Raw genomic sequence first — 60,948 nt, forward strand, 5'->3', positions numbered from 1 at the left:
ATACTTCTAGACATATTTTTTTCCCCAAAAAAAGTTACTCACGTAAGTGTAACTAGTTACTACCCACCTCTGGTAGGAACATATTTATTGTCTAATTTGTGATTACTGTAAGTAGCTTTACTTTGCCAGCATAAAAAACAGCCAGTCCATGTTCTGATTGCAAAAGCTACTTTGCACAGAAAGAAAGCGACTTTATCGATCCCACCCTGCCTTTAAAGGCAGCAAAGGATGAAGACTTGTTTAGTTAGAGATATTTCATTACAGCATGGATTAAAAAGCCCATCCTTTCCTGTCTGTGTATGTCAACATAAAAGCTCTGCCAACGCAGAGATTTACTGCACAACAGCGCGGCTCACTCACCCATTATTACAGGAGAACATGACCATCATGCTGATGAACACTGGACTTTGAAATCAATGTTTGTGCGTGTGTGTGTGGGCGTGTGTGTGTGTGCTGTATCTACTGAGCTAAATGGCTAAATGTTTGGGCTTCTCCTCACACACCGGTTGGGTTCATTTCCATACAAGAGAAACGCTTTTAGCCTCAAACTGTATTTGACTAAGTGTCCTTCAGGGTTAGTTAGGGAGCAGGGCGGTTCAGACAGTGTCTGATTTAAAAGTTATTTGGAGGAACCGGGGTCTCTGGGAGTGCCCCCCCCCCCGACCTAATCCAGAAACAGACAGCTAACTCCTTCTCCAGAGGAGGGAGAGGGGAGATGAGGATGTAATGGAGGTAACCCAATTAAGACGAGGCTCATGGGGTAAAAACAGGGGATCAGGGCGGGACTGAGAGTGCTGTCCTGTTGTGAGACAAAGAGAAAGAACGAGGCTTCCACTTGGGTAGGAAAAGTTTAGATAGGAGGTTTAATACTTTCTCATTTAAATAAAGGACTATTTAAAGACCAGTTAACCTAACTGGTCCTGTTTTGGGGTATTAACGCTCTCAATCACCCTCCTTGTGGCGCTGCTCATCCCCAGCCCTTGATCTCTGATACACTGCAGCTAGCAGAGCTTATTGTGAATGCTAATGCTAGTTAGCATGGCCACCGATGACTGCCAATAAACGATTTTGGTTAACAGTTAGTTCTTTCTCCGCAATTAGCACAGCAAAGACATGAGGATGGTTGACAGCGCTAAGATCCTCCTCCTGGCTCTGATTGGTTGTTCTTAGTCAGAAGTGCATTTCTTCAGATGGCAATAGGAGGAGATTGATCTTTTCAATGATTATCTGTTTCACATTTTACTGTCATGGCATGGTGACAATTTAATGAATACGTAAAAAACTTCTTTTGTCATAAAGGTTACATCCTCCTATTATTTAATTTTCCTTCGGGATCTATCAAGTATTTTTTAATTTGGATTGAATTAAATTTTGAAAATATAAGGTTAAATTCAAATTTGTAAAGATAACATTACAGTTCATGCTAGAGAAAGGGAACCAAAAATTGGAATCAGATTCTTTGACATCTTCAAAACACTTCCTTAAAATACCTGCTTAATACTTTACTTTATAGAGTTGCCAGTAAAATGTAATAGATTACATTAAAAGTTTGTATTTTATTGAAGTTTTTTTTTTCTAGTTCAGAAATGACATTTCCTTCAGACAAGATGTGATTCACATTAAACAAAACGAGCCAGAAAATGGGCAAAGTCATTTTGAAAAGGAATAATGCAACTGGTGATTGGTGAAGAACAGTAACATTACAAGATTCTACCAATAAGGTAAAGACAAAAATGTGGAAACATAACTTACAACATTATGCCTAAAACAAAATCCCTGTATCCACTACCACGTTCTTCCCTCTGTGACATTCCCAGACGTTCCCTGGCCAGCTAGGAGAAATAATCCCGACAGGGAGTCCTGGATCAAACCCAGATCCTGTCCCCAGCTGACCACGCCAATTAACCCTCTAAAGGAAAGGGAGACAAAAACATTGGTAACTATTATCTCAAGTTTTTTGTTTTTTTTATCTAGCTCGACCAGAGCAAATTTTCCTTCCAAAAAACAAAGAAAAGACAGCTATAACTTCCATCTACATAATTTAAGTGTAGCTGAAGAGTGAAAGGAAATAAATGCATTCGAACCTCACTCTACTTAGCGTAACAGTTGCTAACCTGTTTTTCTGTCAACAAATCCTCATGAGCTAAATTTTGGAGTTGAAATGTTTGGTTGGCGAGTGACTTCTCTGTTTAAAAAGTCCCAAACCAAATACCTCGCATACCTCAAGCGTGTTCCAGACAAAGCAACACATCTGCATGCAGGACCTTGGGCTGCACGGAGTTGGGCAGATTACACATCTCTATTCAAAGTATCTGTGGATTAATAAGGCGTAAAATGTTCTACAGAATGATCCGATAAAGATACAGTGAGCTGCAGCCTTAACTGAGGGAGTTTAGGCAAAAATACAGAACCGGAGCAATTAGAGGAAATGAGGCATGAGTTTGTAAAAGAAAAAAAAACAACAGCAAAGAGAGATTCTGACTGGTTTCACAGAACCAGGAGGAGTACGAGCATGCACATGGACACATGTCATCGTAACTGGACTTTCACATCAAGCTGCTGGTTCTTTACTGGTCAAAACACAAAAACTGACCATTTAACTATCAGCTCAGATCAAGACCAACACTACAAGTACCACCATTTTTAAACAGAAGTAGAACCATACTTAGCCTTTACACTTTACACTTGTACGCTGCATGTACAAATGGCCTGCAGGTAATACAACTGTATTACCTGCAATACAACTGTATTACCTGCAATACAACTGTATTACCTGCAGGCCATTTATACATTTATTACCTTAAAACGTAGTAATATATTGTTTATTTTTCCACAATATTTATCATTGTCACAATAGTACCACATAATATCATGACAGCATTCTAAGTCCATATCGCACACACCTGTATAGAAACGTTTCACAAATCAGGATCCCAATTTGGGAAATCTGAATTTTCAAACTGACCCCAACATCAAAATCCAATATGGCTATCATGCATGTGTCACAGTGGTAGTTGAAGAAAGTTATCTACACTTCTGAGAATCTCTATCTTGCAAAGTATTTCACATATGTTACACTAAACCACCTCCTTCAGTGAAAACGTTGCTTCAGTGTTTTAACACAAAACACAGAAATATTTTGCCTTCAGTTTGTTTTACTTGCAGCAGTTATGGATTGGCTTTTTGCAGACGTTGCAGCTTAGTCCGGGAATAACATCCCATCATTTGAGCATTTTTTTGGACTTGCTTAATAATTGTTGTAATGTTACTAGCAACAGAAGCCAATAAGCAGAAGCCTGCTTTTGGGTCCTGGTAATTTTGCCTCTGTAGTTTTTCTAACCAACTTTTGCTTGGGCACAAAATGGTGCATACATGTCTGAGCTTACTGTCCCGACTCATAAACCTTGCCAAGGAAGCCTGTTAGGGATATATTGCAACAGACAAGTCATCAATATCAATTGATAATACATCTGATAGAATATTCAATACTCAATACATACAAAATACCACTGGAGATAGGCACCAGCAGCCTGGCGACCCCACTAGGGTTAACCATGTAAGATGGATAACCATGGATGGATGGATGGATGGATGGATGGATGGCTGGATGGCTGGATGGATGGATGGATGGATGGATGGATGGATGGATGGAATATTCACTGAACTATGATTCACAAGAAAGGCCAGCTAAGCTGGTTTGGTGGCATCAATCTTTCTTTGGTTACCAAGCAACAACCTGCTCCCGACTTCAGTTACCTAGCGACAACTGCTGAGTAACGTGCACAGCAGCAGGTTAAGGTTTTGCGTCTGTCTCTCATAATTCCTTAAAGCTAAGAAAACAATGCGGTGAGGTGAAAGCTGTGGCTAAAACGGGAAAGGTCACGCCACCAGTTTGGTAGTAATTTAGATATTTAAAACAAAAAAAACTTTTATCAATTATTATCAAAAGACAATTATTGATATCGACTAATATGAAACACTTATATTGTGACATGTTTTTCAGCCATATCGTCCAACCCTAAGGCATTTCATTCAACTTTGACAACAGGCAATTTAAAGTAATGCCAATAAATGACCATATTCAGTTTGACATGCATGGCAGCCATATTGGATTTTGAGCGCAGCAATGTTTGAGGACCCCCATCTGTTTTAGAGCTGGAATTCTGATTTTAGAGGAAATTTTTGATGTATTTTAAAACAAGGAAAATCTAACCTATAACTACAAAGAGAACGCCCTATCAATGTAGCACAAGCTTAATCAGAAATAAACTGTGACAAGGTCCAACAAACACTTCCTGATTGAAACGCTCACCAAATTTCACATGCATGGCGACTGCTTTTGATTCTGCTTGGTCTTTGTTCTTGTCGTATTTAAAACTGGGAACAGTAAAATTCCGGTTTCTGTCTGGAAAGAGGCGGTTCCCATAAGCCTGGTCACTGAGCATTTTAATGAGACCCCCCCCACACCACCACCAACCCACCCACTGGTTTTGAACTTGGAACTGGAACACAGTTAAGTTGGTTTGAAGTCATTCCCAGATCCGAGCTGTGACAATGCCGCCAGCAATGGTTGCCTGAGACGATCTCCGCTGCACTTCCTGACGCAACAAACGTCAAGGGAGGGTAAACAACTCTTACTTTAATCTGTTGGTGCTTTTGTTTTCTTCTGATTTTCATCACAGTTAATTTCTCCTCAATAACCTGCAAAATGTTGATACCATTGATTCCAACACTTCTTGATACAAAGCAACCCAAATGCACAGATACTGGGCTACGTGGAGCTGCACTTTAATTATTTATGGGTTAATACTGCAGACTAGTTCAGTAAGAAATGTTTCCGTTGCAGACTAAAGCAACCATTTGCGTAAGCAAAAATCAGAAACTGTTTGATTTTTACAAAAAAAAAAAAAGGATCACCTCCAACTATTTCCCACAACAAGTGAATTACAGCAGGCATGAAAAGAAACAAACATTATGACCATACTGAGTGTAAAACAAAGCTTTCCATCACATTTACTGGCTAACAAAACCCAAACTGCACTGAGTCCATCCAGTTTTAGCCCTGCGGCCACGAACAGTGGTTCCACAGCAAGGAGCATTAAGGCTTTAATAACTTCTCCAGACTTCAGAGCACAAGGTCACACGCCTTTAAAAACACCCATCACATGTCAGAGTGTTTAAACTGGCTTTTATCGGCTGAAGCCAGGACTCGGAGTGCTAATGAGCAGCATCAATTACGAAGTAATTAATTACACCTTTCAGGGTTTTTACAGCGCCCCGACTTTAAGGTCTAAAAAGCTCAAACTAAAAGTTAAACAAGAACAAACTAGACCAGCTGGACATGCTTACTTATCTGTTTGCAATTATAAGTGCAAAGCGAGATTAGTATTATTTTTGTTTGTTATTTAGCACGCAGTTATAACTGAACGGCGACGGCGAGTTTGCGCATAAAAATGTCAAGAGCATCCGAAAAAATTTCCAGTAAAACTTGCCGTCTGTTGTCTGGTTGAAACTTTTTTTTTTTTCTTTAAATAAAAATAACAAGAAGAGGAGTTAAAATGCGGTTTAACTCACCGCTCCGGTTCAGCAGGAAGATATGAAGAAACAGCGGCAGAAACGCTCCTCGTAGGAAAGCCATGTCTTCTCGTTGCTCCTCTCTCCTACTCAGTCCAAACACAAACTGAACACAAGTGGAGTCGGTGTGGAAGAGAAGTTCGGCAGCAGCCCGGAGGAGAGAGGAGGAGGAGGAGGAGAGAGGAAGAAGAGGAGGGAGGAAAAGGGGAGGGACGCAATTAAGGTCCTGCCGGGGTCCTCCTCCTATTCCTGCATTTTTTTTTTTAAAAAAAGCAGCTTATCTGTGTTTCTCCTGCTCCAAATTCACATTTCTTCTTGGAAGAAAGACCTTAAGGTTGAGATTAAACATGGCTGCCTTATCGCGCCACACCTTTGAGGTCCCGCTGGCTGCATTCACACAACTTATTTCCTCCCGTATCAGTTGGAGGTGGCGAGTCCTTTTAGGTCTAATTTTGCAGATGCAGAATATTTTTATAAAAGAATAACAAAACAAGAAAAAAGAAAAAGAAAGAGTTTTGGGGCCTGATATGGTTTATCTTTAAAGTGCAGACATTTAGATTTGCGCCTCAACCTCACAAAATACACAGCTTTTATTTTTTTTTAGTATGTAAACATGGAGAAAGAGCAAAAAGGAGGTGAAATTAATTGGGTATAGAATCACAACATTCAAGCGGAGGTTGCTTTTTGTGGATGAAGCAGTTCTGCTAGCTTCCTCGGATCATGTCCTTTAGCATTCACTGGAGCGGTTCACAATAGACTCATTACAGTCAAACCGAGGCGTGACTCGACCACAACTGCGACATTTGTTACATTTTCAGCTGCTGCGGTTCTCTTTCACAACTGCACTGTATCAAACAAACCAAACATTTGAGCAACTGCTTCCCCTCCTCGCCTGTGGTGGCGCTGCACCAACAACAACCTAAACAAAACAACCTTGAAAACCTCTGAAGAAGACACTGAGCGCAACTTTCTGTCAACAGAAATGGAGTGGCGTCAAATTTTTAGCGCTTGAAGGATTTCTCTTTTGTCTGTGACAACAGACCACAAACCATTTCTTCCGCTACGCGCTAGCGATAGGCTAACATGTTTGTTTTGGTTGTACCCAGAATGCCCGGCGCTATATTCCACTTCTTGCTTTTGAAACAGTCTCCAGCCCACTTGGCATTCACCAGAGGTCAAATACTCTGGTGTGTAGTCTTAAACCTTAACTTAGCGTTAAGTTTTAAGACTTAACGATAATCTTCAACCAAACCAAGTGTATAGGCAGACCAGAGTTTGTTTTGTTGATTACGTGGCTTTGTTGCTTGGCAGATTTATCAATAGTTTCTATCACACTAGTCCTGTTTAGTCCACTTTAATCAAACTCTTTATCTGCCTATGGAGGTCAGGTTTGTTTGGGGAGGTGTGAATGCACAATCAAACTGATGCAGACCAAAAAAGTGAACTCTGGTCGACCTACAAACTCGGGTTGGTTGAAGTGAACTCTGGTGCGGCTTGAATGCGAGTGCCAAGCAGACCGGAGACCGTTCCTTTAGATCCAAAATGGATGCATGAAAAAATTTTGTTTGACCAATGGCTCTATTATCAGATAATGCGCCGGCGTAGTTCTTGTAGTGAGGTGGAAAAACTGGGTGGGTTTGTTGCTTTCACTCAAGAGCCAAAATGTCTTTGAGTTTTAAGACTGAACGCTAATCTGGGCGGTGGTTCCGGAAATGACGACTCCCAGAGCAAACAGAGCTGTGAGACCTAAAGTCAGCAGGTACCGAGGTTCATCCATCCTGTGAAGAAGAGCAGATGACAAGCTGTGACATACCACCCTCTTGTTGTTTTCACAACAGTAAAACTCACAGCTGATTGTGATTGCTGAGATTTTTTACCTAGTTTCTGTTTGTCTGAGACTTGATGCTTGGAGTTCAGCTAATTAAAGCTGAAAACGTCCTCACTAGTCCCACTCCTTGAACATTTTGACATGTTGTCATGCTGCAACAACAAACTATATACTGTATTTTGTGGAGATTTTGTACTACATCAGTCAACAGTAAAGCATATTTTCTCAGATAAAAACATAAAAACTGTGTTGTACTCCTATATTTAGCTCCTTCCAATTGAATTTCCACAAATAAGAGTCTGGACTTTTCAGATGCCACCTTATTAATGCATTAATACACCTGCATGTACATGTGTCTCATTATAAATCCACCTGTAGTGTCAATAACTTTGAGGTTTCACACTCCGATTTTCATTTGTGAAACGTTTGAAGACCATGCAGCCGTCATGTCAATTACATTGAATTGGACCAACGAGAAAGCAGATATCTGGGAGGATATGATGAAATAATGTTTTAAGAAGAAAATCCTAAAAACAGCTTAGAAAAAAATAAACAGAAAGGGACACAGAAGGAGCTAACGGAGACAGAGAAACATGAGACAAGTGGAAGAAATCAGTGAGGAGTGAGTGAAGGAGAGCAGGTGAAATACAGGGAGCTTGAACAATAGACAGATTTTTATTAGAATCAGGGTCCAGCTGTGGAAAGCGAGCAGCTAGCAGGCTGAGGGAGAGAGAGATGGCACAGAGGAGAAAGAAGGTGTAAACAAACTGGGGAATAAACAAAACTAAATAAACAACAACTAAGAATAGACTGATCAGAAGTATTAAAACAGAAACAAAGGCTGATCTAAATCACAACTAGGAAAAAGAAAACAAGGAATAACTGGCGCCAAACACAGATGACAAATGATCAAAAATTCAAACCCAGGAATAACCCCAAAAACCCAAATAAATCAAGTTCAGACAGCATAATTTTCTTTCCACCTCTCATTTATACATCACTTTGTCTTAGTGATATAAAAAGTCCAAATAAGACATATCAAACTTGGTGGCTGTAACATAGAATTACGATAAAAGCTAACAAGGTATAAATACTTCTCCACAAGCTGTGGGATTTATGGTGCACATGTCACCTAAATTCTGACTTGTTTAATGAACTGCGAATTATGGTTGGACTTTTGTACAAAAAGATGATTGAAACCATTCTATATAAATCTGACAAAAGGTTATTTGCGTGACAATCCCAGTAGATACGCCGAATCTTGAAATACTCAGACCAGTTGACCTGCACCATCAACAAAATCACATTCAAAGTCACTGAAATCAGCTTTCGTCCCCATTTCTGGTGCTTGGTTTGAACTCCACCGTGCCCGAATGCTGAAAGGCATTTAGTTTTGTTTTTGTTAGTGAATTTCACGTCTTAGACCGTTACCTCCCAGTGCTTGGTCATCCTAATTTTGAGAAGTTTCCTGTGCCATTTCCTTTAAATTTATCTAATAAATACACTGAAAAATTCGTTTTTATAAAGATTGTTTTATTTTCATATTTCCCCTATTACCTACTAGACTTAAATGCATGGTTATAAATGAGCCAACATAACTCTTCTGATAACTAAGTGAGCCATAGCAACCACTGAAACATCCCTTCTCCAGCTCGCCTACACGTTTCTCCAACATACATCCATCTAACAGATGGTTTCCTCATCTGAACGAGCATACATCACGTTATTATCAAAACTTAGGGTTTAGACAAGCCACCATGGCACAAGAAATATAGTGTTAAAATAAGATTGGTCCAGACTTGGAAACAATGGAAGCAGTGAACATGTAACATGAGCAGGTTTGTGGTGTTTTTATCAGTGACTGAATGGGGTCACCTTGGATAACAGCTGCAGCGGGGGGAAAGCTCCTTGGAGTTCGTCACCCTACTTGCCTGTCTTCATCACATGTGGACACTAGATTAGAGCAGATATGCAGATGGGAAACCTCTGGTTAGGGAACAATAACTGCTGGTTATCGGGTTACAGAAGATGGCCGCCACGCACGCCTCAGGAAAGTCGTTGGATGAAACCTTGAAAAAATTGCATGCGACGTCAGCAAATAAAACACTAAAGATATTTTTACTGTTCTCTCGGACTCCAAGACACGTCACCAAAATAAATCTTCTGTAACACAATTCAGCTAAATAAATGATAAATATTTGTAGAAGCATCCATCAAAACCACTTGTAAATTCTGCAATGCCTCACTTTCAGAGACATCAAACTTTTATTACTACTTAGACAGGAAGAACAAAGAAAAGTAAGCTATGTGTAAGTGATATTAGCAACGCTAGCTAGCCAGCTAACATTAGCCATCTGCCTCTGCATCAAAAATCTTTACCGTGTTCTCACACAAAGAGGTTTAGTCAATATTAGCTGTACATATTAAGTTAGCTATTTGTGTACAGTAAATACTGCATGTTTTAGAGAACTAGCTACCATTTCTTGACAGCTGTTTACTACTTAGCTAGATCCACAAGCTAATGCAAGCTAATGTAGTTAATGTATTCAGGGAAGTAACCAAATGTAGTATTGACTTTGAGCAATTGAGGGGACAGGACATTTGATGTCAACTTCTACCAAAGTTAGATTTTTGCTCATGATTATACATGAATTTGTGGATGCCTTTATGGGAATGTGGGTCTTTCAGATTAATTTTAGAAACACTTAATCATATTCTACATTTTGTGTTTTTGTTTTTATAGAGTGAGACGCTGGTCTTGACTACACAAGCAGCAAAAGTAGCATTATGTTGCACTTATTTAGAGAAATCCAACTTTTAATTGTCGTATTCTAATAGGAAAACATGACACAAAGTCCAATATTGGCCTCAAGTGACACACCAAAGTAGAACATAAAAGAAGCTGCCTTTTCATCACTAATGTTGGGGGAAAAAAACACAATTTCGTAATTGAGGTGTTTCCATTAAATAAGAAACTCAATTAAAATCACACATGAATAAGTTTGTTTATGCTATAATTACTTAAAAACAGGCTGTGCCATTATACTTCTACCATTTCCGCTTATCTTCTTTGCTGTTTCTGCCAGTAGTAACATCTGGTTGTGGATCACATGACTCGTGATACAAAAAAAAAAAGTGTTTCCATCGCAGTTTTGCAAAATACACTGATTTTAATACAGCCGGAAAACCACCTCTTCCCAGCGCAAAAAACCTTTTAATCAAGAAATGTTTTCGAAATTGCTATGTTTCCTTTAAGCAAATTGAAACATAATTCCTGTTTGCACAATTTTATGTTCAATAGAAATGCAGCTAGAGGGACAAAATGCTCTGGATGATATGTGTAAAGAAGAATGCTTATATCATTTATGACATTTCCCTAATTTTATTTTTAACACAAATTAGCACTTTGAGACTTGACGAAGTGAAAGTCGTTCGATTTGTATTTAAGTCAAACTAAGCTATCAAATCACAGTTCAGTTTATTCATCTTGTTGTAAACCACAGACTATGTTTGAGCTTTATGAGCCCATTCACTGACTGGAAACCTTTCAGATTTAGCAAGATTGATGACCACAACTCAGTGTGTGCCTCACAGACCAACCCCCATCTCTTCATCATATATGAAGGTAACACATATATGAATCATTACCCAATCAGCTTTTGTCAACTCCAAAAATAATCCCAAAGAAAGCCTGGGGCTGAAAAGAGGACAGCAGCCGGTGCACATGTGCAAAAGTGTATGCAGCGCTGCATATGAGGGAATATTTGGTTTGGAAATAAGCCAGCTTCTCTGCAGGAAGCCTTCCTGCACTTCTATCTACCTCTTACTCAAGAGATGGTTTTTAACAGGCTCCCCGGAAAGGAGCTTTTTCAACCCCTCTGCCCACACATTTTCTCTTAAAAAAGAAATAAATCACAAGCTCTCTCTCCACCATCTCTATTCCCTTCAGCATAAACCCTGCCCTAGTTAGCCACGTTACTCAGGCGTCCCTCCTCTGAACTCAAAGCATTGTTATTGAAATTGAAAACATCTTTATGTAATTCTTCTAGAATATGCATAATTTGTCATGTTGGAAAATATTTCATTGTGATTTTGATTTGCTTTCCAACAAGAAGATTTCTTTTTATTCCTCGTGTCCACAGGACTGTGAAAAAGTTTTCGTGCCCCTGGAACCTTTTCACATTTTAAACACAAACATTATTTGGTCCAAGTTGGCCATTACTGTAACAGGAAGTTTAGGCTTGTTTGTAAAAGTTTTTTTCAAACAAAAAATATAAAAATATGGTTTTGTTTTCAGCCCCCCTGACAAGATGGATGTCCCGTCCACAGAATGTCCCACCTGAACTGCAGCTCCTCCAGAGTTAGCATGAGCCTTTTGGTTGACGCTACATTTGATTTGTGAAAAATAAGGATTTTTTTTCACTAATGCATTTCTTGGGTTTCCATAATTCAGTCCATGACAGCCATATTGTTTAACAACCTCTATTTATTTGACTTTTGAAATCAAGTCAACGGTACAAAAAAATATTAGAGCCAGGATAAAATGCTTTATTATTTAAGCATATGTATTAATTGTTTTTATCTTGTTACCAGGTTGCTATGTATTGCAAATTTTTGCTCAGGTCCCTCTTGAAAATGAGATCTAGATCTCAACGGGGTTTACCTGATTAAATAAAGGAATATTTATTCTTTTTAACTACAAGAAGAAAGTCTTAATATTACCAAAATATGTTTGTAGTATTAGGAGAATGAAGTAGTAGCTGTGCTGTGGTTTTATGAGAACTCCAACACAAAAATAATGAAAAAATATTATCTAAGTTTTTTCTCATTGAAACAAAAATTTTTTTCTCATGATTTTAAGACATTCTTCTGGTAAAATTGCATCTTACTATTATGACTACATCCTCAAAATTAAATGAAAATTGTTGGAGCGTTGCCCCAATACTCTGGTGTAAAACTCACAGAAGGAGTGATTGCTAGTCTGCAAAAATGGCGACAGCAAAAGTTGAGAGAAAACACCAGAGTCATGTAGTTGCTCAACAATAATCAAATCCATTTCTTGAAAATTGCATCTTCTATTGAGTATTCATCACCAAATCAATGTACATAATCGCAATACAATACTCTGACCTTTTTGAATTCTGCGCCTAAAAGTGAACTAAAGTATGAAAAACTAAAACTTCTAACATAACTAATAAAACCTAAGCAATATTTTAGTAATAAAAACTAGCAAACACGCTCTAAAAATGAATAAAACTAAATATTTTAGTAACAAAAACTAGCAAACACACTCTAAAAATGAATAAAACTAAATATTTTAGTAATAAAAACTAGCAAACACGCTCTAAAAATGAATAAAATTAAATATTTTAGTAATAAAAACTAGCAAACACACTCTAAAAATGAATAAAACTAAATATTTTAGTAATAAAAACTAGCAAACACGCTCTAAAAATGAATAAAACTAAATATTTTAGTAATAAAAACTAGCAAACACGCTCTAAAAATAAATAAAACTAAATATTTTAGTAATATAAACTAGCAAACACACTCTAAAAATAAATAAAACTAAATATTTTAGTAATAAAAACTAGCAAACACACTCTAAAAATGAATGAAACTTCCTGAATTAGACAAATGAAAAGCCACAGCTAAACTATAATGAAAAATCCATTATTGTAACTTTGGTGCACGCTAGTTCCAAACTAATAAGAAATCAGAAAAAAACACCTTCCAGGTGCCACATTCAGTCAGTAAAATCTAAATGGAACAACAGTGGCATTTTTGAGGAGTCGGTATGCGTGGAACCAGAGCTAACAGCTGGTCAGAAACAGGAAGTGCAGAGCGGTCACCTGCTAACGTCCTGCCTTTTATCGCCCCCATAGAGATTAGCCTCCACACATGGCGTACAGCCACGCACAATATCCTTTCTATGAACATTTTAAATCCATCAACAGAAGCAGAATGTCTGCAGAGTCGTGACAGCAGATTATCTGGACCATCACTCAACCTTTTCCTTTTTGCTTTGGTGCCCTCTGAGCCGCGGTCGGTGTTGTTTCGGCTCTGTTTCCTCGGGAGTGGTGCAGACCGCCATGTGCTGCGGCTGCAACAGATGGTGTGACCGGCTCCTTCTCCTCACCTGCCATGCAGGAACAAGTCCGCCAGGAGAGCGTAACAAACCGAAGGTTCGCAGGAACCATGTGCTCCCATAACTCAACTGTGACTCCCTGTTCACAAGGCAGGAAAGTGTTTGCAAACAGACACAGGTCCACTTCATCTGGATTACTCTTATTTGACACAAAATCAAACCTTTTTTAAACATTTAGTCTCCTTTTCTTTTAGCATTTATTCTGCTCTTCGCCACGATCCAAGATCTGAATCCTCTTCGCAGTTAAAATTACTGCATTTATTGCAGGATACTTTATTCTGTGTGACAAACAAAGCAGAAAGTAAAGACATATTTTCATAGCAATTGTAAATTTTACACGGTAACTCTCAGTAAATGCAGGACAGTTCTAGACAGGAGGTTACATATAATCAACATCATCACAAACCTGACCCAGTTACGCCAGTTCTGTCAAGAAAGGGCCGGAATACCAGGAAGTGCATGTAAGCTTCTGATTTTAAAGGAAATTATTCTGGGGTTTAGCAAATAGAAATAATGTTGATAATTCTAAACGAGCTAAAACAGGAGAAGTTTAAAAGCAGTTTTAAAATGATTGGTTTGAAGCTGAATTGTTAATGTCACTTCATGCTCAATGCATATAAACTCCAGACTTTAAAGTTATTCTTGTATTTAGCAAATAGAAATAATGCTGGTAATCCTAAATGACCTTAAACAGGAAAAAATGTATGCTGCAAATAATAAAAAAAAAAAAAATAGTTCAAATACTTAGTTTAAAGCTAAATAATTTATGCTCAGTGTGAGTTGGTGCAATCCTCTGACCTCAGCTGTAAATGCTGGGTGCAGCTGTCAAGTCAGAAACAACATAGAGCTTTACAGTGCAGTACAGGGTGCTGTGATATTGCAGTAAAACTCTATATTTTTCTTTTTAATCCACAGTTCATAGAGTTAAAGGGAGGGTGGCACAAATTACTCTGCCCCTTGGAAGTGAAATCTGTTTCACATAAGAGTGAAAAGAAAGCCGAGGACTTGTGTGAAGACGTCTTTGAAGTGGGCAGAAATCCCAAACCTCATCTGAAATTCCTCTTTTCCCTCAGTAGGAGAGCTTTGGAGGAAGGCAGGAAAAAAATGACAATTCCCCACTGCCGAAGCCCTCTCTCCTGCTCCACTTTAAATCAACTATGCCTCTTTGTTACATTCTCTGCCTTCACCTTTTTTCTTCTTTTATTTTTTGCTCTCGCTTCTTTTCATTTCAATCATCTCTACTGATTAGATTGAGAGCAAAAAGGACAAGAAAAAGTCAGGGGGAGATATTATGTGTTCAATATGACAGGTCAGGGAGTCAAAGGGAGATTTAAAGCTTCGTTCAATGCAACTAAATCTGTCATGAGACAGACAATACTCCTATTCCTGTCAGCATACTGTAGCAAGTGTTAGTGTGTCAGATTGCTTGCAAGACTGACATCACTATGACTCTTGAGAGATACTTGTGTGATATGAGTTATGACAACATTTGATTTCACTTTGGGATAGCTAAAATATTTTTGAACTGAACTGTGACTTTGGGTCCATTAAAGTGTTATCTAAAGAGCTTCTACTGCTGAGCAAAGCTTTGTTTACAAACAAGTTATTATTTTATAAAGAAAAACATTTTGTCTATTTGTGAGGATGTGTTTTCAATCATCATTTTTTTTTATCAGTTAAGGAATATTTAAACTGGTAAAATAAATAAATAAATAAAAATACACTGGTGGACACTGCTAACTAAACATTAAGTTGCGCTAAGTAATCAAAAACACAAGTTATGCTAATGCTAAAGTGCTACATAGAAGATGCTAATGCTAAGGTGCTAAAAGGCTAACTTCAATTCAAATTCTATCGGCCCTAGATAAACTGCAAACCTTGAGCACCAATTTAATTTTGACATTAGATGTTGTATTTGGTTAAATCTTGTTCTCTATTGTCTGTTTTTAAATAATTATTTCTGTATCTTATTTGCTTAAAATAAAGTCAAAAGGAGAGAGAGAGAGAGAGAGAGAGAGAGAGAGAGAGAGAGAGCTTGGAGGAGAGGAAACGGATCTGCTGTGTGAACAGTGGTGACCAACTTCAAAATAAGAGCATGAATATAAAAGTCTAACCACATGAAGAATTCTTGAGTCAATAATCAAAACTTCAACACAGACAAGTTAATTTAGGGGAAGTAAGTGCACTGAAGGTTTTCAAAGTTAGCTAAATCGCTCAGCTAAAAATTAGCTATGCTATTAGTGGATTACCAGATTAAGATATGAACTAGTGAATTATTCTACTCTAATTTTATATTTCATACACTGTGATTTGAAAAACTATTTCTCCATAACCATCTTAAGAGAGGCTCAACCTAGCACTGCTAGCAACCTAGCTAGGCTCACATTGTTTTGTGAATTTTAATGTGACTTTATTGTGAATGTTGTCTCCACCTGGTGACGCAGCTAAAGTATTACAAGGGTTTTGACTGGATGTAGATCTTCTAAATCAGTGGTTCTCAAATGGGGGTACGCGTACCCCTGGGGGTACGTGGAGGTACTGCAGGGGGTACGTGAAGCTTTTCAAAATATCTTTAAAAAATCAGTAGGCTCCTCATAATAAGTCTTGGGAAAAATTATTTTGTAAAAAGTTCGATGAAATATAAATGTGTGTTCATGCACTGAATTTTATATTCAGTATTTACAGGGTATTTACAGCACTGTACCTCTGTTTTATTCCAAAAATGTTTTGCCCGTGTCAGGGGGTACTTAACTAAAAATATATTTTTAAGGGGGTACATCACTGAAAAAAGTTTGAGAACCACTGGACTAAATAATAAAAATAAAAAAAAAACCTAAATTGGTAAAAAAAAAAAAAAATTCAAATATCCAGAGTAGGGCACCTAAGACAACCAGTGCTTTACATTCATTTACACTTTTTTGTATACTTCAAAAAGTCAGAAACAATTTGATATTTAAAGGTTATAAACTAAAAAAAAAAAACATGTTTATGTTTGTTTTTACTCATCCCCTTTTCTTACTTCAAAACATCATGAGATCATGGAAAGATGGAGAGAGTAATTCAGAAGGTCTTATTTCTGAACCTGACCACAGTGACTTCCCTCAGCTGAAATGTGGGTTCGCTGTGGGGAAGCAGCTGTGGTTAAAGATAGAGTTAAAGAAAAGACTCCATTCATCATTTCACGTGTTTTTATAAGGCTTTAGGCTGCATTCATCAACACGGGGAACCCAGCAAAGCTTAAAAACAGAAACTCCACAAATTTAAAATACATTTTATAGCATAAATACGAAAAATAAAATACAAAAAACTGTAGAAGTTGCAAAAAAGGAAAAAAAACAGGTGGATTTTAAATTGTGATTTTAAATTCAAAGTCTAAATAAGCACTGTCTGACTCAATCCAATTATAATACAATAAACACATGGTCTCATGCTGATGTCCAGGAGGATCAGAATCCAGATTTTGTGAAAAGATGTTTTCCGTCTATTTCTGTCTAATTACATCCATGTGTAATATTTCATACCTCAAATGTACAACAGATGTATATTTTTCCAGTCTCGAGGGTGGTATATATGCACAACGACACAGATTTAAAAAAAAAAAAAAAAAAGTCGAGTAAATTTCTGCCAAAAAACTGCAAAATCTTTAGATTAATCTCAGAAATTTTCTAGAAAAAACATGGTAACTTCTGAGTTTGAAAAGGCAAAAATTTGCTAGAAAAGCTGAGAAATTTTGATATTAGTCAAATAAATTTTCTAGGAAGAACAAGAAAACTTCTGAGTTTCAAAAGCAGAAAAATTTTGAATTTTGGAAAAAAAATGTAGAACTCAGAAATTTCCACGGTTTTCAAGAAAATTTCCAAGATTAATACAAAAAAAATGTTTTAAGTTTGTGACAGAAATGCACTACTCTTTTTCTATCTACCGTGGCCCTAACACGCCGTCGTAGAGGTCAGGATTCGACTGAAGAGGCTTTAACTTGTTCAAACAGCAGAGGTAAAGACGAGGGCATCGAATTAAATCATGCAACGGCACAAAGGGGAAAGAAAACTGAGGCAGAACATTGCAGTTTATCATCATCATGTGTGAGTAGCCTGAGGTGAGCCCACACACTGGCTGCTCGGCTCACACAGATTGGGGGGCCAGAGTGTTTCTCCACAGGAGTGCCAGACGAAGTCAGGGACTGGTGATCTGCACAGACTGACAGGGGAGAGAGGGGCCATTCACAAAATCTGCAGAAGAAGCAAACAAGCTAGATAAAGAAATTATTAAGAAATCTGTTTTCTACATAAGGAGAAATAATCCCACTCTTAAAGGGACATATTCCGCAATCGTACAGAAGAATTTTGACAGAAAAATAGCGAACGGAAAACAGCTGCTCATGTAAAGTTTTGTTACCAGTGTATGTTATTATACAAATCACTGAAAAACAATCAAATATATCACAGTATTTAGACTACATTTTACAATTGAAATGAGCAGGTAAAGGAAATTGTATAAGTACTTGCTTAGCACAGTAAATGAGCCAATCGTTGTGCTTGAATCAGCAGTGGAAAAAGATAAACTACTACAGCAGAAGGTGTCAGTGTGATGATTTATTGTTAGATTAACAATAAATAGTCCAGTAGACTTGGTTTGATTGGGGACCAAAATGGTAACATTGGTTACATTTCCAGCCAAACCCTTTGAAAAACCTGTTCCCCTCCTCGCCTGTGGTGGCGCCAAACCAAAAAACACTGAGGAAAACGACACAAAACCTCTGAAGAAGACAATGAGCTCAACCTCCTTCTTTGCAAAAGTAAACAAAGTGGAGTGGCATCAGATTTTAGTGTTTGTAGGTAAAAGATCATGAGTCATTTCTCCTGTTAGTGCGAGGCTAGTGCATTTGTTTTGGTTGTATTTACCCAGAATGCACTGCACATTAGCCTGATTCCTGCTTTAGGAGTGGCCTCCAGTCCACTTGGTGTTCACATATGCATTCAAACCACATCAGAGTTCACTTCAACTCCACCGAGACCGAGGTTTAGGTGGACCAGAGTTTGCTTTTGTGGTGGGCATCAGAATTTGGCTACACACAATGTCTCCTGGTCTTTTGCCAACAACCGCTAAGATCTGACAATATCCAGTTTGTTTACATTTTGTGAAGAAGGAGTGCACACCTTTCTGAAAATGGTTGAAGGTTTCTCCAAAGTTTTTAGTGTAATCTAAACAACAAACGTGAGAACTTTCTTCAAAAGTCCATGCTCTCTTTACCCAAGTTTAATGTCTGGGCTACCAGAAAAAGTCCAATGACATTAAAATAAAGGTGAAGAACATGGCTAATGTAAAGTAAAAATACTTTCCGTGTTACTGAACATTTTCTATTTAAGAAGATCTCATCCTAGGAAAGTATAAATAAGAAAAAGTGCTGTTTAATCTGCGGTTGAGGGACCTCATAAACTTGTGCCAAGGGCTACAAATGGCCCCCGGCCCTCATTTTGGACACCTCTAGATGCCTTAGTAATGTGATCAGAGGAGGATGAATGAGGAACGTACTGCCGCCGGCTGATTAAGAGCTGCTCTGACCAAATTTTGATTCACTACATTTTGGAACAATCAGCCACCTGAGACCCCAGGACTGTTCCACCAAGTGTGTGTGTGTGTGTGTGTTGCTCCGACCCGACCCATCCCCCCTTCCGCCTCCCTCCCTCCCTCTGTGCCCTCAATGCTGAGGTGTGCCGCAGTGATTCATTAGCTCGTTTAGGCGTCTTATCGCCATGGCAACAATCTTTCAGGAGGGTCACCAGGAACATGACGGCTTCCTTCAGGGCAAAACCTGTCATAGGATGTGATCAGCAGCAGGAGACCAGAGTTGGTACCTCTGGTTTACAGAAGGAGCAGAAAGACGAGAGATTAACCAGATTCTGGAGAACCGGGTCATTTTGCTGCAGATGTCCAACCAGCCGGGCCGAAAAGGCCAGAGGTGGGCAAAGGAACTGTTTCAGGATTGCCTGATCTATCTGACAGTTTCCAGCCCAAAAACATTGTGGAAACTCAGAAATTTCTCATTTTTTTTCTAGAAAATTAATCTAAAAATTTCTGAGCTTTTTGCTGAAAATGTGCTCCTCAATTTGTGTTTTTTCATCTACAGTGGTCCTAACATGCCACCGTGTAAAAGCACACTTAACTCCATAAACACTAAGTGAAACATTTTATAGATTAATGACATACAAAGTGATGTTTTGGCTCCACCATGCCTCATTCTAAGGGATTAGCTTTCTCTCTGTAGTTTTCCTGCAGTATAATTGGATTGCTGGAGGTCAAACTGACCCCTTCCCCTCACTTTCTTCTCCTACTACTCTCCAATTTGCATCACTTGTTGTTATTCCAGCTGTGAACTTGAAGGTTTCCCTCAGTTTTGACGGTGGCATTTGACAAAATGTAATGTGTATTGCTTGTTTCATAACTAGTCGCTGTATTACGGTGTAAAGCACTTTGCAATACCTTGTTGCTGAAATGAGCTAGACAAATAAATGTACTTGACAAAGAAAGAGTTTTTCCTCTCCACTGTCATTTTATTGACAGAAAACTTTTGAAACTAATTTGAACAATAAACTGAGCTTAATGAACTGCCTGGATCAACACTCATGTTAAACGTCTCTCACCACTTCAAACCTGCAGAACCCAGATATGAAATATAAACGTCTCCATCGGACCCGGTGACAGGCCTTTTAACAGCTCTCATACAAGAAGCGATGCAGTTTCTGCTTTATCCTCTAAAGGCAGCGCTACAAGAGCCCGATTGATCTCAGCCTGCGTGTGACTGACAGCTCCAAGTGCTGTCGCTAACACCATTAACCCCAAACCGATAAATCAGCCGATCACATTAAAACGTCCAGCGCGCTGCATTCCCTAAGGTGGCAGATACTCACAGCCAACTGCTGAGTTTTAAATGTAGATTGAGGTTAATTTCAGTTCAAGTCTCGTAGGCTTTCTCCTCCTGTTAGGAGCTGCTAATGATAAATACAGATAATAAAGTTTAAATGGTTTAAACTTTACTATTGGAAGAAGTCTCACTGTTATGTGGCATCAAAGGGATGTGGATAAATCTTGGCTTTATGCTTCCCACTCTGTGAAACTATACTGTATTTAAAACAAAAACAAACAGTAAAACTAGCTAAACTGCAATTTCTTCAGCATTATTAGAAATTTTGTGAATTTTTTTATGTATTTATTTCTCCCTTTATTGTGTCCATTACATTTGAAATAAACCAGGGCAATTTCTAATACAGCTATATTTCAGCAATGTAGCAACGCAGCAACGCAGCAACGCAGCAACGTAGCGACGCAGCCAACGATTCAGAGTTCTGCACTGCTGGACAGAACTCACTAATGAAGTAGAAAACCATAAACCATAACCATGTCTACTGTGTTTTATTATTTTGCACTTAGAATATATTTAAAACACCAACAAACCCCCAAACTTCCCCAGTAAAACCAAAACCTACACTTCCTTTAAAAAGAGAAAAAGATCAGACTTTTTTCTCTTTTGTTTTTGCTCAAATCTGAATAATTACTTGCAATATCACATGTATTTACCTACTTAAACTTGTGTGCAATTTCTCATTTTGCCATTTAGTTCTGGGATTAATTTGTCTTTATTTGCTCTTTTGTGATGTAAAGTCACTGTTCACGCAGGCTGCTGTGTCATTCAGCCATTCGCAGCCTTTTCCATTTCAAACGATGCTTTATTGCTGTGATGTGTTGCTCACAATCCATTTTTGCGGTCCTCTGCGTTCACCACAGACAGCTGTGACACATCAATGGCTGCTGTGGTTTTCATTGTCCACCCTGGTCTTTAAGGAGAGTCCTGCAGCTGCCAGCCATTTGCTGTTCTCTCCTTGTTTCTGCTTTGCAGAGTGAGTAATGCTGCAGCAGCAATCTGTAATTTTGACATGATTTAGCAGCAGTGTCTGTTCAGCCAGCATGGGCTCAGCGGTGAGACGAAATGTTGAACGTTTCTGGCTGTTTCAGGAAAAATAAACTGTACGTAGAGCACTACTGAAGGAGTTTTCGAGCCTTTGTGTAGCAAAGTGGTTTGATCTGAAGGCTGAACTTTTCTCTGACTGATGCATTTCTTTCCCAGCTGTAATAGTTTTGGACTCCTGGATAGTAGTTTTGGTTTAGTCACAATGTTTTGCCTTCCTCAACAATGCAACAACAGAACTTATTGAACACCGATGTCCTTGAGCATGAGAAACAGTGAGCCATTCTTTCTGCCCAATAGCTGCGTCTTGCCCAGAGCGGGACAACTCTGCAAATATTGACTCTGGTGCCGATAAGATTTGCTGTAATAATCACATTTCGAACCGTGTTCCTGGTGAACTCTCCTGACCCGTCCTCTGGGAAAGAAAGGAATGTCTTCATATTCAGAGAGGTTAACCAATATTATTTTAGGGTTGAATTTATGTATTAATTAGATTCTGAAATATCCAGTTAAGTCAGCTTTACATTGGCTTGTACGTATCTGTTAAATTCAATCACATCCGATCACCCGCCCTAGAAAAATACATCCATCCATTTTCCTACACCCTTGTCCCTTAGAGGGGTCAGAAGGGTGCTGGTCTATCTCCAGCTAACGTTCTGGGCGAGAGGCGGGGTCACCCTGGACAGGTCGCCAGTCTGTCGCAGGGCAACACAGAGACACACAACCATGCACACACACACTCACACCTATGGAGAATTTGGAGAGACCAATTAACCTGACAGTCATGTCTTTGGACTGTGGGAGGAAGCCGGAGTACCTAGAGAAAACCCACACATGCACAGGGAGAACGTGCAAACTCCGTGCTGGAAGTTTGCACGGAGGGAATCGAACAGGCAACAGCTCTACCAACTGCGCCACTGTGCAGCCTCCCTAGAAAAATCCAATTTTAAATTTGATTTGAACAATTCAGTGAAATCCCATGCTGAAAGACAAACTCATCACACTGAAGTGCCACAAACATCTACAGAATAAATAGAGCAGTTACATTTTGATTTGCATCTTTTTAAGGTGATGAAAGTTGTCATAAATGTTTTCTAAAAACTCAAAGTTTGAGATTAATCTCAGAAATGCTCTGGAGGAAAACAAGAAAATTTCTCATCGGCAAAAGTAAAAGAATTTATAGGAAAAAAATCTGTGACTGAATAGTGGAAATTAGCTAGAAAATTAGCTAGAAAAAAAAACACATTTTGAGATTAATCACAGAACATTTTTACAAAAGTTTGAATTTTTTTGTCACAAAAAGTCAAAATTTTGCTTGGAAAAAAATATGAGAAATTTTTAATCTTAGAAATCTTTTAGAAAAAAAACTTGAACATTTCTGATGACCAGAAAATGTCAAAAGTCAAAAGCTTTTGATTTTCCTGAACTTGAAAAGTTGAACATTTTTGACTTTCGAAACTTAGAAATATCCACGTTTTTTTTCTTGAACTTTTCTGAGATTAACCTCAAATTTTCTACGTTTTCTCGCAAAGTTCAGGAAAAGCTCAGGAATTTCCAAGCTTATTTGGCAGAAGTTTACTCCTCCTAATACGCCGATCAAACATTTGATCATGACTGGAAAAGCTGAATCGGAAAAAAATCTGTAAAAGGAGAAAAGCACTGTAAACAATTTCCATGCATTCTGTTGTTTTATCCGTTTCCGCCATGTTCCACAGGAGGAGCGGTTCATCAGGTATGACCTCCGGTAACACAGCGGAGCCTCATTTGTGTCTATTTAAAGCCTGTGTTGTTTGCCTGCGCTCTCGCAGCAGCTTTGTTTTATTTGCTTGTTTACACCTCGGCTCAGCGTGGGCGCGCGCCCGGATTTAAAAGTGAAATGGTAACCAGGGGAAACTGGAAATAGCGGTGACCAGCGGGCATCGACAATGGAAGCAGTAAAACCAACAATGAGCGGGTGAAGGCAGCTGGAGGAGGCAGAGAGGAACAACCAACAGTGGACAGAAAGCTTTTCAGCAGAGAAACGGAGGACGACATGGGATATTTCAACCCTGTCACGTGAACAATGTGGGGATTTCAGCTGCTCCTATAAACTCATCATCTATCAGATTTATATCTGCAGGATCTGTGTGGGGGCATCCTCTCTTCTCCTCTCCACTGAAAAGCATCAGGTCTATAAATTTATTTGAGATTTTAGATGTGTGTCGTTTGCCTACAGAGGGAAGAGCTCTCCGTGTTATCTATGGGAAAATGAGCTTAATGACCTCAGGACAGCATTACATTACACACAAAGAATGTGCTGATAGGGAGTTAGAGTTCGCAAATTTCACAGTCTGTAGGCCAGACTATTAACTTTAATTAGATTTTAATGAAGTTACATCCCAGGCAGAGACAGAATTGAAAAAAGGATTTGGGGGCGTGGTCTTTACAGAAATTAAATGTTAACAATTACAGTTAAAATGAGATATTTACATGCAAACATGTGTACTTTTTCAATAGCTGTTTGACTGTAAATAAGAATTGTACAGTCTTATGTCAGTTTGTAGGTGTTTAGACGTTTAGCTTCATTCATGGTCCTGTTTTGTTTCTCCTGTGTTTTTATATTATCTTGCCGTTTCAGTTTTTTTCTTGCGTTAATATGTTTTTATTAGCTGCATTTCTATTACAAATGTACACAAAACTTTGTCAATATTCTGCTAATGTTGGAAAAAAAACCCCGAAATAAAATAAAATCACACGTAAGTTTGTTCTCGCGACAAGTGATTAAAAACGTGTCGTGTCACTGCTCTCCAACCACTTCCTGTCATCTTCTTCAGCGTTTCCAGCAGGAGTAACATCCGGTTGTTGATCACGACTTTTGTGATTCAAGAAACATGTTTCCATTGTAGTTTTGCAAAAGACGCCAATGTCAATACAACTGAAAAATGAGAAAGACCTTTAAATTGTAACAATCTGTGTTCACATGTCATCAATGGAACTCCTTTCCCTTTGAAAAACTAGCATTCTGACCCACAGCCGAACAGTTTATACAAATGCAACAACTCTTTCATACAGAAATTGGCCTCATATGTTTTCATCAAATTCAGTGAACAGTCTAAATTTCTGCCGTATCTCAATTGGTTTCTCCAGGAATAGTTTTTGCACAGAATGATGCAGAAAGTCTTCCAGAAACTATGGAAGGAAATCCTCCTGTGGGTCACAGTCGACTGCTGGGTGTGTAATTGTTCAGTGGTCATGCTGTACCTGGCTGCTGAGCGCTCTGCAGGAGGCCTTTATTCTGCGCAGCGCTGGGTGACTGCAGCCACTCAGATGTAGGACGAGATGTGTGGTGAATAATTTTTCTTTAGTTCGAACCAAATTGGCCATCTGGCCTCCAAGAAGCCCCAGTGTGTGTGTGAGCGAACCTTTTGACCCAGTTTATTGTTCGTTCTGCGTCCCCCGGGGGCCAAATATTTTATCCATGTGGGTCAAGGACGTTTATGGGACGCTGCTGTGTGTGACGGTGTGAGAAGGTGCAGACGCCTCGCGCAGGCAGGTGACAAATAAAAGTTTACACTCCTCATTAGTGGGGTTTTGTGGGGAAATTGTAAGCCGTCAGTATCACAATGCAAGTCTTGTCACATGGCGTGTGTTATCGTTTCTGATGTACCTCCTCTTATAGTATGTCATTTAGATCAGTTGGTATTTCATACGTTTTGAGCCTTTAAGAGAGTTGTCTTCTAAATGATCCACTGAGCACAGAGTTGTCTAGCTTTATTTCTGTTTTATGTGTTATAGGTTAGAAGCTAAATGTTGTAGTCTATGCATGCTCCCAAGTGTTTATATAAAATTAGATGAACATATTAGATGAAACTTTCCAACTGTCATTCCAAGCCTTTTAGCATGCCGACGTGAGTCAACCTTCACGAATGCCTTCAGCGTCTCCATAATGTGGCACGTCGTCTCTTTGTTTGCGTCTTTCTCTTTGCTTTTTTCTGTATTTGTCTGCTTGTTTCTATGCTTCTTTCTTTCTTTGCTTGATTGCTTTCTCTTTTCATATTCATGAACAAATGGGAAAGCTCGACTGGTTGAATGTAAATGTTACTTTTCATGTTTTAAATTTTAGTGTTTAGCTGGGTGGCTCTAATGTGAGATTGTGGATTTAAAATTCATGATCAGAACAGAAGAACTTTTATATAAAAGGTTGAGGGTCTAGTTGCAGTCTGGTCAACGTCCAATTTAAGAACTTATTATGATACAGTGGAACCCTGGTATTCTCTGGTACAACAAGGATTACACACAAGTATATTCTTTTGAATATTGCAGATATTCGCTACTTTAAAAAAATCACAAATAAGCACGTTTTCTTCAAATAACTTTGAATTATTTAATGTCTTTGCTTTCCAATTGACATTGAACTCAGACTGGCAGACAAATCAAAGTTTTAAGAAGGTCGCAGCATTAATAATATCACACCTCAGTATAAATCCAGCAGGTTTTTATGACTACTGGATCCACAGAGTTAGGATGCATTGTCCTGTGGTTACAGCTGAGCTTTGCTCCTCTTTTTTCCCCAGAGGTCTTTTATATATACGGTATATATAATTATTTACAAGCGTAACAGCTTTCTAAGTCGGTTTCTACCAAGCCGACAGCTTAACTTTACTCAGCGTTAGGAACACGTTACGTTCAACAAATCAGCACCTTAAAAACACAGATTTTTGACAGACGCTAAATTCAAATGTGCATATTTCAAGGGAGTGAAAGATAATTTGCTTTATAGAGAACGGTTGACCCAGTTCCTCCCAGCATACTGAATGTGCAGCATCCAAGAGATTTTTTAATCAGCAGAAGTTCTTCTTTCTTTCTTTTGTTTTCATTTTCTCTGCTGATAGAGGTCCACAGAAACACGCTTTTATTTCTTCCTGAATTCTGTTAAGTTTGGACTTTTGAGGTAAAATGCAATTTATGCAACAATCGCAAGAACAAATGCTGCGGTGTGAGTTTTGAAGGTCATACTTTATTTACTTGGGAGATGTGCTTCCCAAGAAATTTTGGGAAACGCAGAAGTATCTGCAGAATTGGGTCATTCCTGAGTTGCAGTGTTCTGGAGAAGTTTCTGTTTCCCTCCAGATAACATTTTTTAGTCTGAGGACTGTGCAGGCAGCAACTCGTCAACTGTTGTTTCGTCGACACGTTGCTCAACAACGTCTTCAGCACAAAACCCAAACAGTTTGAAAACGTTCGTTTTCTGATCTTTTCTTGCTCATTGTGACAAATAACCACAAAGCAAATCAGACGGGAGTCTGACTCATCGGGGAGCCAGCGCGTCTAAAACGCTTACAAAGGAAGCTAAACAGAAGAAAATGAGAGCTAGAGTAGAAGCAAGGTCAGTCAAATAAACTGTTTTAATCGATAAACATCAGGGTAAGCAGCTCGGTAAAAACAGGAGTTTGTTGATTTTGGAGGATGAAGGTGTGTGGAAACACAATGCCAGATCGGAAAGATATCAGATGTAATCTTAGAGAATTGCTATGAAACTATTTCCAAACAACTTGACGTCCAAACACAGAAAGAATATTCACAAACCTCACTGGCACTCAGTTAGGATTTCAAGATGCGCTCTCAGCTTTAGCGGTCAACTCTGTTACTTTTACTGTTTTAATATTTGTTGTTTCAGTGGTTTTTCACCTTTAATCACGTAAAAGTACAAGTAGTACTTTTTATGTGTATATAGCAAGTAGTAAAACGGTGTTTATTTGCACGATGAGTCGTGTGCAGCTCTGGTTAATGGTGTTTGCTGGCGGTTGCAAGGTTGGGTTAGTAAATTAAAGGCTTTCCGATAACTGAAACACGACAAAGTGGGGAAATCACGTCACGTCGACTTCCCAGCTACGTGTTTTGATGTAAACGAAATGCAGCGTTAAGCATTTTCAGTCCAGCAAATATAAACGATTAGAGGAGTTTTATACACATTTCTATTTACGACACGGCCGGAGTCTATTCTTGTCCTTTTGTCCTCACTGCAAAAATGCAGGAGACATGAAGATCTAAACAGATCTTTAGATCTGCTGTGTTGTTTTTCTTCACTGTTTGGCTACAAACGTGGACATGAGAAAAATCATTCATACAATATTAATATCCGAATCTCGGTATCTGTTATACGATTAATAATAATAATAATACTCAATCGATTTAATCTTAATGAAATATAATAAGTTTGTTAGTAGTTATTGATGTTCCACACGTCCATAAAGGATTCCATAAGTGCAAGAATTTCTGAGTTGCTTAAAATTGTAACGTTCTCACTGCAGACTGACAAAGAAACGCTTTGAGGTTCTGAATCCACTTGGCAGCGCACGGCCTCCTCCAAAATGCTGTTTGATGGTTCAAGTGGTTGTAAAGGCTCATGCCAAGCTCGTCTACTACACTGTCTGCTTTTTGTGGTTGTTATAGAAACCCGCAGCACCGACCCGAGTGAGATCAGCCCTGCAGAGTGGGGGAAGTTCTGCCAGGGTTACTCCCAAAGAGCCGCCATGTAATAAAGATGAATTCTCTCTTTTTTCTCCTTCAAACTCTGCGGGCCATGAAGCTCTCACTCTTGGATTTCCTCACCGCTCACGCTCTCATTTAGCAAGAGCCTGTAATCATGCTCCTGTCCCATTAAATATGCATGTTTAATTTGTCTCCGAGTTCGTATTTCGGGAGGTGAAGGAGTTGCTGTCATGGGACTTAATTTGCTAACGAGGAGGGGAGAGATCTGAGATGCAGCGCCGCATGAGCAAAAAGTCTTTTTCCTTTTTGAATTTGTTATTTTGTTGAAGCGTTTACTTTAATGCTGATGCACTTCGCATTTCTCCCAAACAGTCAACAGAAAAAAAATAAAACACTAACCATGCCCTGGTGCAGGAGAAGGACGGATCCTGCAGCATCCCAATCTAACCTCTGGAGACCATTAAAGGACTGATTCAACACATTTTTAAAGGAATTAAATATCATTTATGCTGTAAAAAAAAACTATTAATATCCTTGAGGATTTCTTATGTGCAAATCTTTCAGATCATCAAACTATTTTTTTTTACTATCAAACATGACCCAAGTAAATGCAAAATAAAAAACAAAATAATTTTTTATGAAAATGATTTCCTTTAATAAAGGACAAAAAGCTATCCAAATGTAATTTCCACTCTAAAACAAAAACTAAGTAGAACCTTAGTGCCAACATGAAGAAGGCTGAAAGACTTGAACCGTACCAGAGTTTTCTTCAACCGAACCGAGAGAGAGGTTTGTAGGTGGACCAGAGTTCGTTCCAGTTTGAACACGCATTCACACCTTCCCAAATGAACCAGACTTTGGCTGGAGTTGGATTAAAGTGTTCTGGACTGGGCTGGTGTGAATGAGCCCAAAGGTAAACTCGAAAAACGTAAACATGGTAAACGTGAACTCTGGTGCGGTTCAAACGCATGTGTGAACGCCGAGCAGACCGGAGACCGCCCCAAAAACAGAACGTGAGCTACAGTGCAGGGAATTTTGGGTAAGTACAACTAAGACAAACGCGCCAGACAAGCGCTAGCGGTAGAAATTGCTCATTTTTCTAAAAACAGAAATCTTACAACCACTAAAATCTGACGCCACTCAATTTTTATTTACATTTTATGAAGAAGGAAGTTGCGCTCAGTGTCTTCTTCAGAGGATTTTGTGTCGTTTGCTTCGGTGGTTCTTTGTGCAGCGCCTCCAAAGGCCAGGAGGAGTACATATTTTTCAGAGGGTTTGGTTGAAAAATCAAACTCTCTTTCACACGCAACAGTTGAAAATGTAATAAATGTTGACATTTTGGTCCCCAATTCAGTCCACTGGACTGAATAAAGCATCACACAAGGTCCTGTTGTGAAGACATCCAAAAACAAATAAGAAACAAAAACACTGATATCTAACAGTCTGGGAGTCTTACAATTAAACCATGGAGAACCTTCCCAGGCATATAGTCGTCGACCAAAATGAGTCCAAAAGCTCATTAGCAACTCATTCATTATGCAGTAGAACTGTGAACCCGAGTTCAGCAGAAAGTCCACCTCTGAATGCCGGGTCATGTGAGTCTTTGGGCCCTCCACAGTGGGCAAGATCGTGTGGAACTGATCTAGGTCCTTTAAATTAAAATGTTAATACAAGCAGATTTTAGTGGTTTGATTCAATTTCTGCATAGAAACGTCACATCAAAAGTGAACCATTGTAGGTAAAAATCAAAAACAAAAGGAGCAAATTTCAGAAAAAAACTCTGAAGCTCCGAGATTAATCTTAATGATGAAACTCGGACAGGAACCTCTGAACAAAACAAAATTCTTCAAGGTCTGGATTCTCTATTAGAGGCTTAAGCATCAAACAAAAAACCCATCAAAACATAAGAATCTTGGTCTGAATGTTTTATTGAAACTCCTGGTCTGTCCGACGCCGGATCAGCTCTTTTCCCCGTGATAATCGCTCCGTCCCACATGGCGGCTGTTAACATCTGCTTTGCTCCTTCATATCCTCTCTCTTTGACAGAACGCTTCAGAGCCACTCAGCCATGGCGGGCCCCTCAGCCTCCCGGCAGCTGCTGGGGTCGCTCCCTGGCCGGGAGGGAAGGTGAGCGCAGATAAGAGGTCTTTATCTTGGCGCCTGGGGGAGGCGGGGAAGTTTAAGGTGAAGGTCTGACATGGAGGCCCATCCTCTTCCTCCTCCTTCTGGCGCCTGAAGGCCATGAAGGCCCGTTTGTCAAGTTATACAGTAAAAAAAATTAACAGCAAGATTTGGGTTTTATTTAGCCGGTCATAGAGAAAAACATGTGGGTGTTCATTTTTCAAAGTCGTATTTTCATCATTCCATTCATTCATAAATGTCAGTTAAAACTATAACTAAATAAATAGTTAAAAATTATTTAATTCACAAGCTAATATTTAGCTGGAAGCTAAATATTTAGTCTACTAATTAAATATTTAGCTGTAAATTGACTATGTATTTTGCTAAAATACAGTTCCAAGCTAAATGTTAAACTAAATGTTTAAGTCTGAGTCAAATACTTAGTTTTTGGCTAACTAAATAGATATTTAGCCAAATATTTAGTTTTTAATCTATTTAGCTCCAAATTGAATATTTATTTCCAAATAAATATTTTTGTTCCAAACTAAATATTTAGCTCAGACATAACTAAATACTCGCTAAGTAAGTACTTAGCAAGTTAAATACTTAGCTATTCAGTTAGCAAGCCTAATATTTAACTTTGAAACAATTATTTAGTTCCCAACTAATTAGTTTTGTTTAATATTTAGTTTGCGAACTAAATATGCACCTCCAAATTAAATATTTATTTGTTATCATTAGCAAGCTAAATATGTAGTTTGGAAATTAAATGCTTAAAAGCTAAATAGTTAGCAAAATAGATATTTAATTTGGATATTTAGTTTGTAAGCTAAATATTTAGCTTGTGGATTAAATATTTAGTCTATAACTCTGACATTTATGAATGTATGAGTAACACATACTCCATGACTGACTGCATAAACCTAAATATTGCTGTTAATTCTGCAATGTGTAACTTTACGACTGTCGCCCCATTCAGGCCCGATCCTCATGTCCCTGGGCTCCTTCACGACGGCCCCCGCTGCACCGGCTTTAATGAGAAAGATGAAAGGGGGCCCTCCTCCTCCTCCTCTTCCTCTGCTGGTACCAGCCGATCCGCTCCTCTTCCTCCTCCCGTACACTCTGGCCCTGCAGCCTTTCTGCTCGGCTGGGGGAAGAAGCTCTGGTGTGGTAAATTGGAGCCGAAGCTGGTTCCTATTTTAAATTTTTCAGGTATTATTCCCTCAGATCTTCCGTGCATGCGTCTCTTTTTTTTTTATGCCTCACGCTCTGCTTTCTTTGAGTCATAAACAACATGAAACGCACAATCCTCTCCTTTCAGGTCTTGCAACAAAGGTCAAAGCTCATTACTGAAGTTTGTTTTTATGTCTTTTTGTGTTGAAATCGACCAAACAAATCAAGTTGTTTATCTGCTTTTAATCTCATGGTGGCGGCGTGTTGGAGCAGCTCTGTTACGCTAGCTCTGATATAATATTTTGGTTATACTGTTGCATGTTTGGGCAATTATTCACTCTGGTTTTACATGCTGGACACTGCAAAAAAAATATAAAGTTTTACTTTACTTATTTTGGCATATTTCTGGTGCAAATATTGTAGTCAACTCGAAATATGACAAAACTAACTTACAACTAGCAAGCAAGATATAGGAGCTTGTTTAAAGTCAACAGTTCCTGATGAAAAAGTCTTTAGTTCCACTGGCAGATTACTTCACTTATAAAATGGGAAAAATGTCTTATTATTGAAATATTCTGCCAGCGGAAGCAATATTTTTTGTAATCGATATGAAGGAATAATTGATATGAACAAGATCCTATATCTTGCTGAAAAGTTACTTGCAAGTTAGTTTTGTGTTACTTCAAGTGATCTAGTACATCCTGACTTGAATCTAGACCAAAAATACTTGGTAAGATTTTGTATTTTTGGAATGCAGCTATTTTACTTTATTTTTTTTAAACTTTCAGACAGTTATGATGTGTAACCGTGGTGACAAGGTGTTTCTACAACCGGGAGCAGCTGGTTAGCATCATCAAAAGCTCAAATGTCCCCCGAACCTTGACCTCAAACCTCAGAGGAGCTAAAATGGAGGCATCGTGGAGAACGATCATATCTCCTAATCCATCGTCATACAGAAAGACAGAGATCTAAAGAGGAGTGGCAAAAGCAAACCAGGTGGCTTAGCAGAGCTTGGTGTCATCCAGGACGTGTTACTGTGGATTATTGTCTTTACTACCCAGATATTGGGCTGTTTGTACGTAATCAGTCATGAGACTGTAATATCACAATAATCGAGCTTCTTAATATTTGGCAGAAGTAGCAGAATTCACTTAAATTGTTTGCTTGTCTGGTGAATTTGACGTTTTGCCCAAACTTACACCCAAGGGCAATTTAGAGTCCTACGCAGACACATTTTGGAGTTGTGGGGAAAACGCCGCGGTAAACCGGCGTTTCAAAAAGTCACCTTGTTGCTTGTTTCAACCACCTGATCTAAACTGTCCCTCTCAGATCAGAGACAGCTGCTCGGGATAATCAGGAACAGTCCAGGAACCGCAGGCTCTCAATCCTCCCGTAAACAGGAAACTCCTGGAGAACTGGTGTCACTCGAAAGAAAAGAAAAGAATCTCGTCAGCTTGAGAGAGTCCCAAAGCCAAAGCAAAACCAAAACCCAGAATCCCCACATGGAGAAGCGGTTTGGCTGCCGTGACAACAAATATGTTTCAAGACGTCAAGGAGAGGCTTTCAAACGTAAAAACACTGTATGAGCTGTCATGGTGGTGGCAGCATCATGCTGTGGGGCTGTTTTACTAGTGCGTCGCAAAACTTTCTAATTTACTTACCTGATATGAACAGAGACTGAAAGAACTTGGATATAGTAAGAAAAATGATCCCAAACGCACATTAAAGTTGTTTCACAATACACACGGCCGGGTAGTTTAGCCAAAAATTATACTCATGTAAGACTAGCACTACTTCAACATATTTTTAACTCAAAAGTAAAAAAAAGAAGTATTTGGTAATTGATCAAAACATCAATCATTTAGTATTTAAAATGACACAATTTAAGGCACCAGAATATAAAGTTATGTGGAAATTTTGGTATTTTAAGGACCAAAATGAAAATAATAAACATAATTACAAAATAACAAAATCACACTATATAAAGAAATTCATTTCCAAATAAGTTTCTTTCAATATAAAACTTATGAAACTTTAACAAAATTCTGAAGGTTAACCAAAATAATGTCTGAGAATTTTTTGAGTATCCAGACATTTTACTCAAGTAAGAGGAGCAATACTTTATGAGAAAGTTACTCAAGTAAAAGTAAAAAGCACAGCATAGCAAAAATACCGTGAATAAGCCACTTTAAGTAAAGTTTATTTCTCTGGCTGTAATAGTTATTGAATTAGATTTAGGCCATATAATTAGAAACCTGTGGTCCTTTAGACCAAAAAAGTAAAAAAAAAAAAGAAAAAAAAAGATGATCGCAAATACAGACATTAATAAAATAAAAAGGTTGAATCACAAGAATAAAAACACAACAGAAGTCTTTGATGTCGTTTTTAGCCGAGAAAACACAGTCAGCTGTGAAGGGTCACTGCTGCCATCTAGCGGCCATGTGGGTGTACTACAAGACTCTTTGACCTGTTAAATTAATTTATGCGTTCAGATGAGTCTGGTTTGTCGGATTGAAAGTACCTTCTGAAAATAGTATTATGAATATCATTTTCATAGTATTTCAGACAGTTATGATGTGTAATCGTGGTAATAAGGTGTTTAGTGTCCAAATCTATTGTTTATATACAATGTTATTAGTTAGAACTGAGGCAGAAGGTTTATTATAAATTATTTTAATCCAGTTTATGAAATTACTACCAAAACCGAATTGAGAGAGAACTTTGTAGAGATAATTACGTTCCACTCTATCGAATGCTTTTTCTGCATCAAGTGAAAGCGAAGCTGTATCGGGATGTTCATATTTTGCATGAATTGTATTCAGTACACGACGGTTACCATGGTGAACCCTTTGTAAATCCGTTCTGATCAGGGTCGGAATGGGATGGTAAAAATTTCTCAAGCCTAATTGTTAGTACTTTAGATATTATTCTGGCATCAGAATTGATAAGTGAGATTGGATGGAAGGATTCGGGAGATTAGAACTGTTATGATCGCAACAGTGAAAGAAAACAAATGTTTTTGCACTTCCTCCTTTATTTTGCAGGAGATTTTTATGTTAATGTTTTTAAGATAAGTCTTTTTTTATATATCTTTCTGTAAGCCTATAAAAGGTGTCAAAATTTAAAAAAAAATCCTAATTAACAGTGGCATTGTGTTTAACTGCGATAGAGGAAAATGTTCTACTATCATTTTATGTTAAATTTGTGGCAACGAGAAACTACCATTAATAAGTTTGACCCGTTTTAAAATGTTTTCTTAGCCCTCTGATGCCTGAGTGACTGACTATACAGTCTTCTGTGAGTGGGTCTGTTTTGAGTGGGTCATTTGTTTTCCTGTGATGCTCACATGGTGCTCTGTGTCTTCTGTTTTGAGTCGATCCATGTCTTGTCCCTCATGTCCGTTATTCCTTGCGCCTGTGTTTTTGTTTCCCTGTCTGTTTTCCTTCTTACTCCTCTCTCGGTCACAACCAGATTATCCAACGCTGTCAGCTGGTAGTTTTCCAGCGCTCCCATCTCGCCCTCATCGCAGTAAACTGATTCCGTCAGTAGTATTTCTCTAGTCACTGATCTCTCCTCTCCTCGTCCTCTCGCAGTGCTCCAGCTGAAGATCCACCGGTCTGAGCTGAGCTTCCAATAAATCGGAGTTTTCTGCTCACTCCTGCGTCGTGGCTGATTTTCCGGGTCCCTCCAGTGCAGTGGTTCCCAAAGTAAAAGCAAAAACTTGAGTTGCATGATATTAGCAACATGTTTTTGAGGAATACCTGGAATATTAAGTGATGGAAAATTTTCTTTACAAAGATATTGCAGAAAAATGACCTCGCCGGGTCAAAAAAGACCCATTTAGAGGGTTAAGACTTCTTTTTCATTTCAGATTTTGACTTTTAAATTGCTTTAAATATTGAACCTTTTATTTCCTTGAAATAAAAGGGTATCTTTTTTTAATAATGAGGTGTTTTTTTGTTGTTGTTTTACATTTAAGTTATTAGGATTTTATTATTTGTTAATTGCATTTTGTGACTTCTGTTTCATTATTGGGGCCTGCCATGCAAAGCAATGGCAGGAACCTATTACTATTGTCGGAGAGAAGCGTCTCTTTAATATTCTTCTTCTTTATTTTTCTTCCGTCACCGTTAATGCGGCTCATACCGCTGGGTGCACACCTACAAATGAGGTATCAAAACGTGCAGAAAATTCACGCCATTGGAGCTATTACTTGTGGTGGGATTTGGGCTTAACGTGGCGACATAATTCGCGAAAAACTACGAAAAAAACCCCATTATAAGTCAATGGGTAAAATCCTAGAAATACCCTATTTTTGAGGATTTGCTGTGTCGTCACAAATTCACCTAGAAATGCCATTCAAATTTCATTTTGTAGATACGTCTGTGATCTCTTCGAAAGTGAAGACGGCTCATCGATACCAGTTACGGTTTGTCCACAATTTGCCTCTAAGCGACCCAAAGTTTCTCATTTTTCTTCAAATTAGAGTGACAGCCCATCTCGGTTCATATCTGGGCACAACATTTCTTTCTCTCATCGCTGTAAATGCTCTGAGTGAGGTACAGATATGAATCTCGGGACTATCGCAGAAGACACATTGAACTGTCATACGCTTAAAACGCTTTTCGAATATGTATTACGGTTCCCGAACAAGAAGGATTTGTTTCCAATGCTTTTTTTCAGTAAAGTGTGTTTGCTCAAACACACTTGTGTGTTTGAGCAAACACTTGTGTGTTTGAGAGCTCAGAGCTCACAGCTCACACCTGCTGAGACCATTATTTACCATAGCAACGGAACTCAAGAGGCTATTGGCTGCTCATTAGGACTACAAAAACGCATCACTGTAGTTCTATCTACCCTCAGTTGAAACAGATCAGGACTGAGAACTGGCCTTTAGAACTACCTGCTGCTATCGGCTGTATATAACTGATTTAACTCAGTAACTGTTACACATGGGATTAGTTTTAAACTTTAAAATTAAGCATACTGAAAATTTCAAAATAAAAGCCTTGAATATTTTTACATGACGTAATTGCTCTTTTTGGCCGTATATGACTTTTTCATCCAAAGCAATGTTACACATGGGATTAGTTCGGAACTTTAAAATGGAGCATAATAATAATTTCAAAATAAAAGCCTTGAATATTTTTACATCAGGTAATTGCTGTTTTTGGCCGTATATGACTTTTTCATCCAAAGCACTGTTACACATGGGATTAGTTTGGAACTTTAAAATGGAGCATAATAATAATTTCAAAATAAAAGCCCTGAATATTTTTACATCATGTAATTGCTCTTTTTGGCTTTATCTGACTTTTCCATCCAAAGCACTGTTACACATGGGATTAGTTTGGAACTTTAAAATTAAGCATACTGAAAATTTCAAAATAAAAGCCTTGAATATTTTACATGACGTAATTGCTCTTTTTGGCCGTATATGACTTTTTCATCCAAAGCACTGTTACACGTGGTATTAGTTTGGCCCTCTGAAATGAAGCATACTGAAAATTTCAAAATAAAAGCCTTGAATATTTTTACATCATGTAATTGCTTTTTTTGGCCGTATATGACTTTTTCATCCAAAGCACTGTTACACATGGGATTAGTTTGGAACTTTAAAATGGAGCATAATAATAATTTCAAAATAAAAGCCTTGAATATTTTTACATGAGGTAATAGCTCTTTTTGGCTTTTTTTGACTTTTTCATCCAAAGCACTCTTACACGTGGTATTAGTTCGGAACTTAAAAATGAAGCATACTGAAAATTTCAAAATAAAAGCCTTGCATTTTTTTACATCAGCTACTTGTGTTTTGAGCATTATATAACTATTTTAACCCAAGGACTATTACGCATGGGATTAGTTTGGCCCTTTGAAATGAAGTTTAACAAAACTTCCAAAATAAAAGCCTTGACAACATTTTAAATCGTACCGAATGGTGCACGTCCGCCTCACTTAACGTTCTTGCGGTTCTCCGCGTGCCACTGATTACGTCACGGCGTTCTTTAGCGTCGACGCCGATTTGTGGCGTGACGACGCCGGGCCCAAACCCCACGGCCGCGCCTTGGCAGGCCCCGGCTAAATTTCTTCCGAAATTTTCTAGTTTTTTTGTGCACAGCTCTTTGGTCTTGTTGGAGTGTAAAGTTCTCTGGAACAAAATCAGGAAGAGTAACTCCAGAGCTGCAGAGTTTAGATGCTGCGTGTTCATTTCTGATGTAAAATAAAGACAAAAACCGAATGAATAAATTACTTGTGGTGTTCCTCTTCATGCGATTTAAAACTCGTGCCACGTTTTCAGACGTAGTTCAGGGAAAATATCAACTGAACCATGAATGTAAAGACATTCCAATGCCAAGAAATGTTTCTTTTTCATGCATTTATTGATTTGTTTTTCATTTCTGAGGCAGAGAAATCTCCGTTAGGGAGGTCAAGGTCAGGTGACAAAACAACAAAACAATTAATTTATCCTAATTCTACAAACATGTTGGACAAACTGATGAAGGTACAACTGCAAAATTACATCAGAGAGGAAATCTGATGAGGGTTTTATTTAAGGCCAGTTGTTTGTTTTATCCAGTCCATGTATTGACACACATCTATGATTACAGTTGGTTTCTGACATGGAGCGCTTCCGCCTAAACAAATTACACCATAAATCATGTTGTCGTACACCACTGCTCCACCAGAGTCGCCCTGTAAATAAAAAATTATGTGAATATATTTATTTGTGTTGTTAAACAGAAACGTCTTCTCATCACTGTAGAGAGACACTGAAGAAACAAACTCACAAGACATGCATCCTTGTTCGGTGCTGAAGTAAGAAATACATGCCCATGTCTCGGCATGAAGCGGGAAACAGCATCAACTTTCATGTCGACACACTGAAGATGTGATGGAACAGGAGGAAGTCTGGTTACTGTAGAGAAACATGAGAATCATAAACATGTTCTTCACTCGACCCAGAGACAGAGGCAAAGATTTTATTCTCATGGCTTCAATATTTCTGTCACATCGCTGATTATTGGGGCCGGTGGTCGTTGCTCCCTCTCCTGCCAGCTGAACAACATCGTCTCTAAAACACAATAAGAATAAAATGTAAAAATACAAGATAACAATGTAGAAAATGAAGAAGAATGAAAGAACAGAAAATAAATCCATTAAGGTCTTCATCCACTGACACAGGGGTGTCCACCTCCAGTCCTCAGTGACGGTGTCCTACGTCCTTTACATGTGTCTTTGGTCCAACACACCTGATTTAAACGGGTTCTGGTTCTGCTGGCGGCCCAGTTACCTGACTCAGGTGTGCTGGAGCAGAGGCAGCAGGACTGGAGGAACGGAGACAGAAAACCTGAAGTCGTGTTTTCAGTCAGAGAAAGACTTACTTTTTAAGACGATTATTGCATCTTGGTAGCTGAGCAGGTGGGACATCTGTTACCGGTGTCTGCAGCTTCAGCAACATGATGTCATGCCGCTGGCCGTGGCGAGTGTACACACAGGATCGTGACGGATTACTTGATCCTGCTGCCCAGCAGACCGTGGATGAACTTTTAACATCGCTACGTTAGTCCTGCAGAAAAGGTTAGATTATAATGAACACACAGAAAACCTGATCGCCTTCAGATAAAACTGTTAATGTCTCTTTCCTACCAGCCTGGCTCCGACTTCCAGCAGTGAGCTGCAGTCAGGATCCACTCAGAGTGGATCAGAGATCCTCCACAGCGGAACGTCTCTGTACCTTTGCTGCGCTGCAGGCGAACATGATAAAGGCGCTCCGTGTCGTCACAGTCATGAACGCCAATGATTCTCTTCTGCAGAGAAACATCTGAGTTCACTGAGACGCCTGAAGAGGAAAAAGGAGGACTTTACTGAGAAATCAGGTGCAAGCATGACTGCTGGGACAGAAAAGGGATAAACAGTTAAAGATTAAAAAGCATCACACTTTATATGCAAAGAAGTTTCAGTCTGAAACAGAATCAGAGGGAAGTTTGAGGGTCACAGAGAGCAGCAGCTTCCCTGGAACCAGTGGAAGTGTCTCCAGTGTGTCCAGTGTGTCCAGTGTGTCCAGTGTCTCCAGTGTCTCCAGTGTGTCCAGTGTGTCCGACTCACCCAGCAGCAGCAGCAGAACCTTCAGCAGAGCCATTGCTGGTCCAGCTTCCTGTGAACGTCTGCTGCCCTGCAGCAGCTTTTAAACTCTGTTTACAACTTCCTGTTGGACAGGAAGCCACCAATCACAGGACAGACACTGATCTGTCCAATTAACTTGATTGTAAACTTGATGAAATAAAGTGATTTTCTGAAGAAAGAGCAACTTGTTCTTGTTTTCAGGTTGATGTTTTTGTATATTTTTTAAAGAAAAAACTGTTTGGTTTCCAATCTACAAGAATTCACATCTTCCTTTGCTCCCAAAAGTAAAATCATTTTGTTTATTGACGAGCTGTGAAAATGACCCTCTGTACAAACAGACAAGGGTTTTCCTCTTTCATTTGGAAAAAGAACAATATCACAATGCTGGGTGGTGAAGAGCATTTGCATTTGTTGTAAATGCAAAATTACAACAAAAAATTTAAACTCAGAAATTAACCCAATTAAAAGAAAACAATTCAGACTTTTATAACACATTTAAAAGAAACCTGTGGTAAAATTTTAACTGATGTGATTCTTTTTATCAAACGCGCAGACCTCTTTCATCACTCACGATCTGTGCTTTTACAATTATTCTTGATTGCTTTGGTGCATTTGTGAACAGCTGAACAGCAGCACTTTGGGTCAAAGGGATGCATTCTGTTAGCTACAGGCTCAAACCGTGCTACATTTAAAATATTCAACAAAAGCAAATACTGCTCTCAGTCAGCCTTAAAATGAATGTGACAACCTGTGATTTGACTAATTAGAGATGTGATTACATATTCATCTGCAAAATAAAATTGTTTTATGTGGGCAAAAGTTGGTTTGGTGTAAAGTGGATCTAATGTGCTAACAAAGATCAAGTTAAGGACAAACATAAATACAAAAAAAAGAAAAATCAGAAAGAAGACCTGATGCCACATTGTGAAACACAAAATGACTAATGGAACTAAAATGTCCTTCGTAAAAAAAACTATGAATCTTGTGATATTACAGACAACAAATGTTACAAAGATTCGTAAGGAACACTCCGTTATGGACTAAAGGACTCTCTGTCTTTTCTCTGTTTTATCTGCTCACACGCACACGGCTGCACGCTGACGTAACCGTAACGGTTTAGACGGACGGCAGTCAAACAAAAACAAAACCTGATTGAGGCAGGCCAACAGCTTAGAGAGGAAGCAGAATGAGGAGAAAATAAAGCTGAACTCGCTTTGCTTCACTTGGTGTCGGGCCTGAGGTGAGCTGAGAGGAGTCCAGCGCTGGACGGTGAAAGTCACTCTGTATCTGTTCCACTTGGATGACCTGTAACTTTTGGTCCTTTTCTGCATTAAAGCCTGTTTTATAGTTAACCAAAGCTCATTATTCCTCAAGGTAACGGGGTTTTAGTCGGATTCTGACACTGGTAAACGGACCTGCGTACTGCACAGAGGGGGAAAATGGGTGAACTCTGACCTCAGTTTTCTTCCCCTCTACTTTGAGAAGAAAACATTGGTCATGATGATATCTCTAAAGAAAATGAGAATCAAATAGCTTTCTAATTCAATCCCACAAAAGAATTTTAAATATTAATTTCATAATGACGTACGAAGTTACCCCTTTAATGACTAACCACAAGAAATTAAGACAATACATCTTTTTTCAATTGCAACTCCATCCAAAATATTGGAAAGATTTTCAAAAGTTGGACATTGGAAAACAAACCTATTCCATCTTTAAGTTTTAATACAGTAAAATATTGTCTTCCAACAGAAGATGAAGAGTTAAATCATATTGTTGGAGATTATCCTCTGTCTGGCTTCTGCTTCATCTTAACGTTTCTACCAGGCGGGTTAAAGCTGCTGCTGACAGGATCTGGGCTGGAGGTTCACGACTGTAAATAGAAGTTATTGCAGAACCTCAAGTGTTAAAGGAAGATTCGGCCCATTTAGAGTTCATGAAATAAACATCAGAGAAAATATTGTAGCAATAATTAGAACCGCAGCAAAAAGGCAAACATGCCACAATGAAATGAATCAAAATGTCTCCAAGGCATCGGGGGACTGACAGGAGCCACAGGGGGATTCCAGGTAGATTCCAGGTAGATTCCAGGTAGACTCCAGAGATGCGCATCACAGCAACTGTTCCTCCAGGGCCGGCCCAAGGTAATATGGGGCCTTAGACAGAACCCCCCTCCCTCTGGAACCCGTCCTACTAAGAACCTCAGCATCACTAACATGTTTAAATATCGATCAGGTGAATCTGTGAGAAGGAGACCAGGTTTATTGGCCCAGTTTAAAATCAATCACTGATTATTGGTTATTTGCTGTGATGTATTTGTGAACAAACCCAATTCAAACACAATGATTACACCATATTGTAGCCATGGTAACGCAACAATCAAACTATCAAGATGATTCTTTAAACTTTTACAAAGTAAACGTCCTAATTAAATCCTAAATGTACTATTTATTTTTCTCAGCTGAATGCATTAAATAAAATGTAATAACATTGTCATTCTCTATAAATGATGCTATAGGTTTAGATCTACGGTCTGTGTTACAATTAAACCATTTCTAGGGGCCCCTGAGTGTCTGGAGGCCCCTGAATGGCCCCTACCAGCAGCTACTGAGTTTTCTTTGCCTTGATATCTCAGTCTTATAATTCTAAATCTAGAAGTTTAACATCAAACTATTATATAGAGTTAACCCCTTTGAGCTTTTTGATCTATAAATCAATCTGCAGCCAGGTTGTTCTAGAGGTTAAATAGATATTATTAGGACTTAATTAGTAAAATGGCAGCAAATTTTCTTATTTCATAACTTCATAACCTTTGACCTTCTCTCCTCTGGTCTGTTTAACAGCTACAGTCTCAGATCAGCTCAGATCTCCAGGACTGTCAGCAGCAGAAACAGAAACTTTATACCTGTTGGGGAAAATATAGACTAGATTTGCTTTGAATTTCCCCACATGATGGCAATGATACAGTAGGAACCAATTAGATTCTTGATTAATATGGGTTGTTGCTATGTTGTTGTACGGAGTTTTTGTTCAATGTGCCCCTTTTTTAAATTTGAGCCCCGGCCCCTCCATAGGTCTCTGCACGGCCCTGACCCGGAGCAACAGAACCACCAACATTGAAACACCAAAATGATGAATCATCCATCAGTCAGACAGAAAATCCTGATTTACAATCAATCAATTGAGTAATAAATCAACAAATTTATGGTTAATAACAACATTTATTCTAACATGATTGGACTGCAGTGAACATTAAACTCGTCCCAGCAGGCAGGTCAGGATTTTGTTTCTGTTTACCCAGCAGGTAAATCACCTGACTAGAATAAACCTGAAAACATCCAGATTTTTATTAATATGTCAGATAAAAAAATGCAAAAAAATCTAAATTATTAATTATTCTGAAGCCACCTGGTGGAGAAAAGCTCCGATCAAAACAAACAATACTAGTAATAATAATAATAACAATAATAATAATCAATGATAATAAATGTGAATTTGATTCTTCCGGTTTAAATTATTTTATCACCAGATTAAATGAGACAATCTGATCAATGTGTGAGTGAGGAAGAGGAGGAGTGAGGAAGGCGCAGGCTGCTCTACCTGGGCCTGCAGCGCCACGATCTGATTGGATGCTGGGAGAGACCAGTGTGTTCAAGTTGTGCTAAAAGCAGTTAGCCTGTCAGAAAGCTATGCTAGCCTAAAATAGCCTCAATGCTAAACATGTAGCAGCTAATGCAAATGTTAGCATTTATAATCACATTTCTACAGAAGTTCCATGAAATTGTGAAGATAAAAGGATAGAAAAACATTTTGAACCTGAAGAACAGATTAAAAATGATAAATATCTTTGTTATTTATTTCTATGACTTGTGATGTAAAGCAACAAGAACTGCTGTTGCTGAAATGTGCCGTAAAACAGGCTTTATACAGGAATCCTAGACTTGAATTTACTACCTATGTTTACTATCACTGCAATATTTTTACTCCATCCATCCATCCATCCATCCATCCATCCATCCATCCATCCATCCATCCATCCATCCATCCATCCATCCATCCATCCATCCATCCATCCATCCATCCATCCATCCATCCATCCATCCATCCATCCATCCATCCATCCATCCATCCATCCATCCATCCATCCATCCATCCATCCATCCATCCATCCATCCATCCATCCATCCATCCATCCATCCATCCATCCATCCATCCATCCATCCATCCATCGTTGGTAGGTTGGGTTGGATGTAGGATCTTAAAAAGGGAGGACCAGACTTCCCTCTCCCCAGCCACTTGTTCCAGTTCCTCCAGGGGAATCCCGAGGCGTTCCCAGGCCAGCCGAGAGACATAGTCCCTCCAGCGTGTCCTGGGTCTTCCCCGGGGCCTCCTCCCGGTTGGACGTGCCCGGAACACCTCACCAGGGAGGTGTCCAGGAGGCATCCTGACCAGATGCCCAAGCCACCTCAACTGGCTCCTCTCGATGTGAAGGAGCAGCGGCTCTACTCTGAGTCCCTCCCGGATGACTGAGCTTCTCACCCTATCTCTAAGGGAGAGCCCAGACAACCTACGGAGAAAACCCATTTCGGCCGCTTGTATCTGTGATCTCGTTCTATCGGTCATGACCCAAAGCTCATGACCATAGATGAGGGTGGGAAAGTCGATCGACCGGTAAATCGAGAGCTTCGCTTTTTCACTCAGCTCTCTCTTCACCACGACAGACTGGTACAGCGCCCGCTTGACGGCAGATGCTGCGCCAATCCGCTTGTCGATCTCCAGCTCCCTTCTTCTCCCTCAATCGTGAACAAGATCTCGAGATACTTGAACTCCTCCACTTGGGGCAGGACACCTCCTACTCCCACCCCTCCACCCCCGACCCGGAGAAGGCACTCTACCCTTTTTTGGCTGAAGACCATGGACTCAGATTTGGAGGCACTGATCCTCATCCCAGCCGCTTCACACTCGGCTGCAAACCGCTTCAGCGAGAGCTGCAGATCACGACATGATGAAGCCAATAGGACCACATCATCCACAAAAAGCAGAGACGTGATCCTAAGGCCACCAAAAAGGATCCCCTCAACACCTTGGCTGGTCCAGTGTTCCACGACCAGGACGAAAACCACATTGCTCTTCCTGAATCCGAGGTTCAACTATCCGATAGAACCTCCTCTCCAAGACCCCTGAATAGACCTTGCCAGGGAGGTTTAAGAGTGTGACACTCCTGTAATTGGAGCACACCCTCCGGTCCCCCTTTTTGAACAGGGGGACCACCACCCCAATCTGCCAATCCAGGGGACCTGCCCCCAATGTCCATGCAATATTGCAGAGTCGCGTCAGCCAACACAACCCTACAACATTCAGAGCCTTAAGGAACTCCGGACGAATCTCATCCACCCCCGGGGCCCTGCCACCGAGGAGCTTTTTAAGCACCTCGGCGACCTCGTCCCCGGAGACTGAAGAGCCCAACCCAGAGTCCACAGGCTCAGCTTCCTCAATGGAAGGCCCTCCGATTTTCCGCCTCCTGGTGCTCCCTCGTCACCTCCAGGTGGTCCCAGGGCTCCCTCGTCGCCTCCAGGTGGTCCCAGGGCTCCCTCGACGCCTCCAGGTGGTCCCAGGGCTCCCTCGTCGCCTCCAGGTGGTCCCAGGGCTCCCTCGACGCCTCCAGGTGGTCCCAGGGCTCCCTCGTCGCCTCCAGGTGGTCCCAGGGCTCCCTCGACGCCTCCAGGTGGTCCCAGGGCTCCCTCGACGCCTCCAGGTGGTCCCAGGGCTCCCTCGACGCCTCCAGGTGGTCCCAGGGCTCCCTCGACGTCTCCAGGTGGTTCCAGGGCTCCCTCGACGCCTCCAGGTGGTCCCAGGGCTCCCTCGTCGCCTCCAGGTGGTCCCAGGGCTCCCTCGTCGCCTCCAGGTGGTCCCAGGGCTCCCTCGACGCCTCCAGGTGGTCCCAGGGCTCCCTCGACGCCTCCAGGTGGTCCCAGAGCTCCCTCGTCGCCTCCAGGTGGTCCGACCCCTGCGCCAACATTGTCCGCCGGACCGGCCTTCAGGGATTCGTCTCCTGCACCACCAACGTTGCCCCCTTGCTGGATGGATGGATAGTTTTGGCCCCACTTGGAGAACATTCAATCCCCATGAAGACAGAAGAGCCAAGGCTGGGTTCCCGAAGCTGCGGCAGCGGTTTGACACCCCCTATACCTTCTGGGCTAATTTACCCACCGACCTGCAGCTTAGGAAGCCCAGAAACACCTTCCTGAGCAGATGGATTACCACAGCAAGGGGCAGCCATCTTGCTGTGGCAATCCACATTTTAGAAAACAAAAGAAATGTTTTAATCACACCTTAGCAGAATATAGAGACCAATTAACTAAAGTTGTGATTTTAGACTGTGGCAGGAAGCCGGAGTACCCGGAGAGAAACCTGCAAACAGGAAACTACTTTTTGAAGAGAGGGGGCAAAGGTCAACTAGACAAGCCAAATCAACCAACAGTCATTTTGTTGGACTCTGGGATGAAGCCGGAGAGAACCCACTAATGCACTTGGGGAAAATGTAAACCCCATAAAGACAAAAGAACCCAGGCAGGAACTCAGACCCAGGCAAATGTCTTATTCAAAGAAAAGAAAAGAAAAGAAATCACACCTAAGCAAAATTTAGAACCCAATTAAGTAAACAGTCTCAATTTCAGACTGTGGCAGGAAGCCGGAGCACCCGGAGAGAAACCTGCAAACAGGAAACCTGTCAAATCTTTTTACCTTTCAATCTAATAATTTAATTTAACTGAACACATCAGGATAAGTGTTCAGTCCCAGTCAGATTTCTCCAGCCTCAAATGGTCAATAATGATTTGTTCTGGGATTTTTTTTATCTTCCGAATTTGTTATTTTTAGCTCCTCTCCAAAAGATCCTTGATCATGTTGAAGAGGAGGGGCTGGAGAAACTGTAACGTCAGGTGTGATTTCATTTCTTACCTTTTCCCACAGACATCCGCCGGTTCTTCCTTGCCGTTGAAACGCCTTTCCAAAACTAGTTGCTGCCGTCGTCCAGACAGACCCGGGACACACTTTTGTCCGCTATCTCCTCCTAACCCGACATCGCCACTTTTGGAAGGTCCCAATGAATCGAGAGGGTTTCCTCCAGCGTTGAGGGAGAAAACGCCTCTCTCTGGCACCGAGAAGAGCATTAGAAATGCTCCTTCGGGCCGTGCTCCATCGGGCCCTTGCCGTGGCAATCCATCTGCTCCACCAGGTGTTTCTGGGCTCCCTCAGCTGCAGGTCGGTGGGTAAATTAGCCCAGAAGTTGTAGGGGGTGTTAAACCGCTGCCGCAGCTTCGGGAACCTTTCAAAGATAAAGTCAATGATGAAAATCTTGATCCCTACAGAAACACCTAGGATAAAACCCAGCAGCTGGCATGGCAACACGCATGAGAAGATCAAAACCAGCCAGAGTCCCACGTAGATCTTTACAGTGAGCTCTGGCCGGACCCAAATGCACAGATTTTTGATCTTCTCAAGCGTGTCGGCCATGTTTCCAAAAAGCTCCTGGGTTTTCTGAGCAGAATTGAAAGCCAAGTGAACCATCTGTAAGACATTTGTGCCTTTCAGATGTTCCCCTGGCTCACACATGTCGGGTATGATGCTCCCCGGGATCCTCCAGCCTTTGGTAATTAAATAATTTATGGAAAGTTGGAGAATCCCGAGGAGCACGATGGAGGAAAATGTCCAGCTAAACCACACTGTGCACATGTACAGACAGAAAAAACAGGCTGTCATGTACACAGAGTGCCAGCTGGACAAAGCAGACAGGTTTTTAGAAAGGTGTGCCACAGGTCTGAAGTCTCGTTCAAGGCGTCTCATGTTCTTTGTGATCTTTATGGGGCTTAGTGGGTCCTCCCTCTCCACGATCGCCTTTGGGTGGAAACTAAGTTTTTCTCTAAACGCTCTAAGGCGATCGCGGATCTTCATTTTGGCTGCCGTTGTTCCTGGTCTCTGAAAACTCTGTGAGCTCAATGTTGGAGGCAACATTAAATCTTTAGAACTTCTTTGATCTATTGTGATGTACATGATGTCATCTATGACCTCATCAGTGAGCTCACTGGACTTCTGGGGCAAGGTCTTGCTTCTGATCGTTGCTATGGAAACGATCAGGACAGTTCTGAATCAGTCAAGCTGAAATAATGACTAAATACTTAAATATTAAGTAATATTTTTTATTTAACATGAAGAGATTAATAGTAGATTTCTACAAATTAGATTTTTTGCGTTTGTGGTTTTCCGTACCTGCGGTGGTATAAGTGGTTGTGTATTCCAACCCTGACTGGTTTCGATGGAGTAGGTGGGCGTGGCGGCGTGGCGAAGTGACCTGTAACACCATTGCCATATGTTTGGCTCTAGATTCCACAGTTTTGAGCTGAGCTGCACCAAACTTACTGGGATGGATCCTTATCCAGCCCCAGACAGGAATCCATAAGAATCCTTGGTGGGCGTGGCCTAATTTATCTACAGCGCCCCCTAGAAGCTTTTAAAACATCAGCTCCAAGCCATGCTTCAACCCAGACTTATGAAACTTGGTACACATGTGTATCTGGTCAGGACCTACAAAAACGTCTCTTGGAGCCATGGTCCAAACTCAACAGGAAGACGGTCATTTTGGATCAAAGCCGCCATTTCCTCTTTTTTATAGACGTCTCATCTGATCGAACTCGTCCTACAGCTTTTGAGATACGGACTTCAGAATCACTCAGCATAACCTTGAGGTACTGAAGGTCAAACAGTTATCACAGGATTTTTCATGTGGGCGTGGCTTAGTGTCAAAGTCTGACTATTTGCCATAAAACATCAAGGTGCAATAACTTCCACATACAAAGTCAGAGCTGCATCAGACTTTCTATGTCTCATTATAGACCAGCCCTCATCACATTCACATGGTTACCTGATGACATAACCTCTGCCCCACCCACTTCCAACAGGAAGTCACCTGTTTTTTCTGCTGGATTTCTTACTTTTACACTTTGATTCACATATAAGTGACATAAATGACATGATGATGAAGTCTGTCAGAAAATACTGAAATTATTGTTTGATCCCTACTTCTTCACTGTGTGTATGATCAAATGGGATCATCTAACTCTTCATAACAACACATCATGTCTATCAAACCCTACAGGAAGTTCTTGCTAATCTTTCACTACTAAACAGGAAGTGACAATAACTCATCTCCTGGATGTCAGATATCAGCCATCACATTTTTACACAACATGTGCTCCTTTACCCAATAACAACACTTTTGATAAGCAACTATCGACTCACAGTCGACAATAAACGTTTTGATTCATATTCAATTGCCCTGATTAAATGATTTTTTCCTGTGCCAGCACCACCTGTAACAAAAATGTGCAGTGGTTAAGGATTTATTCCATTAAGCTTGGCTAAACAATACTGCCTGATTTAATTTAAAAAAAACAAAACAACAGAGAACTGTTTTTCATTCAAAGATCTAATCAATGCAGGTCCATCTGATGCAGTTGGAACCGATCCCGAAAGGAGGAAATGTTCTGGCCTGGTTTCTCCTCAGTCACCTGATGTTAGCATTAACTGAAAACAGGTGTTTTTTTGTTGTTGTTTTTTTACAGCGAGTTTTAATCTTAATCTTGTTTGACTTCTTTGCATATTTCCACTGATTTAAGTTTAGCTTTTTATCTACACAAATAAATGAAGTTTATTAGTAAAGATCATTTCAGCAACAAGACAGTTCAAAGTCCTTCACAAGGCAAAAACATAGTACAGTACGCTGTTATGAAATAAGTGACCAATTTGTAATTAAATATACATAAATATACATGAATAAATGTTCCAGTTATGAATCAAAAGCAGTTATAAACAGGTGGGTTTTATCCTCGGTTTAAAAGAACTCAGTGTTTCGGTTGTTTTGCAGTTTTCTGGGAGTTAGTTTCTGACTAGTGTAGAATAGAAGCTACTTGTTTGGTTCTAACTGCAGCGGCCAAGAGGGGCCAGAACTTTTAAGAAATGAGCAGGGATAAAATTACATCACACTATAATGTTGTGCAACACCACCGAGGCAATCTAAAAAACTAAAACTACAAAACGATGCAAAACCTGCAGTGATTCCAACTCAGGGTTCGGTCCAGATCGGCTCCAGATGAGAGCAGAAACACCCAGGCATGAGTTTACAACACAGCAAACAGGTTTTTATTGAACCGAACAGAGGAGGTGAACTCACACAGACCTGCTGATGCTGGAAGTAGAAAAACATTAAAACAGAGAATCAAAGCGGCTGCAGTTCTACCGCTGTCCGCCAGGTGGTGCTGCAGGAACACAGCAGCAGTCTTCCTGCAACCAGGTTAAAACTAACAGTTCCCAACTTCCTGCCTGTCTCAGAACTTCATCAAAACGTCATTAGAACTTCTTCATCCTTGGGTCGCTGCAGGAACATCTGGGGGGCACAGCTGGATTCAATTCAACACTGAGATATAAAAAACGCTGTTTTTCATATTCCTTTATTTAATCAGGTAAACCCCGTTGAGATCTAGGTCTCATTTTCAAGACGGACCTGAGCAAAAATTTGCAATACATAGCAACCTGGTTACAAGATAAAAACAATTAATACATATGCACAAGTATAAAACAATAAAAACAATTTAAAAACAATGACACTGTTTCATAGAATCTTGTTGCCTATCTTTAAGAACTGCTCGAAATAAGTCCAGTGAAATCCTTTCCGACATCACTGACCATCATTAACACTGAAGAAAAACCTTGGTTGTTAAAGAAAAGTCTCAATGTTTACTGTTGCATAGGTCTGTCACCACCAGTGGCTCAAAAAGCGGGTATGCAGTGTGTGCAACGCATAGGGGGCGCTGCACTAGACGGGGCGCAAAAATGATGTGGGGATTTTTTTTTTTCTAGTCAGCATTTTATGTACTTAACAGCTGTTTGTGTATGAAATGATCAATAACAGAGGAACAGCACTGATCAGGCGGCCCTCCCCTCCTGCCAGCTGCTCTCCCCTCCCATGTAGCTCGAGCAGCGGCCCTTCGAGAATGAGCTGAGGCGCGTTTTTTTTTTTCTTTTAAATTTGAATTGTAGTAATGCTCTCGACTACAGGGAGCTAAAGATGGGGCGGCAGAAAAAACACCAGGGCACAAAACAGAAAACGGAAGAGGGGGAGGAATAAAGATGTTGGAGAGACGAAGAAAAGCTTTTCAAAGTGGTTGAAAGACAGAAGGTAAGTAATGTCAGTGTAGCAACAAGAGAGTTGTAAATATTCAGGTTAGCTTAAGCTAGGCTAAAATGACAGGCGGTTGTTGTTGTCCAATACGGGACGCGATTTATTCCGTATTGCTATAAATGTCTGATAGACACACCTATCACACACATCTCGACAATAAGTGTAATAATAACGACCAAAACAAAACAGAGGAAATATTAAGGTCAGCTAAATTGTCGTTTCGGGACCTAAATACGAACCTCCTCCTCGCCTCCCCACGAACTGACGCTGTTGTCATGGTTACCTAGAGACGGTTGCTACGCAGGCGCGGTGAGCTGCTACCAACCCGCGTCTTTTTAAAATGTCCACCCGATAAAACACCGTCCTTAGAAGCAAAACCTCTGACAAAAACACAGACGGTAGTAGGAAGACAAACATTCCAGGCTAAACAACCAGAGTGAAGTTTAATAGGGGCATTAAAAAATGTGTCGGCGATATTCAGTGGCGCACAGTGGGTTGTTTGATATCAGACAGAATGGGTCAGGAGAGGAACCGCAGACCCGTCAGAACCTAAAGAACCAGACATCAGTCTCTTCATCCCTCAGTCATTTCCTGAGACCTAAAAATAATATAAATGGCGATTTAAAGAACAAATCATACAAATAGATTAATAGTAAATAAATAAATATTGTGAAGAGAAACCGTTTATTTTTTTCAACATTAAAAACGTTTGTTAGGATTGTGTAGGAAAATTTTTTGATATCTTTTATAAATGCAGTGTTTTGTGGTTAATATTATTTCAACATTTTATTAATGTGGGTTGCCAGTTTGGATCAGGCTTCCTATCAAGCTATAAGAATGATAGAAAACATGCTAACAAAAAGCCTCAGACCTGCAGCCCACAGGCGGTTCTAGACACAGTCTAACAGAAGTGGCTCTTTGGCTCAAATATATATTAAATTATGACATGCGATGACATGTTCGCATACACCTCAGAAAGTATGTAGTTGTGCCCCTGGTCACAACAACAAATGTTACAGGACAATAAATTGTCCCAGAAGTTATTGTGATAAACGGTAATATTGTTGTACAATGGCAATGGTATAACTGTCAGGGATCGAGGTGTGTGGGGTTTCCTTGTTGCATCTAGGTGTGTCCACCAGGAGGCATCAAGACTCTTTGGGTTACCTGGGAGAGCCTGTTGCGGCTCTGCTCACCTGAACCCAATTACCTCATCCTACCGGGAGTACAAGAGGAGATGACCGCCAGTACCTCTTCGCTTGAGTGTTAGCCAGTTACGGTACCCCTGAGCCTCCTAGAGAATTTTCCTTCTCTGAGCCTTCCTCGTAGTTCGTCCTGAGTAATTTGTTCGTTGTCTTTCCTGCCTTCAGGGTTTGTTTTCCTGTGATGCTCAAGATCCTCCACAGACGATCTCCACTGGTGATTTCTGGAAACATCCTCCTCGCGACGCCGCGGGTCTTACCCGCTGGTTGCCTGAGTCCACTCTCACTTCTTCCGTCGATCGCTAGTGGTCCTGGACTCCTTCCCCGCTGGTGGTCTTCGCTCTTCGGTCTCCTGGTGTTCTCGCTCTTACCTGTCCGTCCTCCCCCACGTCTGCCCACCTCCGTGCAGATCCGCTACGGCTGTAGCCTCTGCTTCCTGGAACACGGACTGTCAGCCTACGTAAGCCCCGACTCCTCAGCCGAACCCCTTTCCTGGATTGGCCGTCTGCCTCACAAGTAAGATTAGCCCAGCTCCGTTGATCACTTCCTTTTCCCATTTTCCCTGAACTCATCATCTCCTTTGACTGTCTCGTAGTGAGCCGACTGTTCCGTGAGTCCATCCTGAGGTGTTCCTCCCCTCTATTCTTCATCATCCACCCTTGTTATAATAAACATCTTTAACTGATTCTATGACCTCCTGTAGTGTTCTGCATGTGGGCTAAGACAATTAACTCTACCATGACAATTACAATGCAAGAACAGATTTTCATTTGTCAATAAACTTTAAATTCTAATGAAGATTCAACACTGGAACTGGAAGACCTTTTAAATAACCAAAATAATTAAAACAAGAGAAACAACAAATAAAAAGGATTATTAAGTCTCTATAAACTAAATTATCCTTCAAAAAAAGATCTGGTTGAGACCAAAACTCCAGACTGAAAACTTTCATCATCCAGATTTAGGCAGAAATAGAAAAACAATAAATCAGGCAAATGGAAATTATTAAGTTTGTTTTAACTGATCATACAATTAATTGATTCATTGCTTTTTGCAACATGGCACTTATTTCATGACGCTAGTTTTACATTTACATTGTTATAACCTTCTGTTAGTCTGAATCAGTTCAGTCTTTCTGGTAAATCCCGTTCTAATGTAAAATATGACAGATTATTGGATTAAGGACATTTCTAGTATACTACATGCAAACTGAGCAAATTTGTTATTTCAGAAGAGTTTATCAAACTGGTTGCCCTTTGTATCACTCTGTACCCATAAAACATAAATTCAGTTCTACCTTTGCCGTTTCGTGGTCATAATCCATGTTAGAGTAAATATTTCCACTCAGGTACTGTAATCTGTTGTTCTTGTGTCACACTGATGTGATTTCTCACCATTTTCAAATTTTCTGTCTCCATGGATACCGCCTCTATACTCAAACGACTTTCTTTGTTAGCTGGAGCTTTCCGGTCGTTTACGCAAATGCGTTTCAGCTCGTTTAGGATTGGTGAATGATGTTGCTATGGGATTTTGTAATCAACCTGATTCTATTGGCTGTTAGATGTGTCAATCACCCAAATCAACCAATGGGCTGCAGAAAATCTCCCCTGTATATTTGGTTTTCTGACTCAATGCTTCTATAACCAGAGCGCCCAGGACTGTGCTTTTTAGTACTAATTGGGGCCTGCCATGCAAAGCAATGGCAGGAACCTATTGCTATTCTCCCAATTCTTTATTTTTCATCCGTAACCGTTAATGCGGCTCGTACCGCTGCGTGCACACCTACAAATGAGGTATCAAAATGTGCAGAAAATTCACGCCATTGGAGCTATTACTTTTGGTGGGATTCGGGGTTAACATGGCGACATAATTCGCAAAAAACTACGAAAAAAACCCCATTATAAGTCAATGGGAAAAATCCTAGAAATACCCTATTTTTGAGGATTTTCTGTGTCGTCACGAATTCACGTAGAAATGCCATTCAAATTTCATTTTGTAGATACGTCTGTGATCTCTTCGAAAGTGAAGACGGCTCGTCGATACCAATTACGGTTTGTCCACAATTTGTCTCTAAGCGACCCAAAGTTTCTCATTTTTCCTAAAATTAGAGTGCGTCTCTCACTGATTAGAGTGAGAAATCAAGAGAACTTTTTCACCCCAAAATAATTTTGAAATCGCCATCACGCCCACAAATATCGCACGATTGGTATCAAAATCGGTCCTCACATTGATACGCATGTCTGCTCCGGTAAAATGTTTTCGAAATTTATCTAGACCGTACGGTTTTCTGTCACGGTGCTTCAGAGCAAAGTCATGCGACAGGATTTTCTAGGCTGTCTCAGGCTCTGTCACTAACAGTTCACACCTTGGTGAGAAACTTATTTACCATAGCAACGGAACTCAAGAGGCTATTGGCTGCTGATTAGGACTACAAATACGCATCGCTGTAGTTCTATCTATCCTCAGTTGAAACAGATCAGGACTGAGAACTGGCCTTTAGAACTAATTGCTGCTATGGGCTGTATATAACTGATTTAACTCAGTAACTGTTACACATGGGATTAGTTTGGAACTTTAAAATTAAGCATAATAATAATTTCAAAATAAAAGCCTTGAATATAACAAAAATTCCAAAATAAAAGCCTTGAATATTTTTACATGACGTAATTGCTCTTTTTGGCTTTATTTGACTTTTTCATCCAAAGCACTGTTACACATGGTATTAGTTTGAAACTTTGAAATGAAGCATACTGAAAATTTCAAAATAAAAGCCTTGAGAATTTTTACATGAGATTATTGCTGTTTTGAGCATTATATAACTGATTTAACCCAATGACTGTTATTCATGGGATTAGGTTGGCGCTTTGAAATGAAGTCTAACAAAAATTCCAAAATAAAAGCCTTTAATATTTTTACATCAACTACTTGCGTTTTCAGCATTATATAACTGATTTAACCTAATGACTATTACACATGGGATTAGTTTGTCCCTTTGAAATGAAGCTTAACAAAAATTTCAAAATAAAAGCCTTTAATATTTTTAAATCAACTACTTGTGTTTTGAGCATTATATAACTGATTTACCCAATGACTATTAGACATGGGTTTATTGGGGCAATAAAAATTAAGCTTAATGAAAATTTCAAAATAAAAGCCTTGAATATTTTTACATCATGTAATTGCTCTTTTTGGCTTTATTTGACTTTTTCATCCAAAGCACTGTTACACATGGTATTAGTTTGGCCCTTTGAAATGAAGCATACTGAAAATTTCAAATTAAAAGCCTTGACAATTTTACATCAGGTATTTGCTCTTTTGGGCATTATGTGAATTTTTTATCCAAAGCACTGATAAACATGGGATTAGTTTGGCGCTTTGAAATGAAGCTTAACAAACATTTCAAAATAAAAGCCTTTAATATTTTTACATCAACTACTTGTGTTTTCAGCATTATATAACTATTTTAACCCAGTGACTATTACGCATGGGATTAGTTTGGCCCTTTCAAATGAAGTTTAACAAAACTTCCAAAATAAAAGCCTTGAGAAAATTTTAAATCTTACTGAATGGTGCACGTCCACCTTACTTAACGTTCTTGTGATTCTCCACATGCTATTGATTACGTTGCAGCGTTCTTTAGCATCGATGCTAATTTGTAGCGTGACAACGCCGGGCCCAAACCGACGGGCACGCCTTGGCAGGCCCCGGCTAAATTTCTTCCGAAATTTTCTAGTTCACTATTATATTGTTTACAAAAAAAAATCACTGTTATTATTTTGCAAATAATATTTATAGCAAGATATAGGTTGGGGAAAAAATAAATTTAAAAAAAGAAAGAAATTTGTAATTGGTGCCAAAATGTCCAAAAATGGCACATTTGGAATGTTTGCCTGGAATTTTATCAACCAATACCTTTCTAAAATGTCTATGGTTCAGGTTTTTGGAATGAAATTTGGTCCAGTAATTGGTCAGAACCTGCATTGTGAATTGCTAGAGGTTCTATGTTTCCACTGGATGCTTTTAAAGAAAATTCACATTACGTAATGTATTCTATTAGAATTTATTATTTTTATTTAGTATTTTTTCACTGTGTGCCATATGTATTTGTTCTTTCTCAGTAATACAAGTGTTGATTTTTAGACTTCCAGAGTATTCTCAGGAATATTACCGTTATCTTGATACCTGAACCAGTCAAATACACCTTGTAGTGTAGTGTAGTTCAGGCGGTGGTCGCCTAAACACACACATCACCATGGTTACACACACTCATTTGCCAAACACTGTTTATAGCTCCAGTTTAAATTCACTATCAGGTTCTGCCGGTCTCCATCAGAACCCGAGGTTCTGTCCGCTCCTCTCACCTTCCCTCTGGGCGAGTTGGCACGCCTCGCTGACGCGGCGGCCCGTCAGGTAGCTGAACAGTTTAAATTATAGGTTTAAATGATTTTATCACCAGATTAAATGAGAAAATCTGATCCATGTGTGAGTGAGGAAGAGGAGGAATGTGAAGCGGCGCAGGCTGCTCTACCTGGGCCTGCACCAAGAACTACCTTGTTGCTGAAATGTGCCATAAAACAGGGTTTATACAGGAATCCTAGACTTGAATTTACTACTTATTTTTACTATGGCTACAATATTTTTACTCCATCCATCCATTTTCTTCCACTTTATCCAGGGTTGGGTCGTGGGGGTAGCAGTTTAAAAAGGGTGGCCCAGACTTCCCTCTCCCCAGCCACTTGTTCCAACTCCTCCAGGGGGGAATCCCAACTGTAACCCAGTGTTAAAAACAAAAGTAAATAATTAATAGATGTTGATTTAATGTCTTCTTCTACAAGATTAAAAAGTATAAATAGATTTCATGTCTTATTATACAGTAAGAGTTAAAAGTAATAAAGTTAAAAAAATAAGTTAATAAATATGTTCATAAATATAGATAAAAAGTTCTAAAAATCTTTAAAAACTTTGACATATGCTTTTAGTGATTGCTTTTAGTGACGGATTAAACAACCAATAGCTGGCACAGTGTGATTTCACATCAGCCAATAAGGTTGATTGTCCCGCCTCTTTAACTGATGTGCTGAGATTTTGCTCAGACTGCGTCAGACACGCTTGAGAACTCAGCGCTAACGGTTGTTTCTGCTAATAGCCTGGAGATCTTGTCAAATTTGACAGACTCTTGGAAATCGGTAAGAAGAAACAACATTAAAATAGATTCGCAACATATATCATTCAAAATAGTAAATCCGTTTTTATTAAATCTCAGAAAGCTTCCCTTGTGAGCGGCTGAAGCCCGGAAAAATCCCCTTGTAGCGTCGTGTAGCATCGGAGCATCGGTGAGCCAACTGCCAAGCACGCCCTTGGCAGTTGGCTCAGTAAATTCGCTGAAAATTGGATAAAATACCGAGTAACTGATCAAATGTAATAAAAATAAAATTGTATTGTAAGATTTTTTATTATTATTATTGTGTATGTTGTATTTTATCTATGTAGTTGCACTTATTTTTCTATTAGCACATGTTCTAATATTTCAACGGTGCTAATTCATGGTTCATGGTGCTGTAATGTGCTTTTCTGTTAGCATTGCTTGGGAACTTTCTGTTCTGAGTAGGTCAGAGCTAATGTGAGCTTCTAATCCACATTCTGATGTTAAATATAGTGTTATAGATGTACTTCATTGGCCCATATATATATATATATATATATATATATATATATATATATATATATATATATATATATATATATATATATATATATATATATATATATATATGTGTGTGTGTGTGTGTGTATTACCACATATAAGCTAATTTCTTTAGTTTTACTGATGTGTTGGTAATATTGAACTCTGATAACTTGAATATTGTTGTACAACATGAAAAAAACTTGAGAAATGATGAAATATCTCTTTGAATTGTAGCTTAAGCTTTATTGATATTAGCATCCTGTATTTTAAGATGCTTTACTTTGGCCTTGTTCCAGGTCAAGATCATCCTCTCCAGAACTTGGATGGCGAACCCCAGCCCAGAGGACCGAGTGAACTGGTAGATGGTGACCCGACTGGTCACTAGCCGTGAGACATTGAATGAACATTTGACAGACACATTGAAAAGACCAAACAATCATTGAAAGAACATTTGACAGACACATAGAAAAGAATGGGTTATTTATTTTATTTTATTTTTTCATGTTGGTAGGATTGAGGAGGTCTTCGACGTATTCTGCACACCGGCCCACAACGTCCCAAGTTGAGGTCAGCAGCACACCATCCCCACTATAAACAGTGATGGTGCTGTACTGCTTGCCCCTCCTTAGATGCCGGATGGTGCACCAGAATCACCTCGAAGCTGTGCGGAAGTCTTTCTCCATGGCCTCTCCAAAGTCCTCTCACACCCAGGTTTTTGCCTCAGTAACCACCTGAGCCGCATGCCACTTCACCCACTGGTACCCATCAGCTGCTTCCGGAGTCCCACAGGCCACAAAGGCTTGATAGGACTTCTTCTTCAGCCTGACAGCATCCCTCACCGAAGGTGTCCACCAACGGGTTAGAGGGTTGCCACCGCGACAGGCACTGACAACCTTGTGGCTATAGCTCCGATAAGCCGCCTTGACAATGGAGGCATGGAACATGGCCGACTCAGACTCAATGTCCCCCATCTCCCCCGGAACTTGTTCAAAGTTCTGCCGGAGATGTGAGTTAAAGCTCCGTCTCACAGGGGATTCTGCCAGACGTTCCCAGCAGACCCTCACAACACGTTTGGGCCTGCCAGGTCTGACCGGCTTCCTCCCCCACCACCGGAGCCGACTTATCACCAGGTAGTGGTCAGTGGACAGCTCTGCACCTCTCTTCACCCGAGTGTCCAAGACATACGGCCGCAGGTCCAATGAAACGACAACAAAGTCGATCATCAAACTGGGGCCTAGGGCGTCCTGGTGCCAAGTGGACACCCTTAAGCCTGAACATGGTGTTCGTTATGGACAATCCGTGACGAGCACAGAAGTCCAACAACAGAACACCACTCGAGTTCAGATCGGGAGGCGGGGGTGAGCGTTCCTCTCAACCACGCCCCTCCAGGTCTCACTGTCATTGCCCACGTGAGCGTTGAAGTCCCCCAGCAGAACAAGAGAGTCCCCAGGAGGGCCACTCCATCAGTTGAAACACCTTTCCAAAACCAGTCGCTCTCATCATCCTGAGGGAATTGAGAGACAACTATGTCCGACTTCTTCTAAGGAAAGTAATAGTCCAATTATCTTCTCCATACCCGCTCACTCTCCGGAAGGTTGAAAGCCTCGTGAAAAGCTCCTCTCTTTGTGCTGTGGTATCAGCCGCCACTTTCTTCTCGTCTGGCTCAGGAAGGTGTTTCTGAGCTCCCTCAGCTGCAGGTCAGTGGGTAAATTAGTCCAGAAGTTGTAGGGGGCGTCAAACCATTGCTGCAGCTTCGAGCACCTTTCAAAGATCAAGTCAATGATGAAAAACTTGATCGCTACAGAAACACCTATGATGAAGCCCAGCAGCTGGTATGGAAACACGCATGAGAAGATAAAAACCAGCCAAAGTCCCACGTAGCTCTTTACAGTGAGCTCTGGCCGGACCCACATGCACAGATTTTTTATCTTCTCAAGGATGTCGGCCATGTTTCCAAAAAGCTTCTGAGTTTTCTGAGCAGAATCGAAAGCCAAGTGGAACATCTGTAAGATATTTGGGTTGCCTTTTAGATGTTCCCCTGGCTCACACACGTCGGGTATGATGCTCCTCGGGATCCTCCAGCCTTTGGAAGTTAGATAATTTATGGAAAGGTGGAGAATCACGAGGAGCAGGATGGAGGGAATGGTCCAGCTATACCACACTGTGCACATGTAGATACAGAAAAAACAGAAAGTCATGTGCACAGAGCGCCAGCTGGATAAAGCAGACAAGTTTCTAAAAAAGTGTGCCACAGGTCTGAAGTCTCGTTCAAGGCGTCTCATGTTCTTTGTCATCTTTATGGGGCTTAGTGGGTCCTCCCTCTCCACAATCGCCTTTGGGTGGAAACTGAGTTTTTCTTAAAACGCTCTAAGGCGATCGCGGATCTTCATCTTGGCTGCCGTTGTTCCTGGTCTCTATGAAAAGTGTGTGGGCTCAATGTTGGAGCGCAACACATTAAATCTTTAGAACTTCTTTGATCTATTGTGATTGGGTGGAAACGGAAGTTTTCCATGAAAACTCCGAAATGATCGTGAAGCCGATTCAGGAAGTTCTCTTTATGTTTTTCTGTAGGTTGAGGGAATGGAGGTTTTGATGACTGAGATGGAGAATCCTGAACTTCTAATTTTATGACTTTCTGTTCCAGCTCAATGCGTTTGGATAGTTCTTTCTCCAGTTCCTGTTTAAGTGAATCTATGAGGGGCTCATCCTTCAATTTCTTCAGCTCTTTCTGTAAGAATTGGTTTTCTAGTAAAGTGATTCTAGAAGTCCTTTAATCTCATTCAAATCACTCTTTGGCTTTTCTTGCTCTCTGGGCAAGAAGCGCATTTTTGTCACAACGTCATCGCTGTTTTCTGTGTCCGATGTGTGACTTAATTTCTTACCTTTTCCCACAGACATCCGTCGGTTGTTCCTTGCAGTTGAAACGCCTTTCCAAAACCAGTTGCTGCCATCGTCCTGACAGACCTGGGACACACTTTGGTCCGCTATCTTCTCCTAACCCGACGTCGCCACGTTTGAAAGGTCCCAATGAAGTGGGAGCGTTGAGGGAAAAAACGCCTCTCTCTGGCACCGAGAAGAGCATTAGAAATGCTCCTTCGGGCCGAGCTCCATCTGGCCCTTGCTGTGGCAATCCATCTGCTCCACCAGGTGTTTCTGAGCTCCCTCAGCTGCAGGTCGGTGGGTAAACTAGCCCAGAAGTTGTAGGGGGTGATAAACCGCTGCCACAGCTTCGGGAACCTTTCAAAGATCAAGTCAATGATGAAAAACTTGATCCCTACAGAAACACCTATGATAAAACCCAGCAGCTGGTATGGCAACACCAATGAGAAGATAAAAACCAGCCAAAGTCCCACGTAGATCTTTACAGTGAGCTCTGGCCGGACCCAAATGCACAGATTTTTGATCTTCTCAAGCGTGTCGGC

At 40.1% G+C, this 60,948-nt stretch overlaps 2 protein-coding genes and 1 pseudogene across 5 annotated transcripts in view; all 3 read right to left on the reverse strand.

Annotated features, from left to right (window-relative positions):
- The window catches only part of LOC102233691 (cell surface glycoprotein MUC18-like), a 69,131-nt gene extending 63,408 nt beyond the window's left edge, over positions 1-5,723 (reverse strand). For 2 of the 4 annotated variants that reach the window (XM_023342827.1, XM_023342825.1), the window contains exon 1: positions 5,575-5,723. In XM_023342827.1, coding sequence (XP_023198595.1) covers positions 5,575-5,638 — 64 coding nt within the window. In that variant the 5' untranslated portion in view covers positions 5,639-5,723. Of the gene's footprint in view, positions 1-1,752; positions 1,872-5,574 lie in introns of those variants that run through there. The other 2 variants (XM_023342826.1, XM_023342828.1) reach the window with 2 other exon arrangements.
- A 32,101-nt stretch (positions 5,724-37,824) lies between these two features.
- Positions 37,825-39,418, reverse strand: LOC106700161 (alpha- and beta-fibrinogenase OhS1-like). The gene is given in 7 exon segments (XM_014474621.2): positions 37,825-37,971; positions 38,067-38,194; positions 38,289-38,350; positions 38,661-38,769; positions 38,772-38,845; positions 38,926-39,118; positions 39,385-39,418. Coding segments are annotated over 7 exon segments (747 nt in total).
- Positions 39,419-46,573: 7,155 nt separating this feature from the next.
- Positions 46,574-60,424, reverse strand: LOC111610092 (annotated as a pseudogene).
- Between the last annotated feature and the right edge of the window lie 524 nt (positions 60,425-60,948).

The sequence above is a fragment of the Xiphophorus maculatus genome, chromosome 11, assembly GCF_002775205.1.
Source record: "Xiphophorus maculatus strain JP 163 A chromosome 11, X_maculatus-5.0-male, whole genome shotgun sequence".
NCBI classification, from domain to species: Eukaryota; Metazoa; Chordata; class Actinopteri; order Cyprinodontiformes; family Poeciliidae; genus Xiphophorus; species Xiphophorus maculatus.